Source organism: Trachypithecus francoisi, unplaced genomic scaffold (assembly GCF_009764315.1).
Source record: "Trachypithecus francoisi isolate TF-2019V2 unplaced genomic scaffold, Tfra_2.0 Lachesis_group15, whole genome shotgun sequence".
Classification (NCBI taxonomy): Eukaryota; Metazoa; Chordata; class Mammalia; order Primates; family Cercopithecidae; genus Trachypithecus; species Trachypithecus francoisi.
Genome location: NW_022681460.1, coordinates 27,287,792 through 27,359,880, shown reverse-complemented (window position 1 = coordinate 27,359,880; position 72,089 = coordinate 27,287,792). Strand labels below are relative to the sequence as shown.

At 36.2% G+C, this 72,089-nt stretch overlaps 1 protein-coding gene across 1 annotated transcript; it reads right to left on the bottom strand.

Moving 5' to 3' along the window:
* Positions 1–30,032: 30,032 nt before the first annotated feature.
* CUNH6orf58 (chromosome unknown C6orf58 homolog) lies at positions 30,033–48,037 on the bottom strand. The gene is made up of 6 exons (XM_033236531.1): positions 47,731–48,037; positions 46,440–46,526; positions 44,746–44,930; positions 43,906–44,006; positions 31,564–31,802; positions 30,033–30,303 (listed from the first exon to the last, which is right to left on the bottom strand). Exons 1-6 carry the CDS (start codon positions 48,029–48,031, stop codon positions 30,224–30,226), a joined length of 993 nt encoding a protein of 330 aa, XP_033092422.1. The 5' UTR covers positions 48,032–48,037; the 3' UTR covers positions 30,033–30,223.
* Between the last annotated feature and the right edge of the window lie 24,052 nt (positions 48,038–72,089).

Genomic DNA, 72,089 nt, shown 5'->3' with positions numbered 1-72,089 from the left:
CAAATTTAATTGCTACAGAAAATTATTAAATGCAAACAAAACTTACCATCTCCGTCATCACCTCCTAACCTTCATACGTTGATTCTTGACTGATATATATTTTTATGTTTGGGGCTCATTCCTACAAAAGATCTTACATGCATTAATGAATATAAATAAGAGAATAAATAATTCGATAAAAACCTTGATGTTTACATAAAAAAAATATATATGGCACTGCTCTGTGCTATATTTTTTTCATTAACCGTGTATCTCTGGGATATTAGTAAGTTGGCAAATATTTACACATATTCTCATGAATGATACATAACTTTCTGTTGAATGGACATATATTTTTCCACTTTGAGCCAATGGAAAGTGTCATTTAATGAGCACTTTTTTTTTTTTTTTTTTTTTGAGATAGAGTCTCCTGGCAGTGCAGTGGCGTGAACTCAGCTCACTGCAAGCTCTGCCTCCCGGATTCACGCCATTCTCCTGTCTCAGTCTCCGGAGTAGCTGGGACTACAGGTGCCTGCCACCATGCCCGGCTAATTTTTGTATTTTCTTTTTTTTTTTTTTTCTAATTTTTGTATTTTCTTTTTTTTTTTTTTTTTTTTTTAGTAGAGACGGGTTTTCACCGTGTTAACCAAGATAGTCTCGATCTCCTGACCTCGTGATCCGCCCACCTCGGCCTCTCAAAGTGCTGGGATTACAGGCATGAGCTACCGCGCCCGGCCTTTAATGTGTACTTTTATTAGCTTAAATTGTTGGAATAATGGCACAGTAAAATACTAAAAATGAGTTCATGGATCAAGTATTGCCAAGTGGCAATTAAAGACTATGCTATAGTTTATGTTCTTGACAAAACAAAAACAAACGACAAAACAATGCAAACTGTTTATTAAGATTTATACTTCTACATAAACATCAAAAATTAGTATTAGCAAATTAATTTGCACACAGTTATCTTAATTTGCAATAATCTCAAATCTGAAAAATGGCACTTCATTTTTTACAGATTTTCATTTATTTAATCATCACTGTATTTATCATCTTTTATTCCTTTTAGTTTTCTTATGTATCTTATCAATTTGAATTTTAAGGCATAATATATAATTTAAAAGAGCAAAGCATTTTATATTTATTACAGAATGTATATGAATATATATTTATTTGATACTAATTACATTGAATTTTGTTGTAAATAATTTCAACATTTGGGATCAAAATAGAAATTTTTCCTACAACATTTAAATAAAGTTACCATTTTTTCTAGGAATGTTGTTTCTCAACATATGGAAAACTTGAATGAAGTTAACAATTGCAAGAAGACTTTTTCTAGCAATTTTGGAATTTATCCTTCACTTTTTAAATTAAACAATTCCAGAAATCCATAATGAAATAAAAATCCACAAAGGCAATTTATTGTGGAACAATACTCACAGAAATTTATCCTTGGCTTTTCATGTCTAGGTAATTTTGTCATTATATATGCCTGTATTTTAAAATTAAAACTGATGTTGCTGTTAATTTGCACAATTAATAATTATTGAGTTACCATCAATAATAAATAAAATGCTTGGTATCCAATGTTGATTCAATTGGATAACTCACAAGTGTGAAAAATTAATAAAGTCATAAAACCTGATTGGGCTTTGGGGTGTTATTCTGCCTAAATTAATTTCATGAAATTTGGAGGAATAGATTTTATGGTCATGAGTCAAAAGACACATTTTAAATAAAAATTTGGATGAAGAACTTGGATTCTAAAACACTTAAAAATGAACTGTTATTTTAGAATATACTACTGATTCATTAATATTTTGAGAGATGGTCAGTGATGCAGGATTTTTTGCACCTTAGTTCAGCTAAAATCTGGGTTCTTGTCACTTGATTTATCACTATTTTGTGAGGTTGTCAGTGATATAGGGTTTTTTGCTCTTTAGTCCAGCTAAAATCTGGGTTCTTGTCTCACGACCAGGAAGAGTTAGGCATGCAGACACATTGAAGGGTTAGGAGAGTGGATTTATTAGGTGAAAAGAAAACTCTCAAAAAATGGGAGGGGTCCTGCATGCAGCTTTTCCACTTCACAAAACTGAATACCAGACTACCACACACAAGCTGAAAAGGCCCAGCTCCTCCCCAGCATAAAGCAGGAATTCTTGGTGGCTCCACCCATTCTCCCAGTGCAACATGCAGGCCCTTAGTCTAAGCCACTCCCCATTGATTTATTTCCCTTACTGAGCATAAGTTAAGGGATGGAATTTTTCACCTTGGGTATGTTAGGTGAGTCCTTTGTGCACAATGACCTGGGCGGCATTTGGCTGTCTTCTGCCTGTATCATCAGTTATCTCAAAGTTCCAGAATTTAAGTTATGAATATCTGCTTTTTAGCACACACTTTTTTGGAGTACTTCAGAGTCATAGAGGGCAAAATTTCTTTCCATTAACAAGAGACAGTGTCCCCTGACAAAAACGTAGCTTTTCCTCTTGCTTGTCTTCTTGGTAACTTTCTTTCAATAGCTACTATAAAGCTTTGCTTACACAGGTTTACAGAGAGCCCTAACCACAGGCAAAATATACTAGCAAACTATTTGGAAAATATAAAATAGTAAATTGAGCCTAAGGGTAAATAGTGTGATAAAATAATACAAGTGTTGATATCAGAAGGAAGAGTTTGCATTGATGTTCTGCCATTTTCCACCTGGTATCAGCTGGTTAAACCTAAGCAATTTAGAAAATTTGCCTGTACTTCAACATGCTTATTGAAAAAATTAACATTATTGAAGAGTCCGCAAGATTTTGATTATAAAAAATTACTAGTTTAACAATCAGAAGGTAGTGAGCATCCAATGTAACACATACTATATAGTAATTGTTACACAGTACATATATTTGATGAACAAGATACCAATAAGATACTTATGTCGAATCAAAAATCAGTTATTACTATAGCATTCAACTTCAGGAATCAAAGAACATGAAACCTACTCATATCAAATCATAGCAATTTCACTATTAATGGAAACCTAATAACTTTTAAACATTTGTATTAGTTTCCTTTTGCTGCTATAACAACTTAACACTCACTTGGAGGCTTAAAGCAACACACATTCAATATATTACAGTTCTGGAGATCCCAAGCCTGAAACGGGTTCACTGGATAAAAATTAAAAAGTTGACAAGGTTAGGATCCTTCTGGAGGCTTGAGAAGAGAATCAATTGTCTTGCTTTCTGCGGCCTCTAGAGGCCATGCTCATTCTTTGGCTTATGATCCCTTTCCTCAAAGCCAGTAGAATAACATCTTCAGATTTTTCTCTAATTCTGACTTTATTGCCTCTTGTTTTTCACTTATGGGGACCACCATGATTAAAATTGGCCAACCCAAATCATCCAGGATGATCTCCCACTACAATATTTAACTTAACCACACCTGCAAAGTTTCTTTTGCCATGTAAGTTAACGTATCGTGTGTTTTGGGTATTTAGGCATGGATATCTTTTAGGGACCATTATTGCTGCTGCCAAACCATTCATAAGATTATCTCTGCTTGGTATATATTCAAGGATAGATATAAGAAAATGGTACATTAGTACTTGCCCTGTAATAAGCATATGATAAATTTCTGAGTGTCTCATTACAAAGTAATATTCAGTTGACTCTTGAACAACAGGTTTGGACTGCATGGGTTCACTTGTATGTAGGTTTTTTTCCACCTTAGCCATCCCTGAGACAGAAAGACTAACCACTCTTCTTCCTCTTTCTCCTCAACCTACTCAACATGAAGACAACAAGGAGGAAGATCTTAATGACAATCTGCTTCCACTTAATGAATAGCAAATACATTTTCTCTTCTTTGTGATTTTCTTTAATAACATTTTTTCAGCTTACTTTTTAATAAAAAATATAACATATAAAACATATACATATAAGATACAAAATATGTGTTAATCAGTCGTTCATGTTATTGATAAGGCTTCTGGTCAACAATAGGCTATAGTAGTTAAGTTCGGGGGAGACAAAAGTTATACACAGGTTTTGACTGCATGGGGATCTAGCAACCCTGACCCCCATGTTGCTTAAGGTCAACAGTATGTGTTTTCTACTGATGGCTTTAAGACAATAGGAGTTGTTCTTTTTGTATTAGAAATGGTAGTTGGCAGTATCTAAATTAGTAATTAAATTAAATTAAATTAAAGATTAGAGTAATTTAGTTTCTTGAAGTGAATAAGTAAAGCAAATTAGGAAACAAAAGGAGAGAATTTATGTGAAGAGTACAATAATATTGCATGGAAACAACAGGATGAAAGAGCAAACAGATTTCACTAGATATTATAACTAAAAGCTGAAAAATCATCAGAGACCAAAATAAAATACTCTTTATATTTCTTGAGCTTCATGAAAATTCATTTTCACTTCTCTCTGTGCATTGTGTTTATTCTTCCCCTGATATATATATATATAGATTGGCTTCCTTTGCTATATGTGCGTGTGATTCATCATTTCTGCCCAAAGTTCTAGAGTCCACATCAGTTTATAAGTTATGGGCTCACAGCCCAAAACTGACTTATCATTTTCAAAACACAAATTCCCTGAAGATACATTTGGTCTGGTAGAATGTAGCCTCTCAATTAATTTCCCTATGTTTGGTGTGTACACTGGCTCCAATGAGCTGTGGAGAAGAACTAACATGCATACAGTCACAGTTTAGAAAAATCAGCAGTAATGCCTCACTTTACTCAGAGAATCTGTGGACTGTTTTCAGGAAGAATATACAAACTGAATAATTATGTCCAACCTGTTCACGGATGCCCATCCACACCTGAGGTTCGAATCAAAGTGAAAAATTATGAAGTGAATTATTTGTTTGGACAAATTATTTTTTAAACTTTATAATGGGAGTTACGTTTATAGGATATATAGCCTAAAAATCCATGAAAGATGAGTTTAAAAATGCTTTTTATATGTCTTGTGTTCTCATATTTGAACTATTTTTTTAAAAATTAAATTTCTAAATAGAAAATTTTAGAGACTAGAATTCTCACAAAATTAATCTCTTAATTATCCTGCCTTTATGTTTATAGCTATCTTATTCTTACAGTATATAATTGAGTCTTAATTTTTTTGTCCAAACAATCACAGGCTTTAACTTGTATGTTTAGGTCATTTATATTTAATCTAATTTTATATGTTTAGATTGAATCTAACAACAACAAAGAGGTATGTCCCCTTATTATCTATCACCTTCTCTTTTTTTGTCTTGTTCTGCAATGAGTACTTTTTATTATTTCCTTTTATCTAAATAGCTTGCTGTCATTCAGGTCACTTTAAAAACACATATTGGTTGTCTACTTTTATACATGGAACATTTTACTTTTACATATGGAATAAACATATTGCTATCATATTTGCTTTACATAGTCAATGGCCTTTAAAATGATAAGTATGTGAGATTTATATTTACTTTGCTTTTTATTATATCTAGCATTCTTCAGTTTTTGTCTGGTACTAAATTTCTTCTTCCTGAAGAAATTCTCACATTTTCTTGTAACATGTTTATGCAAGAAGCAAATTATTCATTTTGTTTTCTATATCAATGATGTTCATGGTAGCAGTTGTGGTGGTGTTTGCATTGTTTTTTCACTGAAAAAGTATTTCTCATTTACTTAATTTTTCTTTCTTCCTTTTTTAGGTACATAGGTTTTACTCTATAGTCTAGTGCTGTCTATAGTTTCTGATGAGATGTCTGTTGAAACACTGTCACTTATTTTGTGTTACTTGTTAACTTTTGTTAATCTTTAATGTTTTCTTTTTATCTTTAAATGATGCCAGGTTGAGTATGACATAACTATGTATGTTGCAAGAAGATATTTATCCTGATGAGGTGTTCTCCAAGATTCCTAGCTCTGGAGGATTAGAATCTTTCCTTATTTTTAGAAAAGTCTCTTTATCAGATTTTCTTAATATTTCTGCCCTATTTTATCTCTTTTCTTCTGAGATGTAAATTATACAAATGTTAAATTGTTTGATATTATCTTACAGATTCTTTGTTCTCTGCTCTGGTTTTGTACTATTTTTTTTCTCTTTGGTTTTATTTTGAATAATTTCTATTGACCTATCTTTGAGTTCACTGATCTTTCCTCAGCTGTGTAGAGTCTGCTGATAAGCTCATTAAAGACATTTTTCACCTCTATTACTGTTTGAGGGTCTTATTATTAATTTTTGACATTTCTTTGTGATTCTCTCTGATAGTTTTTATGTCTCTGTTGAAATTTTCCATTTGTTCATGCTGCTATCTACCTTTCCCACTAAAACCCTTAATATTTTAATCATTGCAAATTTCAATTCCCTGCCAGACAGTTTCAACATCTGGGTCATATATGATTCTGGTTCTGCTAATTTTTTGTGTCTCTTGACAGTAAGTTATTAATTTTTTAACATTTTTATGTGACACATAATTTTTGGCTGAAAGCCAGTCAACACATTTAGAACAGTTAAAAACCATGGTAAAGAATATTTATGCTTGTAAGGGGCAGGTGTCTTATTCTGATAGGCTTTCAGTTTGAAAGGGGTGAGAAAATTGTGTGGAGATTCAAGCTGGCTTTGTGTTTTGCTGCTATTATCACTCTCAGTGCATTACTAGCTTAATCTGTCTCTCGTGTTTTCTGATGCTTAGGGTGAAATCCAGCTTGCTGGAGATTGTTCTAACACTCATTTTCCACCCTCAGCTTCAGGTTTTTTCTGCATCAGCCTATGCCTCAGTGGGGGTCTCTCTCCATGGTGTTTCCTCTTCTCCCAGTCTTATAAGGTTGCTACTTGCTATTTGATGCTTGCTGGCCTGGAATAGGTAGTCAGGGTCATCCTCTGTTTTCTTGTTCATCTTCAATTCTACTGCTTCATCCTCAGTCATAGTCAGGCTTTATATATCACTAGTTCTCCAACCCAGGACTTTATCAATGACTGTGTTCCCTTCTGGAGGTACAGGATTTCTAATTGTCTGAATTCCGTTTGGCTTCCTGCCCCTCTGCCAGGGTTAGGATTTTTCTTTTCCTGTACCCTTTTCCCAGATAAAATAGGGCAATTGGACGTGCTAGTTTATTATGAGCAGCTTAAATGCTTGTACCATCGAGGAGATGTGGGGAGAATGATCTAGGCGGGGTGCACTGTTTCAGTTTCTGTCTCTTCCTCCAGGTGTACACCAAGAAGGAAGCTTTTTTAGTTCCCCACATGTCCCTGAACTTTCCAGCAAATACCCAGTAAGGTCCATGGAGAGGAACATTCTACCATTATTTTAAGAAGTGATTTTATGTGTGTGGCTCCTTCATGCTGTTTCCTCATGCTAGCTCACACTCAGCAGTATTCCCTGCAGAACTCCCTGCTGAGTTGGCTGAGGCCTTGTAGGGCTGTACCACAGTTCAACTTGTGCCTTTGTCCAATTCTACTTCTTTCCCTCTCTTCCTTCCAGGGTATCAATCTCTATAAAATATATTATGCACCAAACTCCATCTCAGTATATAAATCCAAAATACCCAACTCGAAATGTTTTCAGAATTTAAATTTTAAATTTTTAACTTATTTTCCATTTTTAATATGGCTGAATAAAAACATATTTGCCTATTCTATTTTGTAACTAAAATGAACCAGACTAAAAAAGTTAATAGAATTTATAAATCAAATTACTTAGCACAGATGCTTCTTGAGGGGTTATGTCCCAAGAAATCCATTATAAGTTGAAAATATTGTAAGCCAAAAATGCATTTAACCTAACTTACCTAACAACATAGCTTAGCCTAGCCTACCTTAAACATGCTCAGAACACTTAGATTAGCATGCAGCTGAGCAAAATCATCTAACACAAAGTTTATTTGATAATAAAGTATTGAATACTATACCCAGATGGGCATTTTCTAGACAGCATGTGATGCAAAGACAGAACACAATATCTAGTAAACTGAATACTGGTAACGTAGTACATGGAAGAATGTCAGCTGTTTACCGTTGTGATTGTGTGAGTGACTGGGAACTGAGGCTCGCTGCCATTGACCCCCATCAGGCAAGATTATAGTACCATATATCACTAGCCCAAGAAAATATCAAAATCAAAATTCAAAGTACAGTTTCTATTGAACATGTATCTCTTTTGCACCATCGTAAAGTGGAAATATCTTAAGTCAAGCCACATAAGTTGAAGACAATCTGTATAAGAAAGGGATCTAAGGGAGTGAAAATTAAATAAGGGAGAAAGTAACTAAAAAAGAAACAAAGAAGAAAGAAGTAAGGAAGGAAGCAAAAAGAATGATTTCTTTTTTGTATCAATGAAATCATTATTAACTGTCAATTGCAGGAAAAATCTCTGGACACTCACTGATACCACATGTATCAGGGAGGTAAGAACTAAATAAGAAAATACAGATAGGCAACCTTATCAAATGTTACAGAATTCAGACTTGCCTTTCAATAAGTCATTAATTCAGGAACTTATTGATTGATCAATTAAAATAAATATTCATAGAATGCTTCAATGTGACTCTAATGACAATGGTTTTGTGGGGAAAACAAATGAATAATACATGATCCCTTCGTTTATAGTTTATTAAAGAAGGGAGATTAGACAGAAAGTTGTTTTTAATATTTTGAATATATTTTACACGTAAGAAACTTTATCCCATTTAATCTGGAAAACATTCTGTATTTAATAAATACTAATTTGTACTTCCTTTGTGTGAGACACTGTCTTAGGCCCTAGTTATATTGTACCAGGAAAAAAAGATGGAAATCTGTGACCTCATTGAGGATTTATACTCCCATGAAAGACTTAGTAAATATGCGATGCTAAGGGAAAAACAATTTAAAGAAAAGCAACGAGAAATACTAGAAGATATTGAACATCTTCAGTTTTAAAAGATTTGTTAGTGAGGTCTTGCTGGGGATAGTTATTTCAGCAGAGATGTGAAGGAAGAGAGGGAAGGAGCCAGGAAGATAACTGGAGTAAGGCTATTTGAGGCAAAGAGGAAGAGGAAGCACAGCAGCTGGAAATTAGGAGCTGGTCTGGCTTCTTCAGCAAGATCATCAAACAAGGCAAAAATAAATAGGAGATGTAATTAGAGCAATAGGTTTGGGTAGGCCCTTGTAATCCATTGTAAGAACATTTTGTTCAACCTTGGAATAGAATGGAGAACATAGAGAAGGCTTTTGAGCAGAGGAGTGACCAAATCTAGCTTCTCTGTTGAGACTGAACTATGGAAGTCATGGCAGAACAATATTTTAACTACAGTTATACTGTATGTTTTATTTATATATGTATTAATATTGCATATTATTATTTGTTGTTATTCCTTATGTACCATGTTTGTTACTTATATTTGTTATATTTCTTTATATTTAATATGTTTATATGTTATACATGTATTGCTATATTCTATATATTATGTACATGTATTATAGATGTATTTGCATGTGTATTTATATATTATATAGCATAAATATGTATTGTAGATGTATATGTGGAAGGTGCTTTGATATGTGGAAGGTGCTATCCTGTTTCTCATCAAAATTTAAAACATTCATTTATTTATTTATATCTCTCATTTATTTATTTATATCTCTCTATTCATGTTTTTCATTTTATTCAGTGGATTTCCATGCTTTATTATTTATTTTGATACTCCATTGTTTCAGTCTTGGCCAGTGGAAGCTCCCTTTGACAATATATCCATCTATTTTTGAACACTTTATTGCTTTCTGGCACGAGAATATATCTTAAGCTTATTTTATCCTTAACATGTCTTATCCCTAGAATTATCCATTTCTCTAAGGCACTCTTGTTTCATTTATTGAAAAATAATATTTTGAAGAAGTCAAGGTCTGAGTGGTAGATTTGTTTATGACTTTTGGGATGTTCCTATTCATAGACCCTCTCAGTAGATGCATATAATCACCTTTATATCCATCTATCTATGTGTCTACCATTTATCTATCTGGAATCCGTCATCTATCTAATCTATGTATATTGCAAATTATGAGTTCACACCAATATTGCTAATTCCAATCCAATAGCACAGCAATTACTTTAGTTATCAGTTTTCAATGTTTGAATCTTCCTTCTCTGACAGTGAAAGAATGTGGCTTCCATTCACTTTAAATATGTACTTGTTTAATTTTTCTGTATATAAATCCATCCATCTTCTGTTTCATAACCTCCTCATCTGTATGGATGCCTTCTCACCCTGTTTGGGCTCCAATATCTTATACTACATGGCCTCTATCGCTGAATTTCCTTTTCACTCTGCTTGCTCTCTGACTCTCCATGCTGAGCCTCCTCTCTCTGGCAATGCCTTCCTACGCAGGTTTATACTCTGTTTTCCTACGTGGCCTCCCCTTTTGTGAGCACTACTTCTTCACCCTGCTGAAGCTCTGGATATCCATGTTTTGTCACCATGACTCCCTTCCCACATTTTTTTACTTCTGTCTACCAAATAGATTATTCACTGAATTGTTCAGAAAAAGAAGTGAAGAAGTGGGAAGTGGGAAGTGAAGAAAAATAATTATCATGGAATCACTTATAACATCCTTCTTCCTTTTATACCTTATACCTGATCCATAAATAAACCATGTTGGTACTACATTCAGATATCCAGAATACAACCACTCATCATTTCCTCTATGGTCAAAGGGTAACACTATGTTTGTCCTGGATTCCATAGATATTCCTTTAGAAAACTTGGAAATACTGGATCATTCTCAGAAAGGGAGAAGTTGACAAGTTAAAGCTCATTTAGGAGAGATAACATTGTTTTGTGTGGGGATTTAAGTGGGCACCTGTGATTTATTGATAGGTTTTTGCTTGTGCTTTTTAATTATTTTGGAACCACAATACTCTATTGCAATGATTTAGAGAAGGGTGAATGAACTCAAACTTTGTACTTTCATAAAAGATTCATAACCTCCTGGCAGCTGTGATTGTATCCCTTGAAATGTTGAAAAGGAAACAAAGTCTCCTATATTGCCCAATTGACAGTTTGGACAATCTGTCTGCTATCTATTCCCATCAACCCTCTGTCTTCTTACAGAATTTCTTCCTGATACACGAAAATTATTTCATACATATATATGTGTATATATATGTAATTTCAAGTATCATTGTTTCATGTATATGTAATTTCTAGCAGGAAAGAAGATGCCCCTGGATCAGAGAATAGACCTTTTATTACTGACAGATTGCCTTAGCATCCGTTACTCATGCTTCAGTTTTCACGGGGTAATGCAATAAATGACAGATGTTCACTCTCGCATGCAGTAGCATTGCACCACAGGAGATGAACCCTAAAGTAAGACTTGGAACATATATGGAGCAGCTGGTGTATCATTCTATTCTGCTTGTGTGCATGTAAGAGACAAAGGTGGGAGAGAGAGAGAGAAACAAAATGAGAGACATCTCATCGTTCTTACCTTTGCTTTAGAGGGTGGGGTGAGTGATCACTACTCTGTAATGTAAACAAGTGATTCCAGCAGGAATAAGAGCAGAACTACTCATTGGAGCAGTATGCTACCTAACATCCAAGTCATGTTTGTCTTTAATTCATCCTTTAATAGATACACCAACTGCCTCTGGACTGTGAAGAAGCAAAAATATTCATGGAGAATTATTTTCTAAACACTTTTTTACTCAATAAAAACACCACACATTGGGCCGGGCGCGGTGGTTCACGCCTGTAATCCCAGCACTTTGGGAGGCCGAGGAGGACGGATCACGAGGTCAGGAGATCGAGACGATCCTGGCTAACAAGGTGAAACCCCGTCTCTACTAAAAATACAAAAAATTAGCCAGGCGTGGTGGCGGCCACCTGTAGTCCCAGCTACTTGGGAGACTGAGGCAGGAGAATGGCGTGAACCCGGGAGGTGGAGCTTGCAGTGAGCCGAGATCGCGCCACGGCACTCCAGCCTGGGCAGCAGCCCGAGACTCCACCTCAAAAAACAAACAAACAAACAAACAAACAAAAAAACACACAAATTAACTTTTATTTTAGGTATGTGAAACTCAGAAATGTGACACTTAAATACGAGAAATAAAGTTAATGAGCTCAAAGGACAATAAGAAGAGCTGGAATTAGTTGTTCTCCATGGAACAATTACCTTAGAGCCTCTGACTGTGTCTATTGCTTCAGTTGTCTGTCTTCAATCCATTTCCAACTGCCTCTTGAATACCAGTATTTGGGATAGAACAAGTTACATGGAAAGACCAGTTATGTGTATAAATAAAAAATGTGCTCCAACCTTTATGCCACATCCTTCATAAAATCTTCCCTTATGTAATGATTCTGCTGCTATGCCAAACCTAGAGATATCACTGTCTTATCTGAACTTTGATAACTTGCAAGCTATAATTTGCTTAAGGAAATATCCCTAAGAATATTAAGATATTTTCTAAAAATATCTGCCTAAAAATGAAAATTTTTATTTATTCATAATTACATAAGTTTTATGCTTAATAGATATTCAGTAAACAGTTTTAAAAAAAATAAAAGTTATACAATATATCATTTCCAAGAGCAGTGAACAGTAAAATGAAGCTTTCTGTTGATTTAGAATGACAGAATAATGTGTTCTTAGATAGGCCAAGCTGAGTTCTAAATATCAGTGTTGTCAGTATTGTCTAAAAGACTTCAAAGGCACAGGTCAGCAAGCTATGGGCCTAATCTTGTCCATGTGGTAAATAAAGTTTTATTGGAACTTGGCCACATCCATAAATTTACATCTTGTCTGTTTCTGGTTTTGGGATACAATAATAGAGTTGCCCACCAAAAGTAAAATATTTACTATCTGGCCCTTCACAAAAAAGGTTTGCCATTTTTGCCGTAAGTCAGTATTAGTAAAAATGTGATAATTGATGATAAAAACAACAAACTTTTCACTGCCCTACTAATATAACATAACCCTCCTTATGCCAATGACAGGGTTTACTGACATTAAAATAGTGTATTCTTCTTTAGTGATTCCTAGCATTGCTTATGTGTTTGGTTCTTCTTTACATAATTATTTTTTAAATTGCAATAACAAGTCAACTTAAGGACAATATTCTTCTATTAAATATTCAAATTACTTGCTTTCATTACAGATTAAATTTTTATAGTTATCCTTTGTTAAACATCTCAAAGACAGAGATCTTTTCCACCTTATTCATTATTGTAAGCCAGTACTGATACAGCACCAGGAATGAGGATACTGCTAAAAAAATATCTGTTGAGTTATGTGTGAGGCTTGGACAGAGTTTTCTGAAAACTCATTGTGACTAGAACAAAAACAAAGCACAAGCATCCAGGGAAGGGCTGGACCCACAAATCAGGTTGTAGTGCAGAGATTCTGAATTAACCATCTCCTGTGCATCAAGCCTAAATCCTATTGGCCTCACTGTGCTGTCACTAATTTAAGCAGGCTTTTGGCCTGCTTCCTGCAGGTGCAACTTGACAGTTTAATTTCAGTCACTTGTTATACCTCTTACCTACTTCCCTGGGTATGCATACCTCTGTCGCTATGTCTGGCATCCGCTAGAATCTGTTTAGTATTCAGGCTTGTCCAACCAGAATGGTTGGATAGGTTCTACACAGACACTTCTGATCTAAAATTATAACTAGGTTTTAATTTATAGAGGTATATCTGTGTGATGATACAGAAAGTCCTGTTGCACTAGAAGAAGAATTTATTACTTACATTTCCTGAGAGAAGGATCATGCCACACCTGAGAGAAGGTAACAGGGCCACAAAAGAAATGTAAGGACAGTCAAGAGGCAGATGACAGGGGCAAGAAGGCAAAGGCCAGAACCTTTATGTGGGATTTCCACAGAAAAGGCAAGAAAGGGCAGAGTGAACACTGTAGGATTGGCCAGTTTGAACAATTCCGACAAGCTCAGAACTATAAGGATGTTCTCTAGTTGCCTGGTACCTGGCCTTAGAAGGATTTTGGGCCAGGAAAACATTGGCTTGGTACATGAGAGTCACATCAGAACATAAGTGGGGATGGCCTTGAAATGGCCTGTCTGCATTTGAAAGCCACATTTTAGGCTAACTGTCCAACACTCTCAGAAATTCTCTATCCCTGGAAGGTGCAGTTATTTCCCAGGTCTGGAAGGCTCCCAAGAGATGTATTATAAACGTGTTCTTCCCTTTTTAGATCTATCAGCTATATATTAACTATCCATCAACTGTCTATGTATCATCACCTACTTCTCTATAAAAATAGTTGTATAAAGCTCTATCATATAAATATGTCATTAGTTATTTAACCATTAATTCAATAATGAACACTCAGTAAAGTTGCTGCAAAATATCTTTCCTGTGTAAGATGTAATACACCAGGTCTTTTGCCATCTTTAAATTATATTATTAAAAGTAGAATGACTGAATAGAGTTTATGAAATTTATTTTAGTATAAAGCTGAGACAAAGATACACCTTTACTTCTTTTTCCTGATATTTAGTCAATGAACCCAATTACTTAAATGCAATAATCCTTTCCGGCCATTGTTCCAAAGTACATTTATCATATACTATTTTTTTAAAAACAAAAATCTATTTCTAGATTATTTTTTCATTCAGAAATTCTGTTTTTTAAATTATACTCCAATGAGCTAGTAATCTGTTCATCTTGTGCATCACTCAGTGCTCACATGTCTAAAGATTGCAGCTATATGACAAATTTTAATACCTGTTTAGAGAAGCCCCGTACTGGTTTTGGGGTTTTTTTTTATAGAAAAAAACTTCCTGGGTATTCTTATAGGCTTATTAATCTACACTGGGGATCATCCAGCTTTTTGTAATGTCTAAGTAAAATTACAAGTTAAGTAATATTTTAAGTTTTGTAGCCTATTAGGTCTCTATCAACTAATCTACCCAGCTTTTGTAGGGCAAAAATGCAATAGACAACATGTAAGTGAATGGGCATGGTATGGTTCAGTAAAATTTTATTTTTGAGAACAGGTGGTGGACTGGATTTAGCCCAGGGCCATAGATTGCCATCCCCTGATGGAGATAAAATTTACAATATATTGGCCAAGTATAACATATACTTTTATCTACTCTTATCAGCCCTTTATTAAAACTCTTTCTTTGTTTTGTTTTTTTTTTTGTTTTTTTTGGTTTTTTTTTGAGACCGAGTCTCCCTCTGTCACCCAGGCTGGAGTGCAGTGGCCGGATCTCAGCTCACTGCAAGCTCCGCCTCCTGGGTTTACGCCATTCTCCTGCCTCAGCCTCCCGAGTAGCCGGGACTACAGGCGCCCACCACCTCGCCAGGCTAACTTTTTGTATTTTTTAGTAGAGACGGGATTTCACCATGTTAGCCAGGATGGTCTCGATCTTCTGACCTCGTGATCCGCCCGTCTCGGCCTCCCAAAGTGCTGGGATCCCATTATTAAAACTCTTACTCTTGTTCCCCTTTCCTCATCAAGTTATATGTCAGCTTTCATGATCTGGTTAACAACCACCCTAACAGTCTTATTTATAACAATTTCTGCACATAGACTTAGACATGTCAAAATACTTCTTACAATTTATTATCTTTTGTATCTCCGCACTTTTGCACAAATTATTTTCTCTTCAAAAAATGCTATTTCTGGCTGACAGGCAAAGCAAAATGGCAGAGTAGATCTCTCCAGCCATCTTACTCCCACAGGAACATCAATCTGAACCACTATCCAAAAGAATCTTCACAAGAACTAAGGGAACCTGAACATGTGAGTGACATTATGAAGCCCCCTGTACTGCAAAGGTGAATAACATTGAGGTGGGATAGTAAAGGAATGGGTTCTCTGTGATTGTGATGCTTGTTGCCACCAAGCCATTATGGAAACACATGCAGAAAATCCCCCTGGACTCACAGTTTCTACAGTGAAAAAGTGAGCTGGATGGAGGTGAACACTAGGCTTCACCACTATCCTGCGTCCCTCAGTGAGAGATTCACTCTGTATCAGCCCACAGGGAGAATCACAAATACTGATGTGGGGCCAAACCACCAGAAGTCAGTTGGAGTCAAAGGGAGGGGTGGGGCTAGGGGCAGCCAGCAGTGGTGCTTGGTAGTGGCTCACCATCTCTGCCAGAGGAGATCCCACACCAGAGAGGCTGTTTATGGGTGTCACACTGTAGGAAGCACAGTCCACAGATGCTCTGGAATCTAGAGCCTGACTGGCTCTCCCACATAGTCTGGAGGGCCCTCCATAAATCTATCAGCCCATCCAGCTGGAGCACGCTTTAGTGGTGGAGTCATTGTGAGACTTGCATCTAACCTGGTCATCAGGTGCCCTCTAGTGCTTAAACAGAATACAATAGCCAGTTTTCTCAGAATTCCTCAACAAGCCCCCTGAAATAGAAAGGTCACAAACTCAGACGTTGAAGACTAGATGAAGAAAAAATGCTGACAAAACACACACACATGCACAAAACATACAACCAAGAATACTTTTGCTTAGCAAAAGTATATTTCAGAAAAGTAAGAGAAATAAAAAAAATTCCCTAACAAAAAAAGCTGAGGAAATTTATTGCAACCAGGCCTGCCTTATAAAAAATACTAAATGAAGTTCTTCAAACTGAAACCAAAAATGCTAATGTTTAGCATAACAACATCTGAAGATATAAAGCAAATTCAGATATATAACAAAACAATCGTGGAACATGAACCATTTACACCCATCATAGGAAGGTTAAAAGACAAAACAAATGAAAATACTAATTACAAAACTTTGCTAAGAGATAAGCAATATAAAAAGATATACATGAAGATATCAAAAATACAAAATGCGGGGAGGTAATGGAGCTAAAAAGTAAAGTGAGTTTCTTCTTATGATCAAAATTAAATTTTTATCAATTCGAAATAACCTGTTATAGCCATAAGATGTTTTTAGCAAGCCTTGCGTTAATCACAAAACAAAAACATTTAATAGATACACTAAAAATAGAAAGCCAGATCAAAGCATACTAACAGAAAATCACTTAATCACAAAGGAAGACAGTAAGAGAAAAAGAAAGAAACAAAGATTCTACAAAACAACCAGAAGGCACATAACAACATAGCAAAAACAAGCCGTCACCCATCAACAATGCCCTTTAATGTAAGTGAATCAAATTATCTAATTCAAAGACATACAATTGCTCAAAGGATTAAAAAATAAGACCCAACTTCATGCTGCCTACAGAGATTCACTTTACCTGTAAGTGAATGCACAGACTGAAAATGAACTGATGGAAAAAAATATTCCATGCAAAGGGAAATCAAAAGAAAGCAGGAGTAGCTATACCTATATCAGACAAAATAGACTTCAAGTCAAAACTATAAGAAGAGACAAACAAGGTCACTATATAATTATAAAGGGGTCAATACAAATAAGAAGATATAACAATCATAACTATATATATGCACTTAACATTGGGGCACTTAAATATATAAAGCAAACATTAATTGATCTAAAGAGGGAGATAGACAGCAATACAGTAACAGTAAAGAACTTCAATACCCAACTTTTAGCAATAAATAGATCATCTAGACAGATAATCAGCAAAGGAATATCAGATTCAAACTGCACTCAAGGCCAAATGGACCTAACAGACATTTACAGAACATCCAACAGTTATGGAAATTCACATTCTTCTCAGCTGCAAATAGAACATTCTCTAGGATAGATCACATGTTATGCCATAGTAAAACAAGTTTTAACAAATTTTTAAAAATCAAAATCATATCAATTATCTTTTCTAACAATAGTGGTATAAAACTAGAAATTAACAACAGGAACTTCTTGGAAAACTGTACAAATACATGGAAATTAAACATCATGCTCCTAAAAAACAATAGGTCAATGAAGAAATTAAAGGAGAATTCTAAAATATTCTTGAGACAAATGAAAATGGAAACACAGTATACTAAAACTTAAGGGAAACAGCAAAATTAGTTTTTAGAGGGAAAATTATAGCAATACACATCTACATCGAAAAAGAAGAAATGTCTCAAATAAACTAATCATATACCTCAAGAAACTAAAAAAGCAAGAACAAACTAACCCCAAATTTAGTAGAGGAAAAAAATAATAAAGATCAAAGCACAGGCTGGGCGCAGTGGCTCACACCTATAATCCCAGCCATTTGGGAGGCTGAAGCGAGTGGATCACTAGGTCAGGAGATCGAGACCATCCTGGCTAACATGGTGAAACACTGTCTCTACTAAAAATACAAAAAAAAAAAAAAAAAAAAAGTAGCCAGGCATGGTGGCGGGTGCCTGTAGTCCCAGCTAGTTGGGAGGCTGAGGCAAGAGAATGATGTGAACCCGGGAGGCAGAGCTTGCAGTAAGCCAAGATTGTGCCACTGCACTCCATCCTGGGCGACAGAGCAAGAGTCCATCTCAAAACAAAAATCAAAGTGCAATAAGTAAAATAGAGACAAAAAGTATAAAATATCAATAAAACAAAGATTTGGGGTTTTTTGAAAAGATAAACAAAATCAACAAATCTTTAGCCAGTCTAAAATGAAAGAAGTCTCAAATAGATACAATTAGAGATGAAAAAGAAAGCATTACAATTGATACCACAAAAATACAAAAGATCATAAGAAACTACTATGAACAATTATACATCAGAAATTTGAAAAAATCTAGAAGAAAGGAATAAATTCCTGGACACATAAAACCTATCAAGATTGAATCAAAAAGAAATAGAAAATCTGAATAGACAAATAAGTTACAAGATGGAAGCAATAATAAAAAGTCTCCCCATCAAAGAAAAGTTCAGGATGTGATGGCTTCATTATTGAGTTCTACAAAATGTTTAAGAAGAAGTAATATCAATACTTCATCGATGATTTCAAAATAAGTGAAAAATAGAAAACTCTCCTAACTCATTCTAAGGGGCCAGTATTGCCCTGATTCCAAAACTAGACCAGGGCACAATAAAAAAATAAAACTACAGGCCAATATTCCTGATGAACATAGCTGCAAAAAATTCTTGATAAAATACTAGAAATCAGTATTCAACTGCACGTTAAAAAGATTATTTAGCATGATCAAGTGGGATTCATCCAAGAAATACATGGATGCTTTAATATACACAAATCAATAAATGTGATATATTACATTAATGGAACAAAGGATTAAAAACACATAATCATCTCAAAAGATGCTGAAAAAGCATTTGACAAAAGTCAACATCTTTTCATTATAAAAATCTCTCAACAAATTAATTGTAAAAGAAACATACCCCAACGTGATAAAGGCTATATTTGATCAACCCACAGCCCACATTATACTGGCGGTGGGGGGGGAGTAGAAACCTTCTCCTTTAAGATCTGAAACAAGAATGCCCACTTTCACAACTATTTAACATAGTACTAGAAGTCCTAACTAGAGCAATTAGGCAAGAGAAAGAAAGAAACGCCATCCATATTGGAAAGAAGAAAGCCAAATTTTCCCTGTTTGGAGACAACATGATCTTATTTAGAGAAAAAAACTAGACTCCAACAAAAAACTGTTAGAACTAATAAACAAATTCAGTAAAGTTGCAGGGAACAAAATCAACATACAAAAATCAGCAGCATTTCTAAATCTTAATAGTGAACTATCTAAGAAAGAAATCGAGAAAGCAATCCCATTTACAGGAGCTACAAAAAATACTTGGAAATAAATCTGACCAAGGTAGGTCAAAGGTTTGTGCAATAAAAAGTATGAAACATTGTTGAAAGAAGGGTGAAGAGGATACAAATAAATGGAAATATATCCCATGTTCATGATTGGAAAAATTAATATTATTAAAATGTCCATGCTACACAAATAAATCTACAACTTCAATCCAATCTTTATCAAAATTTCAGTCATTTTTCACAGAAATGAGAAAACAATCCTAAAATTCACGTGGAAACACAAAAGACTCCAAACAGCCAAGGTAATATATAGCAAAAAGAAGAAAGCTGGAGGCATCACACTATCTGATTTTTAAATAGACTCCAAAACTATAATAATCAAAACATCATGGTATTGGCATAAAAACAGACACATAGACCAATGGAACACATCAGAAAGCCCAGAAATAAATTCAGACATTTAGAGCCATGTGATTGTTGATAAAGTTGCCAAGAATACAATGAGGAAAAGACAAACTCTTCAATAAATTGTGCTGGGAAAGTCAGATATCAACATGCAGAATAATAAAATAAAATAAAATAAAATGTGACCCCTATCTCTTGCCATATTAAAAAAAATCAAGTAAAAACGGATTAAATACTTTATTGTAAGACCCAAAATTATGAAATAACAAGAAGAAAACATAGGAGAAATGCTACATGACATCAGCCTGGGCAAGAAGTTTTCAGACAAAACTTCAAAAGCAGGAGTGACAAAAGAAAAACAAACAAATGGGGCTACCTCAAACTAAAAAGCTTCTACACAGCAAGGGAAACAATCAACAAAGAAACAACCTACAGAATAGAAGAAAATATTTGCAAATTATACATCTGACAAGGGATTAATATCCAGAATTTATAAAGAACTCACACAACTCAATAGCAATAATAATTACTATTATTATCTAATTAAAACAATGGTCAAAAGACATGAATAGTCATTTCTCTAAAGAAGAAATACAAATGGCCAACAGGTGTATATATACACACACACATTTATATATATATTATGTATATAATATATATATATAAAGAAAAAGAGGTTTAATGGACTCACAGTTCCACATGGCTGGGGAGACCTCAAAATCGTGGCAGAAAGGGAAGGAGGAGCAAACGCACGTCTTACATGGTGGTAGGCAAGAAATTATGTGCAGCGTAACTGCCCTTTATAAACGGATCAGATCTCATGAGACGTATTCACTATCCTGAGAACAGCATGGGAAAAACCTGCCCCTATGATTCAATTACCTCCAATCGGGTTCCTCCCATGATGCGTGGGGATTACAGGAGCTACACTTCAAGATGCAATTTGGGTGGGGACACAGGCAAACCATATCAGATGGAATTTCTTATAGGACTTGAAACCTTGGGGAAACACGTGATAGTGTGATTTCTATCTCCATAGTGGTCTGTTTTTTACCTAGGTTGGTTCTAGGTAGGTTCTGGGCTGGACTGGTAAGGGAGATTCTGATTCTTCTCAGTGCCACACAGCACTTATTCTAAAATCAACCACATAATCGGAAGTAAAACACTCCTCAGTAAATGCAAAAGAATGGAAATCATAACAAACGGTCTCTCAGATCATGGTGCAATCAAATTAGAATTCAAGATTAAGAAATTCACTCAAAACCACACAACTACATGGAAATTGAACAACCTGCTCCTGAACGACTCCTGGGTGAATAATGAAATTAAGGCAGAACTCAAGAAGTTCTTTGAAAACAATGAGAACAAAAACACAACGTACCAGAATCTCTGGTATGCAGCAAAAGCAGTGTTAAAAGGGAAATTTATATCACTAAATGCCCACATCAGAAAGCTAGAAAGATCTCAAATAGATACCCTTACACTACAATTAAAAGAACTAGAGACGCAAATCCAAAAGTTAGCAGAAGACAAGAAATAACTAAGATCAGGGCAGAATTGAAGGGGATAGACACACAAAAAACCCTTCAAAAAAATCAATGAATCCAAAAGGTTGCTTTTTTTAAAAAAAATTAACAAAATAGACGGCTAGCTAGACCAATAAAGAAGAAAGGAGAGAAGAATCAAATAGACACAATAAAAATGATAAAGGGGATATCACCACTAACCCCACAGAAATACAAACTACAATCAAAGAATAGTATAAACACCTCCATGCAAATAAACTAGGACATCTAGAAGAAATGAATAAATTCCTGGATACATACACACTCCCAAGACTCAACTGGGAAGAAGTTGAATCCCTGAATAGACAAATAGCAAGTTCTGAAATTGAAGCAGTAATTAATAGCCTACCAACCAAAAAAGCCCAGGGCCAGATGAATTCACAGCCAAATTCTACCAACAGGTATTTTAAATAGTGCTCAGTTGGGCGCGGTGGCTCACGCCTGTAATCCCAGCACTTTGGGAGGCCAAGGCAGGCGGATCACCAGGTCAGGAGATCGAGACCATCCTGGCTAATACAGTGAAACTCTGTCTCTACTAAAAATACAAAAAAAATTAGCCAGGTGTGGTGGCGGGCGCCTGTAGTCCCAGCTACTTGGGAGGCTGAGGCAGGAGAATGGCGTGAACCCGGGAGGCGGAGCTTGCAGTGAGCTGAGATGGCGCCACTGCACTCCAGCCTGGGCGATAGAGCGAGACTCGGTCTCAAAAAAAAAAAGGACTCAATATCACTAGCCATCAAGGAATATAGATCAAAAACACACTGAACTATGAAGTACCATAAACATTATCTAGATAAATATATTATCCTTCTTTCAGAAAAAGGAAAGAAGGTTGTTTTGATGGCTATTTTTTCAATAGAGAAAATCCAGCCTGCCTTTCCATGGTAGAGTTGCCCTTAAGATCTGGTGGGAGCTTAGATGTTTCTATTATACACATCATTGAGCTAGATTTTGCTCTGTGAGTCAATTTAATAAACTTTCTTCATCTTATGGTGGGTCACATCTCTTAACATTCATTGATATGCCTGATATGCCTATATGTTTGTTTTTAACTTTGTACTATTTTTTACCTTGTAAAAATAGTTCTCTCTCTCTCTCCTCTCTCTCTCCTCTCTCTCTCTCTCTCTCTCTCTCTCTCTCTCTCTCTCTCTCTCTCTCTCTCTCTCCCTGCCTCCTCCCTCCCCCTGCAACCACTCCAACTTTCCACCCCACCTCTTTCTCATCTGCTTATGTCTATCTTTTGGTATGTAATCTTATCTATCTTCTGTTCTAGTGGTTACATTTATAAAACATCCTTTGAATACCTTTGGTAAATTCTTTTCCAACTTAACTTTCTCATATTTGGTTTGACAGGTTTAAATGACATCATTTAACTCCGAATTACGTGATGATCAACAAGGATTTTCTAATTTCCCCTTTCAGGTATGTTTCTCCTTCATTAGTTGCATTAAAGATTATATATCAGAACATATATCATTTAAAATTATTCTCCATACTTGTTCTTGTTTTCCTACATAATTCAATAAATGTAATGTTCACTATCAGTCATTCTGCCAGTTCTACCAGTATTCTTTATTGGAAGAGGTTTGTACTGCAGTATATTCCTCAGAAAATGCTAGTGAAAGATGAAACTGGATATCTTTCAGTCTGTACTCTCTGATAGATGTCAGAGTCTGACATCTGCCTGCTCTTTGCACAATAGCAGCCTCTAAGAAAAATTATGTAGCTGATTGGATAAGGGATGCCAATTGATATAGGACAGCAATTTCATAGTTTTCTTCAAGATCAACCAATTCTATCACATAAATTTAGATTTTGACATAGGTGGGTTACTCATGTGGGCTACATTCTTGTAGACATATGACCTTAGAAGAAATATGAATTCCTCAGTTTAGAATACATTTTGAAAGCAGTGATGATGAGTCAGGTGTAACTACAGCACTGAAAGACAGACCAGAGATAGCCAAAGATGAACAAAGAAAATGGTCAAAGAGAAACAGAGGAGCTGGCATGTGGTCCCAGGTATAATACCTTATTAACTAAAATTATCCATTTTTGACAAGAATGCAACAGAAAAGCTGTGTGTCCTTCTCAGTGCACCATTAAGAAGTTCTTAATGTCAATGTGTTTTCACTGAAGATATTTAGCTTGGTCATTATTTAAGATGATTATTTTCTTTTTTTACTGAAGTGCTTTTCTTTTCTCAACAATGTATACTGGAAATAATTCCGTAATAGTTCATAGCAGTCTTCATCATTCTTTTTCTACAGATGCATAACACTCCCTTTTTTTAATGCAACCACTTTTCTATCAATATTTTGCAATTACAAGTGTTGGTACAACACATAAATTTACGTCTTTCTATTTTGTTATTGATGTAGGTGTATCTTCAAGATTGGTATCTAGAAGTATGATTGCTGTGTCAAATGATAAGTGCATATTTGGTTTTGCTAGGTCTTGTCAACTTTCCTTACTGAAGGATTGTACCAGATTACATTCCCACCAGCAATATGTTGTAAGACCTGGTTCCCCACAACTTCACCAATGGAATGCTTATCACATATTCTAATTTTTATCAGTCTGATAGATTAGAAATAGTATCTTAACATTTTAATTTGCATTTCTAAAATTATGAGTGATTTTAAACATTCATATGAGGGTTTTTTAAAAGTCTTTTAAATTTTCTTTTATATCATTATTGTATCTTGTTGGTGAATGCCTATTCGTGTCTTTTCCCAGTTTTTCTATCAGGTTTTAGCATTTGTTCTTCAAGTTTCTGTTTGTTTGTTTCTGGTTTTGCTTTGTTTTTCTTTTTTGAGACAGGCTCTTATTCTGTCACTCCGCCTGGAGTACAGTGCCGCAATCACAGCTCACCTGCAGCCTCTACCGCTGAACCCATGTGATCCTTCTACCTCAGTCTCCTGAGTAGCTGGGACCACAGGTGCATGCCACCACACCTGCCTAATTTTTTTGCACCTTTTGTAGAGATGGGGTTTCACCATGTTGTCCAGGCTGGTCTCAAACTCCTGGGCGCAAGTGATCCACCCACTCTGGTCTCCCAAAGTTCTAGGATTACTGGCATGAGTGACTGCTCCCAGCCTTATTCTTCAAGTTTTCAGAGTTCTTTATATATTAGAGATATTTGCCATTTAAACATGGTCTGTGTTTGGAATATTATGAATATTTTATCCCAGATAAATTATATTCTGTCTTTGTTTACATTGCTTTTGTGATGCAAAGTTTTTCATTGTTATGTGATCAAATCAATTATTTTTTATTACCTATAGGTTTTGACTTAACCTCAGAAGGCCTGTGCTCCAACAAAAGTTAAAGAGGAATTCACCAATACTTTATCCAAGTACTTTTATATTGTGCTTTTTGTTTTTTGTTTTGTACACTTACATCCCTTCCTTTTTGCCATTCTCCTCTCATAGAAGCTATGCTTTTGAAAAACTGACACTTGAAATTGCCTTTCCCTTTAAATAAAACCTGTCCTTTTAAATAAAGTTCCTCCCTTTATGTCACAGGTCTTGTTCTTTAACATGCTCTACTTTGAAATCTGTCTTATACAATTGTGCTCTGATGTGCTCTGATCTGCCTATTACATGTTAGTATGTTTAGAATGGATTTCTGGTAGTTTAGAAATAATCTTTCTGGTGGATTTAATCTTTCACTCCATCCCACACTCAAACCCCTTTGCTAGTGTCTCTCTCTCCTGAGTCCTCATCTGCAGTTTTTCTCAGTCCCTCCTTGCTTGCTAAGATGAAGTGAAAGCCAATGGGACTGGGGCACTGGTATTTGTTGATTTTCCTCCTTTTAATCCAAGTTATTTGCTGTTTCAGCATTGTCTGTCTTCAAGTAATAATGAAGGTTTAGTTGTATATAGACATTTCACATGGGTTGGGAACATTTGGAGAGTGTTTATTATGCTGCCTCTATTATCTACAGCTAATAAAAAATCATCTGTGTGTTTGTGAATTCAACAAAATGTATTCATGGTCCTGGCTCATCAAATATACTTTACCTGCTCCACCAATAGAACAGGTATCCATATCTAAACACAATTATTGTGACAATTTCTGATTATTGTAGATGCTACTACATGTGGGGAAAATCAATAGTGATAGAGACAGGAGGCAACTAAAGGTCCCCCAGTGAAAGCTCACGCCTAGCCTAAAACAGTCTGAAGGCTGAAAAACCAGACTGCCGATCCCAGAGAATCATAACATTGTGCTTTAAATCTCTAGCATATTTAACAGGCTTCCCAAAATCAAACTTCAGTTTCAAAATTGTCTTTCCTGATGCCTGGCTTTTGGAGGCTTCAGAGCACCCCTGGAGTATCCAAAAGGGAGGTACATATTTAGGTAAATGGGATTGCCAAAATGGTGTTCAATCTCCTTTTTTGTGAAAATACTAATATATGTTCCAAAATTGTATGGGATTTCAAAAATTCTAATGTCTAAAATATATGCTATAAATCATAATTAAGGTGGTTATGTTAAATTATTGTAAATCACAGAGATAACCAAACTTCATTGTCAAATGTGTTTCTGACTGTAACTACCTTGGACATTTTGTTATTCACAGACAATTGTTGCCTTATTTTAATCCTTTTTAAAAGATGGTTTATAACAAGCTATAGAAATTTGACAGGTGCTCTCAAATACAGGTTTCTGATAACTTTGGAAATTGTGACATTGGAATGAAGGAAAGATGTACAGGAGTCATGAAGAGCTAAAATATTCATGAACATCAAGCAAAACAAACTAACTGAACTGAATGGACTGAACTCAGAAAACTGAAGTAATCTCTTTGACATTTGCTTGGAATACTGCTGATCCTTGTTTTGTTTTTCAGAGTCCAGTATACTCCTGTGAACAAAACTTGGAACATGTTTGTTTCTCTCTGCCTTTTTCCTCTACAATCTGGAAACTAGTTGTGAATATTCTTAACCCATAGCAATATAGTTGTTTGCACCAGTGCAATAAGAATTCATTTTCTTTTGCAACAGGATGCAATTGGAGAAACTGGTTGTGGTTTCCCAAAGTTTTGACTGGAAGGGTATGCTTCCCTATCAGGAATCAAGCTCAACTTGCAGAACTGATAAAAGCCCCTTGGGAAAAACTGGCCTCATACTCTTATCTATACAGTCCCTGTACAGGATTCCTGATCTGTGGTCAGTAAAGAATGTCACTTTCTAATAGACCCAGGAGCTCCAAGTTTATCTTGGGACTTTAAGGGAAGAGGATCATCCAAATCACAGGTATTTGAAGATACAAATCCATGGCTGTGCTTGACTTTAAAAGATCTTATCTGACATTCCTTGTAGAACAGAATTCCATCAAAGCCAACCTAAAATTCCTACTTAGAGATAATTATTCTTGCTGCACTTTATGCAAATAGTCAGGCCAAGTACAAAATTAAAGACTGTTTTGCAAACAACTCAGTCCTTTAGTGATTTTTTTTTAACAAAAATGATGACTGGAGAGAGAGAAATTATGTTTTGAAATTTATCATATATTTGTCATTAAATTCTAAACTCATTAGCTCATTCTTTTTTTAAGTTTCTGCCTACATTTTAGAATAACCCTGCTTGGTCTTGTGAACCAACCAGTGATCTCCAGCTGCAGCTCAGGAGAAATAAAAGGGAATGGGTACTGTAAAAATCTGGATCAATATTCTAGTTATGAGCAATTATCCTGCAAATCCTGCCGGTTGATGGGAATGAATAGGGTGCCCATAACTCAGAGGTTTCCTTTTTGGGAATGTAAGACAAAGGGAGCTAACCAAAGTCAAGCACAATGCACTGAAATCTTAGCAAGCATAACTATAGCCACCAGTTATCTGGGCATGTCACAAGATGTCCTTTTCTCTCCCTTGTTGGAGGAAAACTCAATTCCACAGCTTCACTTCAGCATTTGGCTTATGATAAGGAGTCCTTGCAACTCCCACGAGACACATTTCTGTCCCAAACTCAATTCCAAGCTTTGAATCAAAGCCCTAGAATAGAAAACTGGATCTAAGGGATCTGGAAGCAGATGATAACAGAAGTTAAAAGGCACAATACAGGTGAGCATGACTGATTCCTGCCAATTAAGCCTAGCTTCTCATTCCATGGATAAAGATCACACTAATATCCATGGCATAAATGAGGTCTAGGGAATTCAAGGCTACTGACAGCAGGGGTGATAGGGCATACAGGGGTAAGAGCAGATATCCCCATCCCCTAGGCCACCCTGTTGACATGGTTGAAAGTCACTTTAACACCCCTGGGTGGCACCCTGCTGTGGTCACCAAGACTCGGGAATACAAGGACAGAGGAGAGAAAGAGGAACACCTCATTTTCCCTCTCTCATATGCGCTGGGTATTTGCTAGGAAGAGAAAGGAACCAGGGACACCTGCTCCCCTCTTTCTAGAGAGTAGCCATTCAACTTTAGTCTGTACCCCTTTTGAATGCATTCTGAACCCTTGGGACTCCTCTGAAAAAATTCCTTCTTCTTTCCTTTATTTTCATCTACCCCTTTCACTGATAGGTAATTGTGTCTCCAAACTACAGGACACTCCCCTCAGATGCATCCTCCAGAATCGGAAGAGTTAACTTCTCAAACCTTAAACTGGTTGGCTTAGAATTGGGCTCCGGGGAAGGGAACACAGAAGCCTAACATGCTGACAAAAGGGTAAAAGTTTTATTACCGGTCTGGCTTTTTGACATCCCCTCTCCTTGCACAAACTGGTAAAAGGCCTCAGGATTTTTGAGGTATCCTTACCCCTCCCTTATTCCATTTCTATGTATGTTTTCTAATAACCCAGTTTGTCTCTTCTCACCTTCAGACGATCAAACCCAAAACAATCATGCAACCAAAGCCTTTGTCTATGGTTCCTTTTTCCAGGAACCCTTAGATAGGCCTCTGAGGGAGCTCTGACTGCCATTTCTCCAAAATAGCGCCCTCTATCAGCAGGAAGCGGTGAAGATCTGTCTTTATCATTAACCTTATCCTTATCTTTATTCTTATCCTTATCGTTATTCTAAGGACAGTTAGATGTACTTCTTTAGCAGGGGAATGATAGAGACAGGAGGCAACCAAGGGTTTCCCCGGTGAAGCCCCACTCTCAAGCCTAAAACAGCTCAAAGGCTGAAAAACCAGACTGCTGGTCCTGGAGAATCTCCCATCGGCCTGTGGTCTAGGGCGATGGGGTGGAGCCTTGGGAAGTTAGTGCTGTTTGCAGGGGATAGGAGCCTGACCTCTCCTGTTTCTGTGTGGTAACCTGGGATTCAATCTGTGACATGGGGACCTGTTAACAGGAACACCTCTGTTTTGCTGAGTTTTTTCCTTTTCACCCAGTAAATTCCATTCCCCCTCTCCCTTCAAAGTGTCTACAAGCTTAATCTTTCCTGGTCATGTGACAGGAACCCAGTGTTTTCTACAACACTAGCCACCCTTATATTTATTCTTTTAGTGACTCCCCAAAATAATCTAGCAATGTAGGTTTTATAATCTTAATTCTAACAATAAGTAAACTGAAGCACAAACAGTGCTAGAAAAATGGCCCAAGCTCAACTCAACTGGCAAACTAGAGTTGAGTTTTTTGTTTGTTTGTTTGTTTGTTTTTGAGACAGAGTCACTCTGTTGTCCAGGTTGAAGTGCAGTGGTGCGATCTCGGCATCACTGCAACTGCTACCTCCAGGGCTCAAGCGATTCTTCTCCCCCAACCTCCCAAGTAGCCGGGATTATAGGCACACACCACCACGCCCAGCTAATTTTTGTATTTGTAGTAGAGATGGAGTTTCACCATGTTGGCCAGGCTGGTCTCAAATTCCTGACCTCAAGTGATCTGCCCACCTCAGCCTCCCAAAGTGCTGGGATTACAGGCATGAGCCACCATGCCCAACCATTGCTGAGATTTAAACTACATCTTTCCTAATCCAGTACCCATATATTCAAACCAATTTGTCCAATTTCATTTTCCAACAGTTAGTGGGCAGATTTAGTCTGTGAATGAGACCCTGGGAAAACTTTCCTATGAAAGCTTCATGTCAGCTCTAGAAATCACCACCTCCTGGCCAGTGTATTCTCACTCATTAATTATACATTTTATATATAATGAATTCATTGTCAAGTGTGGGTGAAAGGAGGGGAACTCTATTGTATAATTGCTGTAAACTTGTGATCAGCAAAAACAGAGAAAACTGACACATGAGTTAGTGTATTCTATTTTCCAGTTCAATTTTATGAACTTAAAAAATTTAAACTGCCTGTCAGTATTTTATTTCAAAATGATCTGTATTTTGTTTATAAATCAGCAATATATATTAGTCTAAATGTCATGAAATTTGATGATAGGATAACAACAAAAGAGCTACATAAGTTTAGTATGTTTGTTAATTTCTCAGTTTTTTTGGTAGCATAATACAGTATACTTTTATCTTAAACATGTTCATTATTAATGAATTTTAAAATCATGAGCAAAATTATCACTATTTTAATTTGAATGCATTTAAGTTTTTAATATGTGTACAAGATCTTAACAAATAAGCATAAATCAAAAACATCAGAAATAATAAAACTACATGGTCACGATTACATTAATTTTTTGAAATTACTGATTGTCAAGTTAGAGTTTTTCATTTTTAATTCATTAATCATTTCCTGAAGTTTCAAGTTAAATGTTTCAGGAGTTATTTCCGTAAATTCTAGAGCTAGATTCCGAATGACCTCTAGATACATTAGATTTTTCTGTACAAAGATAACCTGTAAAAGATACAAAATTATTACATGTAAACTTTTGCAAATTTTTTAAAGTACCTTTTGGCAATATATGGCTCATAATTTTATTTCATTTCCTTTCTACTAATTTAGGGGTAAAATCATAAATTATAGAAAGAAAAGTAAACATGGCATGTTATTCATCACATTATTGGCAATACCATTTGGCAATATCTGACTTACCAACTTTATTTCATGTTCTTTCTATGAATTTGGTGGTAAAATAATACATTATGCAAGAAAAAATATATATAAAATGTCATTGTTATATTATTGGTAATAACTAATAATAACACTAAACATCTATTAAACAGAATAAATTGGATCAACTCATTTTTGGGAAAAAACTCCAAGAAAAACTTTCACAGAGTGAAGGGGACTTGCTCTGCTACTCACTCACTGTGTGAAGGGAAGCTTCCTACTGACAGAGAATGCCACACTAGAACCAAAAGGAAAACTTCAATTGTATGAAGTCTATAAAGTGTTTGGATGTTTTTGTTACTCTAACTGATGCAGAGGTTTTTTTTACAACATAGGTTTAATTTATTCATGTTTAATTTCCTCCATTTTTATCTTTCAGACTCGATGTTTTTGCTTTGAAAAACATTAATAATATAATTATGTTTTAAGTTTGGCTCAATGCTTCAGTGCATGTATAGCAAATGGGAATGATATAGTCACTTTCAAACTGGTAGATAAAGAATCCTCTGGGTTTTTTTTTACTCACTAGAAGATCCAGCATTTGAAGGGCTGGAATAAAATCCTTCTTCCATGACTAATAGTATTGGATCAAGGGAACTCAGGTAAGCCAAATTGCTAGTAATTTCATTAATCATGGCAGATTTTCTCTTGAAATGTCTTAACTTTCTTTAAGAGCAAAGTAGAAAGTGTTTTTGTTGTTGTTTTTTTTTTTTTAAAAAAGATCTGATGATCAAAATAAGGAATATATATCAGTATGTAGAACAACAAAAAAAAATGTTTAAGTTGATTTGCCAACTTCAAGTTTCAACATGGTCTCCAGATGAAAGGACAGGCCATATGTAAGAGGATTAAAATGTGTGCTCATTAAATGGTTCTATATATCAAGAGTGATTATTGCTAAAGGAATAGAATGGATACCCACAGGAAATCATAACTTTATTTTTGGAGTGCTGTAATGTTTATATCACTGATTTAATTATTATTTCCTCCTCTACTGTTTCAACATAATATTGATTTTTAAAAGTATTCTTTTAAGGTTCTTACCTGTAGATTTATCCACATTGCCAAGCACATTTAGAAGAAACAGGACTACATTCTGAAAAGCAGTAAAGTCACTGATGAAAGGGGCTACATCAGTATTAAGAAGAATTCGCGGTGGCAGCCCCTTCTGGAACTCAGATATTCTAATCAAGGTTGTAGGAAAGAGGACTGCAGCTAAATGATCCACAGCCAGTACCCAACTTCTCTCAAAATGTGCTTCTGTTTGAGAATAATAATCATATCTAAAAGACAAATGGAAAAGTACTTAATTATAATTAGTCACCTCAGAATTTCAACCTCATTGCCTTCAGAAAAAATTGGTTCCTGCCAACAAACTAAATTCATAATTTTATAATTTAGAAAATAGGATTGATAATGTGATGACTTTATTCCATCTCTCAGGAGGTGTGAAGATGGCTCACTAAACTTCTAAATCTAGAAAGAATCATCTCATTAATTGTTTACATTTTACATTGCATTTTATCTTCTTTAATTCAGCACATTATACTTGAATACCACCTAATAACCAAAAGTAAGGCATTTTTAAATTATACTCTTTGCCAATGTAGAGATAAATATCAAAGGTCTAAAGCAAAAATTTTGCTAGACTCAAATACCCTTTGTGAAACTGTTGATTTCTTGAAGCCATGGGATCCTAGAAACATTGAGCTTTCTAGAAAAAAAGATGTCTGATTTTTACTATCTAATTTCCAAATAATTGACATTTTCTACCACAGGAAGCCTCCGGTAGAAAAAAAGCCTCTGTAATTGTTAGAAAAGACTCTGTAATTATTACAAAAGCCTCTGTATTTTTCCCCATAATAGGTGAGAAAGTTTAGTTTCTCCTAAGAAATGGGGACAAATAATTACAATGGAAAGATTAAAGGTATATTCAATAGTTTTAAAACTATAATAAGTCACATCTGTTTCTACAGCTGTCTAAGCATGCTGAACAACTTGTAGTTTTGCAAATAGACTTGGTTTCCCTGAGACGTTGTATACTCACCATGTGGTTTACCAGGTACATTCTGTTTCAAGTCTCATCATAGATATTATGTTCTTCACAAAGCTTTCCAGCCCACCTGAGGTGGAATCTACCACTTTCTTCTCTTCTATATTCCCATAACATCATATCATCCACATATTTGAAGATTTTTTCTCTAGTTATTTCTATTATAATGTCTAGAAATTAGATTATCTGATTTTATTTTGACAGCAATATAGAAAGGATCCATTAAACAGAAGGTGCTTGCATTATGCTTATTGAGATTAAAGAAACTATAACATAACCCAGATAATACCCATTGTCTGTTTGACTCCCATGCTTGTGGGATCCTCCCTGCTCTATACTTGGAAGTGGTAGGGTGGGCAGGGTTGGATTGTTGATGACAGAAGCGTTTGGTCTGGATTCAATTCCCCTTGATACATTACAGTCACCCACCAAGCAAAGATGAAAGGAAATGTGAAGTCATAAAGATTTTGAGGGCCACAGAGCTCTACTAACAATGTACTAAACAAATTGGAAGTAAGTCAGAATCACTGGGAGAGAAGAGATGAGGGCACCAGTTCAATACACAGAAATCACAAGAGCAGTGAAGAAATTCAATAATAAACTCTTCAAATGCATCAGTTGAATGATTTGTTGATCAGTTCACTTAATGATCAGATAGAATGTAGTCCCTAAAGAAAGAATGAAAGTACGCTTGAAATCGTTCACATAAAGTAGAAGCACAGGTATACATAAGTCAGCCAATCTGAGGATACAGAGCCACAGAGTTTTATTTGAGTATATGCAAGCTACAAAATATTCAGTATTGTCTCAAGTAAATACTCCTTAATATATATTTACCTAAAGAAAGTAACTGATGAGCTTTTAGAGTTATTTCACAGCATGTAATAGATTGCAACCATAGCCCCAGTTCTTTACCAATCCCTACAATTCTGTCTTCTGCTATGTAACTTTCAGTACTGGTTCTTCCTACATTAGGTGACAGGCAGAAATTCCCACTCCTGACTCAGTCATGTAACTTGACAAAAAAATATAATAGTAACTAGTTTGACATAGCATAAACTTGAAATGCATTTTCACAATTTGATTATTCTTTCTTGCAATTCTGCCATCACTATGGAAAACAACCAGGCTTGTCTGATGTAGAAGGAGTCAGGGAACAGAGCTGAGCTTCCCCAGTCATCCCTGCTGTAGCCAATCAAAATCAGCCAACATGAGAGTGAACCCGGGAAAGACCAGCAGAGCTGCTTATTTAAATCCCAGACATCTGAGCAATAAACACAGTTGTACAACACTGAAGTTTAGTGGTTGTTGATTGGGCTGCTTTCTTTCAAACAAAGCTAACTTAACTCAGGGCCACACACGTAGTAAATTGCAGGGCCCTGTTTTAAACCCTGTCAATCTATCTGCCTTTAAAACCCATGTTCTTTACTACTGCTTTTTGTCATGGTGATAATAGTTACTTTATATTGAATATTTCTCATATGCCAGTAGTACATTAAGCGTAACTTATGGATTTCTTAATTAATCCTCAAAATTGTGCTATGTGGCATGTATTATTGTTATTGCTATTTTAAAAATAAGAAAATTGAGTTTCTCCCAGTTTGAATTCCTAGGTCAAAAGAGCCAGGATTTAAAACTCAGGTCTGTGTAACTTCAAAGCAAGGCGTCTTAATTTGTACACTATTACTTCATTTCAAGGAACAATCATTAGCCTTGAATCTTGTAATATGAATTCATAGACCTTGATAAACCAGACCTCGTAAATAGGTAGATTAACAAATCAGAGCACATAAGTGGGCATTTGAAATCTTCCATAATAATCATATTAAAAGATTTACCTTTCACCAATATAAGGCTTTGAAACTATTCAAATTGCCTGAGGAACTATTATTAAACTTTCAGTGAGGTGAATTAATAGAAAATATGTATTTTTTGCTTTATTAATAGTGCACCTATATATAAATTTATCCATAACACAAAATTTTATTATATTCTGAACTGATCCCAATTAAAGAGACAATAGAAGGGAATTTTTAGGTAAAGGAGTTTTTTAGTAAAAATGCTGTTTTTAACAAATACTTGTACTTTTGCAACCTACCAAATCTCCATTAAAATGGCAGAAGAAATAAAATCAGAACACATGAGGAACAAGATTTGTTGGAAGCTGGAAATTGAAAAGAACTAGTTGAAAAGATTTAATAGAATCAAGAAAACTAAATTTTAAGCAACCAGAGAGGAAAACAGAAAAATAATGCCGATATAATTTGTAGAATTCTCCTCGATTTAAGTCTGAGTAATACCCTCTGGGTGAAAGGAGATTGCTAAAATCAGGGAGATTAAAAGACTTTAAAGAAGCAATCATATACAAAGATTTCCTTCCAGATTTCAAATAATAGGTAACTACCACTGCTCGCCCTGGAAAGAGTAGAACAGAGGGTCCTTGCACTGTGTGAACTAATCATGGTCGAAGGTAGGAACACCACCTTGGATACAGGGGATATAAGTGGAAATCACATACTGAATGCAAAGACGCCCTCCCCTCGCTTCTTCATTCTCTCTTGACTTTCAATAATACTAACAACCAGTCCTTGACTTCTGAAGCAGGTGAAAGTGTCTCTCTGGAAACTGGGTGAGCTCAAGAGAAAAGACTTGAACTTATTGGAACCATAGTGTTGAGACAGCCAAATGCCTAGGTAGATAAAAAGGGGACCCCAGAGAATCTCCAACCTGCCCCACAAGTGTTTACATCAGATGCTTTTGTGCAGATGAGGGAACCTGCCCAGGGCCTTGTCTGAGCATGCCCACATACTCACTGGCGGCATGGGGTGGAGCCACAGGGAATTTGTGTAAGGGGAAGAGCCTACTCTTTTCACCTGGAGTGGTGGCCTGGTATCCAAACTGTGAGGTAGGAAACCTGCTAGCTAGCAGGACTCTCTCTTGGTTTGCTGAGAGTAATTTTTCCTTTTTCCTTTTTGCCCCATAAATTCCATTCCCCTCACCCTTCAAAGCCTCTGTGCCTGACTTTTCCTGGTTGTGTGACAAGAACCCATTTTTTTTCTACAACAGTGTCAATATTTAAAAGGTTACCTAAACAACCCAGCAAGATTACTTGAGAGGTATGTTCTTAGTTGAAAACTTCCACTCACCACTCACACAGTCAGGTCTTCGAAGTGATTCTTTTTTTTTTTTTTTTTTTGAGACAGAGTCTCGCTCTGTCTCCCAGGCTGGAGTGCAGTGGCGCGATCTCGGCTCACTGCAAGCTCCGCCTCCCGGGTTTACGCCATTCTCCTGCCTCAGTCTCCCAAGTAGCTGGGACTACAGGCGCCCTCCATCACTCGTGGCCAGTTTTTTGTATTTTTAGTAGAGACGGGGTTTCACTGTGTGAGCCGGGATGGGATGGTCCCGATCTCCCGACCTCGTGATCCGCCCGCCTCGGCCTCCCAAAGCGCTGGGATTACAGGCCTGAGCCACCGCGCCCGGCCCCTAAGTATTTCTTTTTAAATTTGAGTAGACAGTCAAGTATTACCAGATACCTGAGGAAAGCCACTAACATGAATGGAGATACCAACACAAAATAGACCTCCAGCAACCCACAGAAGCACCAAGTGACCAAGCAAAGGTCCTTTCCAGGGCTCATTATGCTCATTGAACCCCTGCACCCACTCACCTGCATGCTCCCCGTCCCACAGGGCAGTTGAACATGGTGGCAAAGTAAGGAGGCCACACCCCTGCTACAAGTCCTGCAAAGTGGTCCAGGGAGCTATCCCATCTCAATAAGATCTGTTTTGGTCTATATGTTTATGTATGTCTGTATGTATGATATATATGTGATATTTTTCTATTTCCTTATGATAGTGCCAAACTTACACTCTTACAGCAACTGGGGTTATGGGTGAGTTCTTTCTTAGATTCAAGCTCCATGAACTTGTGTTTTAAGCTCTTTGAATTCATTTGAGCATTTTTTTGATCTGGACCATATTTAAAAGTCCTGACAGAAACAGGAGTGGGTCCTATAGGGAGGCCTCAGGTGTCTGACTGGGTCAGACAGAAACTGGACTGCATTCAGTAGGTAGGTCTCATTACCAAAAGATAGGAAATCATGAGTTCATCAGGATACAAAGATTCTGGAACTCCTCCATCTGGAACTTCAGCCAATTTAATGTTAAAAAAAATAAAAAATAAAATAAAAAGAACTATGGACCCAGAAGTTATGCTTTTCTAGAGAAATGGGTGAATCTTACCAAAGGTTAGTTAGAATTACAGTGGCCACAGTGAGGAAACTCCTTACAAAATGCGAACAGGTGCTTGTCTTCATAGTTACAACAGCTCCCAGGTACCAAGAGGGCAGGATGTAAAAGTCTGTCACCCTGACTTTTCACTGAGCTGGTTAACACTTAATCATCCGTGGGCAGTAACTGCTGAAAGAGCATTAATTGTAACACACCCCTAGATGATGCCATTAGGCCAGAGCCCAAAAGCACTTGCCCCAGCCTCCAGCCCTGGCACCCACTCACCTGCATGTACCCCATCCCACAGGGCATTTGAACATGATGGCCAAGTAAGCAAGTCACACCCCTGTTACGAGTCCTGCAAAGGGGTCCAGGGAGCTCTCCCATCTCAATAAGATCTGTTTTGGTCTATATGTTTATATATGTCTGTATGCATGATATATATGGGATATTTTTCTATTTCCTTATGATAGTGCCAAACTTAAATTATGAAAGAGCTGTATTTGACTCAAGGAAAATAAGTGCCTATATAATTTAAGTATTATTTTGGAAAAACAAGAACTAACCCAAATGCTTTGCACATTTACATTACTACAGTAAACCTGGTAGAAAAAAATAAGCTTTTTTTCTCTATATTCTCTATATTCTATATTTTTTCTCTATTTTTCTCTATATTCTCTTATTCATCTCTATATTACAAAATTTGTCAGACAAAAAAATAAGCTAATCACTAGCTGATTAACGTTTGATTTTTATGAGCCATTCAAACATAATTGTTAAAAACAGTTAAGTTAAATGGACATAAGCAAGATAAAATTCCCATGTGAAAGATGTCCTTCCTATACCAACATTTTTTTCTTAACAGCCTTATCATTGAGAATGGAAAGTTGAGGCTGAGGGAAGTATATACAAACAACAATTTAATTCTCAGGCCCAAAAAGAAAAAAACTGAAAAATAGTGCCAGCAAAAAGAGTCAAACAAATATTTGAAGGGATTTATTCTGAGACAAATAAGAGTGACCGTGGCCCATGACATAGCCCTCAGGAAGTCCCAAAAACATGTGCCCAAGGTGGCTGGGGTGCAGCTTTGTTTATATGTTTTAGAGAAGCATGAGACATCAATAAAATACATTTGAGAAATACGTTTGTTTGGTCCAGAAAGGCGGGACGATTTGAAATAGGGGGGTGGGGATGGATCCAGGCTATAGGAAAATTTAAACATTTTCTGGTTCGACAATTGTTTGAGTTTGCCTAAAGACTTGGGATTAATGAAAATGTTCAAGTTAAAATAAAAGAATGTGGTGACTACGGTACTTTTGATGTCTCATGGTGGCTGCTTTAGAGAAAATAGATGACAAATATTTCCTATTCAGACCTTTAAAAAGTGCTAGACTCTCAGTTAATCTCTTCAGGACTGGGAGGGCCTGGAAGAAAAAGATCTAGCTATGTTAACAGAGACTCTTTACAAATGCAAATTTCCCCCACGAAGGACAGCTTTGCAAGCCATTTCAAAATACGGCAAAGAAACATATTTTGGGGTAAAATATTTTGTTTTTCTTCTTTGTCACATATGCCGTAGTCATGTTGGAAAGTAAGTCATGATACATAGGGTTAAATAGAACCCATCTGATGACAATTCATGGTTCGTAGGGAATGACTCCCCAGACCCCTTAGGTAGGAATTTGGGCAAGATTTTAAAAAATCAAAGCTTAGTCTTCAATAGAGATAATATTTTGCCTCTTCTACAGTTTTTTATTGCAGAGGAACCAAAGGTATTTGGGATGGTTAATAAGCGTATTTTGTGCCACACTGACAAATTCACCAGGAGAAAACACATGCTTCTGGAAAGTATAATTCATAGATTTATTAGTCTACAGATTACTGGTACAACAGTTCACAATTGCTTGTTTCCTAGTGTTCACTGGAAATTAAGGTTAATAGGAGTCAAGCTTCTTAATTATATATAATTGAAATAGTTAGAAATAAGGAAAACAAAGCTATATGCAAGTAGACAGGTAAAATGTGCTTTTGGTAAGAAAAACTATAATATATGAGGATGTTTTGTTTTGTTCAAGAAACAGAAGAGCAAATTTTATCCTGGTATAGAATGACCTGTTGTTCCAAAATGAGAAGAGAAGAAGTATAGGACAAAGATTGAATGTATAAGAAAGTTATAAAAGGTTTGTGAAAGATAAATCTTGTGAAAAAACTTGTGTTGATCAAGTTGGCTAAAATTAGAAGAGAATTATTTATATGGTTTTCTAAAAATTGAGCATTAATATCAAAGGTACACTGATGCAAAATTAGAATTTATTTCCTTGCGTTAAGCCAAGGTTTTCTTGGAGTATTGGTCTGTTCTTAGTAGGACATTGTGAAAAGTTTTTCTTTACCCTTGAAGTAATTGTCCTAGAAAACAAAGATTCTGCATTTTACTAAGATAATTTCCTGTGCTTCATGTTGTCTTCATTAGGTTTTTTGATCATTTAAACAACTGAGTCCTCTCTATAAAAGATCGAAGGTTTTTCTATAACTGTAATTTTTCTGTGTTTGCCTTTAAAATCTTTAAATTATCACTCTGGTTAAAATGGATGACTATTAATATTTAAAAGTGGTCTGTGATCCTATTTTATCAAGTATTTTAAACCTTTGATATTTTTGGCAAGCTTCCGAAATTCTAAATCAAGTATTTTTATTGACTTCAAATTAACTTTGGGACTTTGCAGGTGGGCCTTTGGAACATCTCAAAAGGATATCCCTCCTTATAAAAAGAGAGATATTAAAGTAATTGGGCCTATTTGATAAATAATATGGAAAGCATTATCAAATAATAAGTAATGTTAAACCTTCTTTAAGTTGTATTTGTATGGATGTGTTATTAATATATGTTCCAGAAATTTTATGAAATTCCTAGAAATCGGATCATCCCATTGGACCGAATGAGAATTCCCAGAACTGTTACGAAGAGACTGATTGATTCATAAAACTTCTAACCCAATATCAAGTCGAACAAGAATTAATTGATTGCTATGAAAATGCTTTGGCAGATTTTCATGCTATGTCAGCCAGAAGTGAAGTTGTTTAGATAAGGAATTTGAACAAATATCATGAGATTGACTCAAGCCAAATTACCTTTGATAACCTATTTAGTAAGCAAGCTACTGACCTGATTTGGAAATACAAAACTGACTTTTTTTTTTTTTTGAGATGGAATCTCACTCTGTCACCCAGTCCCCAGTCTCTGGAGTGCAGTGGCGCAATCTCAGCTCACTGCAACCTCCGCCCCGGGTTCAAGCAATTCTTCTGCCTCAGCCTCCCCAGTAGCTGGTACTACAAGCATGCGGCACCATGCCTGACTAATTTCTGTATTTTTAGTAGAGATGGGGTTTCCCATATTGGCCAGGCTAGTCTGGAACTCCTGACCTCATGATCCGCCCACATTGGGCTCCCAAAGTGCTGGGTGTGCCAGTCAAAACTGACATTTAAAAAAATATTTTTAAAATATTAAATTTTTAATTTATAATATATAATATATAATAAATATACTGAAAATATATATAAATTCAATGTTAAATATGGACTCATGGAATGCACAGATGGCCTCCTAGTCCTTCCTGGGTCCTAAAAGCTTCCATTATTAAAAGCTCTATACTCATCAAGGGAGAGATAAAATAATCCAAATTATGAGGAACATATTGGTGGAGTGACTATTCTGAAATGAGGAAAATATTGGTGGAGTGACTATTCTTATCGCCAACATTTGGTTTGTTAAACTGATAATGCTGGTAATATAATAAAAACCTCAAGTGATACATTTTTGGCACATGTTGGATCATTTGAACACAGACAAATATATTTAATTCAATTGTCACCTTCAGTGCATATTTTCTGGTTTTATAGGTGTGTTTCTATGCAGGAAGGCTAATGCTATAACAATAGTGAGAAGGTTATTAGAAAGTGTTTTTATAGGGCATTGCTGAAAACATCTCTAGCAATATAGGTACTCATTTTACCAGAAAAGTTGTAAAACAGTTTAAAAAGGTATTAGAAACACAGTGGTATTAGACAAAGCTAACGGAATTTGTTGGATTGCATTGGTCAAAGGTCCTACTGATTGATAGCAATCAAATCCACTCCTGTAGGAAAAAACAGATTGACTCTGTGAAATAGTTATTGGAAGGCCTGTGTCTCTAATAATAAAACCTCATGTATCTCATGTTTTTCTAAACTCTGATATGACTCAAAATTGTGAGGCTTCAATGCATTTTGCCAAAGCATATTTTCACCAGATGAAAGAAGCCCTTTGTGGCCCACCAACTGATAACAACCAGATCATTCATGATCTAGAACCTAGAGATCAGTTCTTTTGGAAACAACACCAAAGAAAGACTGTCCTTGAACTCCATCAGAAAGGACCACACCAAGCTCTTTTTTGCAGCACAGCTTCAGGGATTTGAGTCTTGGATCCACATTTCTCAATTTGAGAGAGCCCTTCCAGACCCTTGGGACTGTACACCCACTGGAGACCTCCAGGTAAAGCTTACTAGGGATGTTTTTTTTCCCCCCAGAAGAAGATGGCATCCTTGATGTATACAGCTTTCCCAAAATCATGAATAAAATCTTTCCTCCTCTGTCAACATGAAGTCTTTTCTCCCTTTCCTTTTTGGCCCATGTTTCTTTTCTGTTTATACATGGCAATATGATGTGATAATGAAGATTTCATAATCAATTACTTCTGCATGGAATTTAAACTGAGTATTGCATATGTCATGTTAAACCTAAATCCTGACATGATCTTAGAGATACTCTGATTCATCCTGTAAGAAATTTCACTGATATTCCATGTGCAATATCTAGTTCTTTCTAAACAGCTAGACTTTTAGACAGAAATATTCAGACTGCCTGTTTAAATCTAACAGTAGGCAAAACCTATAATGAGAGTTTGGTAGTTAAATTAAGCCAGAATTGAATTTGAAAAACAAAAGGAAGACAATTTGACGTTTGTAGGCAAATTTATCACCCTAATCCTTTAGTTGTTAGTATCTTCTAACCATACATTGATTAAAAAATGAGGCCTTAGACAAATATTACTAATGCTGACTCACAATGCTGACTCATAAGGCACAAGGCATCTCAAACAGGAGACTATCTGTAGGGTTCTTCCGGAATATGTTTTTATTTGTGGAGGATTTAACAACCAACCACATATGTGGGCAAATCCATGTCTCAATAATTGCAAAATAAGGAGCCATTGGCAATTAAGAGATTCCAAGGGTACTCCTGTCACTCCATAACTGATTGGAAACTTGATATTGGTCTGCAACTCTTAATTTGAACTATGGAATAAAGAGGAGTTTACCAGCAGGTATGAATTCTTCTTTTTTTTTTTTTTTTTTTTCCTTTTGAGACGGAGCTCTGTCACCCAAGCTGGAGTGCACTGGCCAGATCTCAGCTCACTGCAAGCTCCGCCTCCCAGGTTCATGCCATTCTCCTGCCTCAGCCTCCCGAGTAGCTGGGACTACAGGCGCCCGCCACCTCGCCTGGCTAGTTTTTTGTATTTTTTAGTAGAGACGGGGTTTCACCGTGTTAGCCAGGATGGTCTCGATCTCCTGACCTTGTGATCCGCCCGCCTCGGCCTCCCAAAGTGCTGGGATTACAGGCTTGAGCCACTGCGCCTGGCCGAATTCTTCTTAATGGGTATTGTTGGGTAGAAAATTCCTTCCCTGGCTTTGTATAAATGTAAAGGAGGTTATGCTTAGAAATATGTCTCATGCATTAGTTACTATAGCTGATTCTACTGCAAAGGCTATAATTGTCCAGCAAACTTCTTTAGGTTTTCTTACTAAAGGCATATTAGGTAACCAGATTGCTTTGGACTACCTTTAGGGAGGAATATGTGCACTAGCTAACAATCCCTGCTGTACTTAAGTAAATTCATCAGGTAGGGTAGAAGCTCACTTGTAAGAAATCAGCAAACAAGCTAATTGGTTAAAACAAGTAGAATTTTATTCTGGCTTAATTATTTATATATTTGATTTATGTTGGTTCAATTGATGGATGGAGGCTCCTTCAGTCTCTTAGTATCAGCCTCCTGATAGCCATCATAATAGTCTCCCTGGCACACCTTAACATCCCTAGAGTCTTAAATCCTGTTATGCAGCTATTCATTCTGTCAAATGGTCTAACTAAAATTAGAATAATGAAAACATAAAGAGAACATAAAAAACCAGTCAACTGTCCTCATGTGTGAACTGTGAATTCCATACTGATACCAAATCAATCAATGATGAAAGTGACAGAGAGTAGTGTCAATGTCCAAGGTTTTGGTCAACCTCTCAAAATTGAGAGGCAGACCAAAAGGTGGGGAATTGTTAAATTAAGTTTGGTCTAAAATTGCCACCATATGTAGCAAATTGCAACTTAATGTAGTTTGTAAACAAACTGCAACCGAACTTAAGAGTATTTTCTTGTAACAAATATGAGTCTCATCAAATCATGGCAGCTGAGCTTCAGCCAATCACAGGTTGCCAACTGATCAAACCATGCCTATATAAGGCAAATTTCTCATCACACTATGTCCAAATAAGGCAAATGCTGAGCTGTAACCAATCAAAGTGTTTCTATATGTCACTTTCTTTTTCTGTCTATAAATACTGCCTGCCCACATCACTGGGTGAAGAAGCTCTCTGAACGTCTACTGGTTCAGGATGATGCTGATTAATGAATCATTCATTGCTTAAGTGAATTCTGCCACATTTATCTATCTACAGTTTTTCTTGTAACAATGTCTATGATTAAATAATAAAGGTCATCTACATATTTATATTTTATTTTGTCTTCTACAATTAGGAAAATGTGTTGCCTGTTGCTTGTTTGTTTGTTCCTTCATGCAAGGCTTTTTTTCTCAAAATTTTCCCTTTCTTCATAAAACACCTTTTTAAGCCTGATCAAGTTAAAATATTTACACATCCTCATTATAATCTCCAATGGTTAGGCTTATTATTTAATATAAAGATTGAAAAATACTCTAGAAGAAGAAAAATATATAAATAATGCCCAGAATTACTTAGCATATTAAATAAAGATACTTTAAAGAGACATTCTTACCTGTCTTCAAAACTTTTGATAGTATCTGCCAAGGTTGAAGTATGCGCAGCCCATAAGTACTTCAACAGATCATCAAACTTACTAAAAGGTGACTGCAAATACTAAGGTAAAGAAGTCAAATGTATTAATATTTAAGCAACTATACAATACTTCTCCCTGAAATTTAGTCATGTTCAGATATATAATTTAGCAATATTCTACATAAAAGAAGAATTTTATTTCTAAGTAAAAATATGTATATGGCCTTAATGTCTAACACTCGTTAAAGGACACAAAAATATTCATTAGTTTTAATAATAGCATATGCATCTATAAGTATTGAACTTCAAGTATTTTCAGACTTTATATTTTATACGATCATAAGGTCTTTATTTTTTCCTATTAACCCTGCTAAAATTACCATAAAATCATGAGTAACAAAAATATCTTATTAAAATGTTTCATTAGATCTGAACTAATGCAATAATCTACTAAAGTACTAGTAAATATATCTTTTCTTCATTGATTTTAGTCAAATTTCTTCTAATATCCTAGTGGACATGAAGATTCAATTAATCAGAATACCCTCTTCACCATTCAGCCAAATATCCTGTATGCTCACCATTTTTTATAATGTATTTGAGGCAAGAAGAATGGATAGATTTATGTTAATGCTGTATTGAGGCAGTAGGTGTTAATTATTCATAACACTTTACCATACAATATATTATTAATATACATGCATAGCAATTTACATTTGCATACTAAGGAAAATATTATGCAATGCACAAAAAAATCCTAGATGAAATGATCGGACAAAATAAATCCTCTTCCTATCTCCTAAGATTATAAAGAAGGAACCTGGTAAAAGGTGTTCCACTTGTTCATTGTCTCAAGGAAAGATGAACGACAACTAGAAACATCATAACAAAACTTCCTCTCATTCTTGGGTGGGGGCAAAAGTCTGACTTGGTCTGATGATATCCCCATTATACCAGAATCAACCGCAGCAAGAAAGGGTAATGAAGACAGAAAATAATTCAAATCTGTAAGAACAAAAGATTTATTATTACCACAAGCACTAACAAATTTCAAAGATAATATTTTTAAGGAAGGTATAAGTCATTAAAAAAATTCACAAACCCAGAAACATGATAAAAGCTAAACACTAGGAAAAAAATATTGAGCAAAAATCCCCCTAAGGGTCAAATACATAACTTTGATTGTGTTTCTGTTAATAACCCCATAATCATAAATATATAACATGTTGGGTAAAGTAGTTGACTATGATATTTTAAAACAAAAAGTAATTTTAATGGATTTCATAATAGTCACTTTTCAAAGTATTAAGTAGAAATGGAAGAAAGTTATCAACTTTTCCTCAGAATGGTACAAAACCTCTTGTTAACAGTTTTATTGTGAATTGTATTTGTAGTTTTCTCTAAAATATTTTAACATGATTATAGCTTTGGTAAATGAATGTTTTCTATTTTATATATGTAAATTTAATTTGTAACCATGATATAACTACATTTTTATCTTATTTTATGCCTTTAAAGCAAAAATTTTGGATAAGTTTTGACAATAGATCATTGGATAATTGGACTGACAATCAAAGAAGACTATTTTTACATTTTTAAAAATTTTACCTATGTATAACCTATTCCAGCAGACTCAGATATTTTCATTAGTTGGATATTAGGCTCATATTGATTTCCACTAGAAATCAGTGACATAGAATATTTCATCCTAGACAGGCATTTGTGAATGGAGTCCTATGCCACAGTGTAGCTGGCTAATCCTCCAAACTACTAAACCAATCTAAGAATAACAAACTCTGAATTCTAGTTCTGTGGCCACTACTATTTGTGGGTCTTTTAAAAGAACAATTACGGGTAGTAAGAGGAAAATGCTTAAGGATACATATGATGTGTGTCGCTCTGAAAAAGTGAAATTTAATGTGGTCATGTTTCTAACTATTGGGAAATACCTCTAAGGATTTGTGGTATAAATTGTTTTCATTACTAAAGTATAAAATTAAATGAAAGAATTAGAAAATACCTTCTGGTTATTTTAGCATTAAAGTATATGATTAAAGCCTGAGATTACTGATTGGTATAATGAATTGCAGTAGGTATTAATCTCTGGCATGTTTATAGGTTTCAATATTAACCACATCTGGTCTGAGCAAAATGAAAAAGCATCATTTGTCTTGATGTCTCACTTCTTAGCATTCCTTATTCTGGAGATTCTTTGTCATCAGTTGGACCTCCCACCTAACTGCCAGAACTGGCCCCTCAGAGGCCATTGCTTTTGCAGAATCTTATTTTCGTCATTCTGAGAAAAGCTGGGTATGTCCTAAGGAATCACTATTGACATTGTGGCTGTTAAATCTCTTAATGTGACCTAAAGACCATAAGGTACATGATGAAATAGATTCCTTTTTAAAATAGGAAGAAGATTGTTTTAGTTCTGTCTCGGTCCCTAAGATTTTAGGTTTGAATGCTTTCTTTCAGGGAAGGTTAATATCTATTTTGCCACTTAAACGAACATACCAGCCCACCAACTGTCCACAGAGATGCACATATGATCTCCAGATTCATAGCCACAGTTTGTCTGTCGGGTTGGATCAGCTAATCTGCCTGGAGGAGAGAGGATGCACAGTTGTATTTATTATACACATTTTGGAACTGGCTGTAACTATTGCTTAACCACATAGATTTTGTTTGTAGATACAAAAGCATTTATTTCTGAATGATGTATGTTGGTATTCCCATCATTCTTTTCTATCTTTTATTTTTTAGACCCCAATAAATTTCTTTTCTTTTCCTTAACAATAACACAGTTTTCTACTTTTGAATTATAGGTCCTAAATATTATTTGCTTTTGTAAGGATTCTCTCTTCTATTTCCTCCTCTACCTCCTAATCGAAACTATGAAGCAACATGCATACACATAAAAAAAGATGGTCGAGAGTCAAAACAAACCCCTGCTCCACCATTCACTAGCTTGACTTTATCTAAATAACCTCTAATGCCTTAGTTTTCTCATCTACGACATGGGGATAATAATATTAACTACATTATAAGGTTGTGATGTGAGGTGAGAAAAAGCACCAAAAGTGTTTCACCTGTAATATGCATTATGTAAATATTAGAAAATAATCATTGTTTTTCTTCCAAATGAAATTGCTGTTTTCTTAACCTCTTTCTCACACACAATATTTTTTTATTGGCTGTGTTATCAGTGTGGACTGGGAAACAGGCACCACTCTTTCTCATGAGCTTCTATCAACCAGAACAAAAGTATCTTTCAATTCATGCATATTTTATCCCAAAATGTAACTTCTGTCTATACACTGTAAGGTACTTTATTTCCAAGAAGAAGCAAACGTTTTACAGAGAAAGATCCTCATGAACAATGTGATGATTCTTTATAACCTCTTATCATAATTAGAACTTTAAGAAATTCAAACTAATTTGACATCACTTTGTATATCCCCTTGACTGTTCAGTTCATCTTATTGCTTAGAAAGGAGTGTGGCATTTAGTAGAATTTCAATAAATATTTGTGAAATGCTCAATAGATGAGATGTGATGTCTTTTAACAGGTGATAACTATGTCTTATACCTCATTGAACTTTCTAATAATAACGCACAACCCACAAAAGAAGGATTTATGAGTAGGGAGAAGGATAGGTAGAAAAACAAAGATTATAAGGGAAAAGAGAGCAAGATAAAGAATCAATTTTTAAAAACATGGTAGGTTATACACAGAGTACAATTTCCCAAACACTTCTTAGGTCTACTGATAGATCATTACAATGAAAACAAGAGTCATTCTTACCTGTCCTATATTGCCAGCCATACTGCAGAGGCAATCCCCATAAAATATTTTGTTCATTTTCTGGTGCAAATTTTGCAAAATATCTAGCTGTCTGGTTCAACAGGATTTTATACATCCCCATTCTCTCAAGGTATACCCACGGATTAATAATGTACATGCTGTTCTCCACCCTGTAGTCACTGAGCTGACCAGGACTCTCCTTCCACAGAGGGGGCTCTATATCTGAGAGATTGGAAGTCCCTGCTAAAGAAGCAGAAAAGTAACCAACTAGTACATAAACCCAGGAAGGAAGAAAAGCCATTGTGCCAGAGCTGGGGACTGAGATTGTGGTAGGGCTTTTATTGGAGAATGGAGGAGGAAGTCATGATATTTAATTACCTGACTTTGCTTTTTTTTTTTTTTTTTTCCTGGATAGGGTGAAAATGTAGAGGAAATTGATGTATTAGCTAACACTTAGTATAATTATATTTTCCAGCCTCTTCAGTGTCAGAATACTGTGTCCGAACCTAAATAGAAGGTTAGGCTTGTTTATAATTTATCAACAAAAACCTTCCAGAAGTTTCCCAGGCTACATTGTGACTACAAAATACATCACAAATGGCTTTTGAAGCTTCCCTCTCATAAAAAGACTTTAACATATTTCATGGAAAATATTAAATAGCAGAAGATGGAAATATTAGGATTTATAATAATGTGCAAATGTGTAGTAGAAAATATGTGTGATCCAGCTGTAATACAACTTTCTGCTTCAAGAAAGAAGCTTAAAGAATATCTAATTAGCTCAATTCAATAGTGAAAGTCAGTCTACTGGGAAAAAAACCTGCTAGCTAATTCTTAATATCTATTTTTCATTCTTTATTAGTAAAAGAATCATAGAATTTTAGCTGGGAATATGGTTTCCCAGAATTAAGGCTAAATTTCCAGTTTTCTTTGCACAAGCAACCATGTGACTAAGTGTGGACCACAGAAATATAAAGAGAAATAGTGTCCACAGTTTCTGGGCCATGTCCTAAGATGGAGGGCACATGTCAATTCCTCTTCCCTTCCTCCATGTTGTGGTTTGGATTATTGATGTGATGGTTGAAATTCAATCCCGACACCTAAACACAAGGCACTATCTTAGGGATGAAAGAATGCAAAGTTGGCGGTGGCTTGAGTCCCAGAGAACTGTGGAGCCATGAGATGCCCCTGAATTCCTATATCTGAGTTTTGCCTAAGCAAGAAACACCCTGCTCTCTTGTTTCAACCACTGTTATTGAGGTTTTATTCACACATTGTCAAAATTCTTGCCTTATTAATAGGTAATGCATCTGAAAAGCTCAATTATTCACATAATTAGATCCATATGCTTCATAGTAGGTCAATGGTAGTGCTCGCTCCTGGCATGGTCCATATTAAACATCCTACAGCGTGATTCCACTCTTTTTTCCTGTCATATTATTTACCCAATAGCCATTTGATAATTAATAAATTTTCCAGAATATTAATATAAAAGGGAATGATAGGAATTGCTATTGTAGATGAAGAATGCAATCATTCTGGAATTTTAAAAGTATATTAAATCTTTATAAGAATAAATACATGAATATGTACTATAAGATATGTTTCTCTAAAACCAAATGCCAGATTGTTCTCAATGGAGAAATCTTAAGAGCACTCCCTTTAAAGTCAGAAATAAAGTAAAAATGACCACCAGCATTATAATCATTTAACTTTTGTTTGAGGATACCAAACAATAAAGTTAGTAAAGATAAATACATTAGAAGTATAAAATTGAGAATGAAGATGTGCTAGTACTTTTTTTATAGATGGCATGACAATGTTCAGAAAATATAAGAGAATAATCTGGAAGAGTAACTACAAAGAAAAAATTTACTAAAGTGGTTAAGAACTAAATTACTATATATAAATCAATAGCTTTTATATATAAAAGCAATTGGGAAATATAATAGATGAAATGGAAGAAAAGTCCACATTTTAATGTCAACAAAAGGGCCAACATATAAGTGTCTAATTATGATAGCTCTGTTTGGAAAAATCTTTAAGACTACAAAAAATTGAACAGTTTTAAAATCATACAATGTTTCTCAATAGACTAAACCTTATCAACATGTTAATTTAAAAATTTGTACAATAAATGAGAAATATTAATTAACAGGATTTTTAGACGTGTTTTCTAGAAAGATTTTTAGAACCACTGAGGCTAAAATTTGTCAAAAAAATAAATTGTGAAGAAAATAGAAAAACTCTAATAATAATGGATAATAATAGTGAAAGGAAACTTTCCATAACAGGTATTAGAAGATTATTACAAGCCCTCAAAAATTAAAGTAATACCCCACAGTCATTGATGTAATAGTGTAACCAGTTACTCGTTAAATAAAACAGAAATACTGAACTATATTGGAGAAAGATTTTAAACGAAGACCAAAATACAATGAGAATTTAATGAGGAGCTATACTGGAACTAGATCTAGACATTGCTTCTATGTCCACTGGTGGGGTAATTATTGGAATCCCCATATACAGTGGGAACAAAGTAAGAGTACATCTTGATGGAAAGATATTTGTTAAAGGTATAAAAGAAATAATGTCAATAGTAGCATCTGGATCTTCTCGTGCAAAATTATTAATAGAAGAGGAAATAAGTTAGACGCTTACAAACAAACCTCAAGTGAACATCAAACATATCATGGCATGCACTGATAGTCACATAACCTGATATTCACTGTTCTCTTATTTCTTTGTAAGAACACCCTTAATCCTTAGCACAACACAGTCTTCCTGGAACAGAGATTATATTAATTAGTCTCACTGCTTGATGTAGCTATGTGATAAAGCTGTGGCCAAATTGCTGAGTTGCAGCTTTCAAGAAATCTGCTTTATACATTGTCCTTTATTCTTTGTTATTTCTTCCTCTGCTGGCTGGAATGTAAATGTAACTAGAGACTGATGCTGTCTTAGATTATGAAGGAGCAAGGAAAGGTAGGAGAACAATAAAACAGAAGACTTTTGATTTCTAGTCTCTACAGCTCTAGATTGTCTGCTTCTGATTGCTGTCTCTACGAAAGAAATAAAATTTCAATTTAAGGCAATAATATATTTTTTGCTGGATTTGTACTGCTTGGAGAACCTAATCTGAACAGACATTCTAATTTTCTAACATTTCTGAACCTCATTTTTTCTTAACTATAAAGTAGAAATAGTGTTACATGCTCCTAAATCCACTAATTATAACTCCTTTTCAAGGTAAGCTTCTGATATTTGGGAAGATAATTTGTATTAGATATTGGATAGACAATTACATGTTTGAGTCACGCACATACAATTACTCAAACTCGAAAAGGTCAATGGGAAATAAATACTAATATCCCAATTTACCAATAATAGCTAAGACTTATCAGGGTTAAGGATTTACCCAAAATCACATACAGGTCCCAGATGAGAAAGCCTAATTTTGATCCCAGGCCTGCCTGATGTCAAAGCCAGGGCACTTGTAGGCTGTGTTGTATTGTGCCACAAAATAATGATGCAAATAACATTACAGGGAAATTTTAGCTTATTTAGGAGAAGAAATTTTGTTCAAAAAAATCTGCATTTTTATGGCACTTGAAGATGTTTTATTCATTTTCCTAGAATGCTGATTGCATGTGTATATTTATTTATTTATTTATTTATTTATTTTGAGACGAAGTCTTGCTCTGTCGTCCAGGCTGGAGTGCAGTGGCGCTATCTCCGCTCACTGCAAACTCCGCCTCCCGGGTTCACACCATTCTCCTGCCTCAGCCTCCCGAGTAGCTGGGACTACAGGCGCCCACCACAGCGCCCGGCTAATTTTTTGTATTTTTAGTAGAGATGGGGTTTCACCGTGTTAGCCAGAATGGTCTCGATCTCCTGACCTCGTGATCCGTCCTCCTCGGCCTCTCAAAGTGCTGGGATTACAAGCGTGAGACACCGCGCCTGGCCGCAAGTGTATATTTAGATGGTCATGTTGAGGCAACTGTCAGGAGATTGAAGACAGGGGAACTGTAATGTCAACTTAAGTTTGTTACTAGCAGTGTGAATTTGAGGACTCTAAATTTGCTCCTCTACAAAAAGAGAATAGTAAAACCATTCTTTCTTATTACACAGAGGAATGGAAAAACCTAAATAAGAAGATGTAGGCAAAAGGAGTAAAAGAGTATAAAACTATGTAAAAATTTTTAAAGCCTTTTCATTAAAATTAAACAACCACTCTGGAATATGTTTGATCCATTTCTGTATTCTTTTAAATATGTGCCTTGACTTATTAATGATTTGATTATGTTATTGAATTAGTTCAATGCAGTCATTGTCCTCTTCCTTTTCCCATCCTCAGTAACAGTAGAAAAACTTAGATTCTTTTGTATCCAAAACACACAGCTCATGGTCACACAGGTAGAATGGCAAGAATCAAAAATGTTTAAAAAACTGACAAAAAGACAAGCTGTGGTTAACTTTCCTAATATAAAATAAACGTTCTTGGCAAATATTCCAAAATACTTAACTGATTGACACTTACGAAGTAGCAGTATCTTACAGTTAATTTGGGGGGTTATATTACCTATATTTATACAAACATTTTAATATATCAGAGTAATTATATCTTTCCTGATGAAATATCCTATGAGTATACTTTTTTCTCTGAAAGTGGTTCCTATTTACTCCAGTGTAAAAGGATTTTCACACTTTTCCTTATGATGAAATATTGAGAATGAAAGCAAAAAAGAAACTATCAACATGACATCTTCCTTGGAACAAGGATATGAATACATTTGAAAATCACAGACTATGAAACATATTTATCAAATAGTATAAAATATACTACACATGAAGACAAAGATACTTACTGAATTCCTTGATGTAACATAGGTAATGCCTTACCTTTTTGTCAGGTCTAGAGTCAAACATGGAATATAACTAGATAAGTGATTTTAAAATATCATACTAGAGATACGATTTAAAATCTTCATTGAAAGATAAATCAGGCCAACATGTGAATCTGATTATCTATAATTTTTCCTCTTTGAGAGAGGACACTGCCAGATGTGCAAGTTGGTAAAGGAGGGAAAAGAAGGGGAAGTCACCAGATAATACAACTAAGAGCTGATGAGATGAGGGATTTTACTGTATGCTGCCCCAAATACCTGGATCCTGTTAATTACCCAGACAGAATTCGAAATATATCAATTCAGACAGTTAAGGAGAGACATGATGGTGGAAAAAAATAAGTACATATTTGACAGAGATTTATTAGGGCAGCTGTGTTTAACCAAAGCTATAGGCTTTCATAGTTCATTCTTCCTCTGTCCTTTCTTCAGATATTCCTAAACTGACCCCATTCAAGATAACCATAATCTTAGCAAGCAATGATAGGTCATAACAGAAATTGGAAAGTATATATTAATAAAATGAAAAAATATCCTTAAAAGATATTTTGGGGGAAAAATGGGGAAGTAATACAATTAAAATATAAACAACTTATATCACACAAGAAACTGTACTAGAAGACAGAAAAAGAGTTCAGACACAATGAAACCATAGGGGCACAGGGAGGAGAACACCACACACCCAGGGTCTGTCAGCGAGTGGAGGGCTAGGGGAGGGATAGCATTAGGAGAAATACCTAATGTAGACATGGGCAAATTTTATTTACAGAAAGAAAAAGAATGTGACATACAGAAACAGTTTGATTGATTCCAGCTCAGCATTTGCCTTATTTGGGCATGGTCTGATCAGTTGACAGCCTATAATTGGCTGAATTTTGGCTGTGATGATTGGCTGAGACTCAGCTACTTGTTAAAAGAATATACTCAAATTATGTTGCAGTTTGTATATACTGAGTTAGGTTGCAGTTTACTACAGAGACATTCAAAGTACAGAGGTAACTGTGGAAGAAATCTATTTAGTTTAATACTACTCTTTATCTTTGTATTTCACATTTGGTAATTTCTAGTGAACTATTTTTAAGTTCAATGACATCCTTGCCTCATCTGTGTTGAGTTTATGAATGAGCCAGTCATAGGCATTTTTTTATCTCTGTTACTGTGCTTTAGATTGCTAGCATTTCTATTTGATTTCTTATAATTTCTCTCACTAAGATGAAACTACACATATGATCTTGTGTGTTGACCCTCTGTTCAAATGGAGCCTTTAGCATAATAAATTTAAATTCTTGTCATATTTTGAGTCTAGTGTTAATTCATTTGTGTCTTGGGAATATGTTTGTTTCCTAGGCTTTTCATATACCTCCTAATTTTGGTTGAACATCAACACCTTGTGTAGACAATAGAAAATGAGATAAATAGATTTTTGCTTGGATCCAGGCATATCTTTCCTTCTGTTAGATCTTTCTTTAGCACAAGGGTTTTGTGTTAATCTAACTGAGCTGGATATGAGAATTTTTGTTTCTCTGGTTATACTCCGTGAACCACAGACCTCAAATTCCTCTCCTGGAGCTGATTTGTTCGAGAATTTTTCTTAATATCTTCTCCTTGTTCAGGCTTAGGCTTTCCCACTGTGATGAAATTCAGAAATTACATCTCTTGTAGCTTGCCAGCACTATTTCATGTTTACCTTTCCTAGACATTTTTTATCCTGGTGAAGTAGAATATAGGGGTCATAGCACAAAACTCCATTAGGACCCTTTATCTCCTATTGCCAACAACTCTACAGATTAAGCCTTTTTCCCTCATAGTGGAATAGGGCAGGACCTCACTCTGTCGACCAGGCTGGAGTGCAGTGGTGCAATCTCAGCTCACCGGAACCTCCACTTCCCAGGCTCAAGCTATCCTCTTGCCTCAGTCTCCCAAGTACAGAGGGACTACAGGGATGCCACTATGCCTGACTAATATTTGGGTTTGTTTGTCTGTTTGTTTGTAGGGCAGGGTTTCACCATGTTGCCCAGGCTAGTCTCAAACTCCTAGGCTCAAGAGATCCACCCAATGCCTCAGCCTCCCACAGTGCTGGGATTACAGGGAGCATTAGCAACACACATGGTCCCAGTATTTTTCACTAGTGAAGTTTATGTGAGGTGAAAGGAAAGAGGAAACAGGAAGATTGCTCCCTGGTGTTTGGATTGGCATAAGATTTACATGATGTCAATTTAATTTCCACATTCACTATATATACCTAATGGTAGAGGTGAGGTATAACTCTTCCTTGATTTGCCTTTCATGGCAGCTATCTCCCCCTTTCCTCTTGAACTTATGTCTTTTGATAGCTTCAGTGTTTTCTTTCCTCAGAATTCAATACAACCTGTCTTTATACAAAGGTAGGTTAATATTTATTGTTCCTTTTCATGTGTTGTTAGTTCTAAGTTTCTAGTTCATTAATTGATTTCTTGAGAAACACATACAATGGTATCTTGCCTGCCCTTTATTGTTCAAACAAAAACTGTTTCCAAAGTCTTCATGTTCTTTTCCTGAATCATAATCAACAGCTAGAGGCATACCATTCTGCCAGCAAAAAATGACTTTTTTCCAAATTTTCAATAAAATGGTAGTATCAAACATTTTCAATCACATGTGACTTCTTTCAAATACCTAAACTTAGAGTCCCTTAGATTCACCTTTTCTTTGCTACACTGAAAATTTGTTGAGCTTCTTCCATTTTGTCCTCTGCTCCATTTTAAATAATGGACAAATATAGTCCTCACTGTCTTCACAGACATTTTATCTATTTATATCTCTTTGACTTAACTGACAGTTGTTATACCTTTTCCTTGACACACTCTTTTCTCCAGTAGGTAGCTCCTGGGCATGCTCATTCACATGCAGCTCGTAAATCATGGGGCAGATTTAACAAGATGTAAGCTACTCCCATTAAATGCCCTATTCACACCATGTTATATCACCATCAACACTATCGACTTTCACTCTACTCTTCTGGTGATTGCCAGGGATTTGTAATAATACTTTCCCTAGATTAAGTAAACAATTTGATACCTCACTCTCTGGTTTTTATTCATATCTTCAACAACTAATTATATTAAGAGAATCAAAACTAGTTCTCAAAATTATTCAGGTAGTAATAGGAACACTGTCCATGATGGTTTTGACATTTGCTCTCTGCTGATAATGTGGATCCATAATCGTGTATGAGTAAGATAACTGTGGTAGATGCGAAGTAGCCACAAATATTTGCAGCTCCACTCATGAGAAATAACACTCATTTCTCTGCTTCTTCAGTTATAATAATCTGTGATTTGCTTTCATCAATAAAATGTGGTAAAAGTGATGCTGAGTCACTTTCAAGCCTAAGATTGAGAGGTCTTATAGTTCCTGCTCTTGCCCTCTTAGAATACAGACACCAAGTGAACAAACTCCAGTTTGTTGAGGAAGCATTACTAGAAAACCAAGTGACAGCCAGACAACCAGAAGACATGAGACTATCCTAGGCCATCCAGTTTCAGTCTAGTCATCACGTGACTAAAGCTACATGAGTAAGCCCAGATGTAACGAATAAACCTGTCCATCTGAGTCCAATCCAAATTGCTGACCCACAGACTGCAAGCTCATAAATGTGTTTACAAGACACAGAATTGGGGGGTAGTTTGTAACAGCGGTAAATAACTCACACAAACAGCAAGGGAGTTTGAAAATCAGCAGTTTTTTTAGATTTTAAAAATGTAATATAAGTATCATGTAACACCTTGAGTAGAGGCTGAAATAGGATCCTGTAATCAAACACATGAAAGTTTCTGCAATGAAATATATGAACAGTAACACTTAAGGAGCTAAAGACTATAAATCATTATGGTTTGTTTATGTAATACTGAGCTGATTTTAAAAAGTAATAGTCTTTTTAACTTCATTTCATGAAGAATAAAATTTGAAATTTAAAATAATCAATTAGGTCTATAGCTTATCCGAAATATACTTTGTTATCCATCATAAAAATTACATACAAATCTCCCTTTACAACATTCACTAATTCACATGGTGATACTGTGTATTATTCTATTATAATGGTGACAGCTGAGTAGACACTATGATTTTTATAGAACAGTCAATAGAAATTTAAGAAATTTTATTTGCTATATCACAGATCTTTAGAGTTTATTTATTTTGCATACCTGAAACTTTGTACACTTTTACTATTATCTTGCCATTTCCCTTTTCCCTCAACCCATGGCAAACACCATTCTACCCTCTGCTTCTATGAGTTCAACATTATAAGATTGCATATTAAGTGAGATCATACAGTATTTGTCTTTCTGTGTCTGGCTTATTTCACTTAGCGTAAAGTCCTCCAGGTTCATTCGTATTGTTGCAAATGGCAGGATTTTCCTCAGTTTTTAAGGCTGAATAATATTCAGTTGAATGTGAATGTATTTATAAATGTGGTATGTGTCTGTGCACACACACATATACATACTGTATTTTCTTTATTCATTTATCTGCTAGTGGACATTAAGATTATTTCTATATCTTAACTATTATTAATAATGCTGCAATGAACATAGGACTGCAGATCTACTGTACAGTATAGTGCCTATAGCTAACAATACTGATCATACAATTAAAATTTGCTAAGACAATTGATTTTGGTTAAGTGTTCCTACCACACGTAAACAAATATAATGATAGTAATTATAAAGGGGGCAGGAGAAAACTTTGAGAGTTGACAGATTCATCTATGGCCTTGAAGATGGTGATGGTTTCCTGGGTTTATACTTATCTCCAAACTCATGAAGTTGTATGTGTTAAATATGTAGAGCTTTTTACATGTCAATAACACCTAATAAAGTATTTTTTAAAGAACTCTTATTTATCATATTGAAGTTATTTTTCTATATGGGGTTCATTTATTTTCCTCTTCTCCTATGAAGAAGCTTCATAATCCCTTCTTATTATATAGTTATTTTAAGCATTCCACAGATTTTTCTGGTACTTAAACAAATTGCTGAAATTAACAGGACATTAGTATCTTTGAAAATTCTAGTGGTATTCATGTGTATCCTGGTTTCGGGGTTAAAAAAAAAAACAAAAAAACAAAAAAACATGCTCATTTAGGCAGGCGCACACACACACACACACACACACTCACATCACACACTTCTAACAGGAAGACTGGCAAAGGTTTGTAAAAAGCTCTTTTTTCTAAGACATACTTTAAAATTAATGAGTTTGCTAATACACTGGCATGGAAGAATGAAGCGTGTACATAGGAGATAAAGAAACGCACACTGATTAAAGATTAATTGCTACAGTTATTGGAGAAATTATTCTGATAGCAAAGTTGAAAGGAAATAACATAGTAATTAACAAACGATATATGACCATCTCTCCCTTTTTTTTCACCTTGAAGGAAGGATTCCTTCATTTTTCACCCAATCTATTCCCATGCTTTTTGTTGTTGGTTCTTTCCTAACTTTAAAGAGCCCCAAGTATCTATTACCACATTTCATTTCTAAATTCTCAATTTCTGGAGGTTCTTGTTTTAACTCAGACTCTAATTACTACTAATACCCAATAATCTTTTTTAAAAAGATAGATACATTTTTTTAAAAGATGGATAAATAAAACTACTTCTGAAAGAAACTTATGTAGATTAAAAAAAGAAGTAATGAAATATGCACCCTCATAGCTACCATGTTATTATTATTATTATTATTATTATTATTTTTTTTTTTTTGAGACAGAGTCTCGCTCTGTCACCCGGGCTGGAGTGCTGTGGCCGGATCTCAGCTCACTGCAAGCTCCGCCTCCCGGGTTCACGCCATTCTCCTGCCTCAGCCTCCCAGGTAGCTGGGACTACAGGCGCCGCCACCTCGCCTGGCTAGTTTTTTGTATTTTTTTAGTAGAGACGAGGTTTCACCGTGTTAGCCAGGATGGTCTCGATCTCCTGACCTCGTGATCCGCCCATCTCGGCCTCCCAAAGTGCTGGGATTACAGGCTTGAGCCACCGCGCCCGGCGCTACCATGTTATTATTATTCTTTCTCTTACCACTACGTTTTTTTTTTTTTTTTTTTTAGGATGAAGTCTCTCTCTTTCGCCCAGGCTGGAGTGCAATGGCGCGATCTCGGCACACTGCAAGCTCCACCTCCCGGATTCTCCTGATCTCATGATCCGCCCCCCGCCCCCGCCTCAGCCTCCCAAAGTGCTGGGATTACAGGTGTGAGCCGCTGCGCCAGGCCACCAATAAGCTTTTTAAAGATCTACTCATGTTAGCTCTCACTGTTACATTATTTTTACATTTACACACCAAAGCAAGTCTCCAAATTTTAACCCCATAACAGTTCAGTCAAGGAGCATTTGCTAACTCTAAATTGTTAATACAATATTTTCTTTGCATTTCGTATCCTGTCTGATATTTATCATATTTTACAATTATTTTATCATTTTTTTCCTTGAAACATTATCCGTTCTTGACTTGGTTCTCTGAAGGTTCTCTGAGTATACACAATGGAATACTGCATATTGTGTATATGAAATTTACAGTATTTCTCCTTTCTTTTGCCAGGCATAGCATATTCCTTTTCTTATGAATCTCTTCTTTAGTTATTCAAAGTAATTGTCCTGAGTTATCTCATACGCTTCTATAATTTATGTAATTTATAATGGTAAATTTCCAAACCTACATCTTTAGTCTACCATAACATGCTTAAATCAGGACAAATTATTTAACTACAGACTTTATATTTGCATGGCATACAAAGAAGTCAGCCTAATTTTTCCCCAGAGTAAATTCAATATATTCCCACAAATCTTCACATATTTCTTTATCTTCTTTCTTGTTTAATTAGCTGATAACAAAACGATGACTAGGAATTTATAATAGTTCCTTCAAGGGAATAGTTTCAATGGGTGGAAATTAGGGTAGATGCGGCCAACTGGAGAAAATCAAGTTCATATGGTAGGCATGAATCAGACTACTTATATACACATGTCATTTGTATTAGTCTGCTTTCACACTACTGATAAAGACATACCTGAGACTAGGTAATTTACAAAAGGCAGAGGTTTAATGGACTTAACAGTTACACGAGGCTGGGGAGGCTTCACAATCATGGCAGAAGGCAAGGAGGAGCAAGATACATCTGACATGGATGGCAGCAAGAAAATAGAGCTTGTGCAGGGAAACTCTTTAAAACCGTCAGACCCAAAAGACTTATTCACTATCATGAGAACAGAGTAGGAAAAATCTGCCCCTGTGATTAAATTACCTCCCACTGGGTCCCTCCACAACACGTGGGAATTCAAGATGAGATTTGGATGGAGACACAGCCAAACCATATCATTCTGCCCCTGGCCTCTATCAAATCTCATGGCCTTACATTTCAAAACCAATCATGCCTTCGCAAGAGTCCCACAAAGTCTTAACTCATTTCAGCATTAACTCAAAAGTCCACAGTCCAAAGTCTCATCTGAGACAAGGCAAGTTCCTTCTGCCTATGAGCCTGTAAAATCAAAAGTAAGTTAGTTACTTCCTAGATACAATGGTGATACAGGCATTGGGTAAATATAGTCATTGCAAATGGGAGAAACTGACCAAAACAAAGGGGCTATAGGCCCCATGCAAGTCCAAAATCCAGCAGAGCAGTCTAATCTTAAAGTTCCAAAATGATCTCCTTTGACTCCATGTCTCACATTCAGATCACATTGAAGCAAGAGGTAGGTTCCCATAGTCTGGGCAGTTCTGCCCCTGCGGCTTTGCAGGGTACAGCCTCCCTCCCTGCTGCTTTCATGGGTTGATATTGAGTGTCTGCAGCTTTTCCAGGTGCATGGTGCAAGCTGTCAGTGGATCTACCATTCTGGGTCTGGAGGACAGTGGCCCTCTTCTCACAGCTCCACTAGGCAGTACCCCAGTAGGTACTCTGTGTGGGGGCTTTGACCCCACATTTCCCATCTGCACTACCCTAGCAGATATTCTCCATGACAGCCCCACCCCGGTAGCAAAATTTGCCTGGACATCCAGGCATTTCCATACATCCTGTGAAATCCAGGTGAAGGTTCCCAAATCCCAATTCTTGACTTCTGTGTACTGGCAGGCTCAACAACACATGGAAGCTGCCAAGGTCTGGGACTTGCAACCTTAGAAATCATTGCCTGAGCTCTACATTGGCCTCTTTTGGCCATGGATGGAACAGCTGGGACACAGAACACCAAATCCCTATGCTGCAAACAGCACAGGGACCCTGGGCCCAGCCAACAAAATCACTTTTTCCTCCTAGGTCTCTAGGTCTGTGACAGGATGATATGCCATAAAGACCTCTGACATGACCTGGAGACATTTTCCCCATTGTCTTGGGGATTAGCATTGGGTTTCTGGTTACTTAAAGCAAATTTCTACAGTCAGCTTGAATTTCTCCTCAGAAACTAGGATTTTCTTTTCTATTGCATTGCAAATTTTCCAAACTTTTATGCTCTGCTTCCCTTTTAAAACTAAATGCATAGGCTGGGTGTTGTGGCTCATGCCTGTAATTCCAGCACTTTGGGAGGCTGAGGCGGGCAGATAACGAGGTCAGGAGATTGAAACCATCCTAGCTAACACAGTGAAACCCCATCTCTACTAAAAATACAAAAATTAGCTGGGCGTGGTGGCATGTGCCTGTAGTCCCAGCTACTCGGGAAACTGAGGCAGACTTGTTTAAACCCAGAAGGCAGAGGTTGCAGTGAGCTGAGATCACACCACTGCACTCCAACCTGGGTGACAGAGTGAGAGACTCTGAAAAAACAAAACAAAACAAAACAAATAGAATGCTAGAAAGAATCCGTTCGAAGATGGCTGAATAGAAACAGCTACCGTCTGCAGCTCCCAGCGTGATCGACACAGAAGAGAGGTGATTTCTGCATTTCCAACGGAGGCAACTGGTTCATCTCTTTGGGACTGGTTGGACAGTGAGTGTAGCCCATGGAGGGTGAGCTGAAGCAGGGCGGGACATCACCTCACCCGGGAAGTGCAAAGGGTTGGGGGATTTCCCTTTCCTAGCCAAGGGAAGCCATGACAGACTGTACCTGGAAAAACAGGACACTCCCACCCAAATACTGTGCATTTCCCAAGGTTTTAGAAACCAGCAGACAAGGAGATTCTCTCCCGTGCCTGGCATGGCAGGTACCATGCCAACAGAGCCTTGCTCACTGCTAGCACAGCAGTCTGAGATCCAGCTGCGAGGCAACAGCCTGGCTGGAGGAGGAGTGTCCTCTATTGCTAACACTTGAGTAGGTAAACAAAGCAGCCAGGAAACTCAAACTGGGTGGAGCCCACCACAGCTCAGCAAGGCCTACTGCTTCTAGACTCCACCTGTGTGAGGAGGACTTAGCTGAACAGAAGGCAGCAGACAACTTCTGCAGACTTAAATGTCCCTGTCTGACAGGTCTGAAAAGAGCAGTGGTTCTCCCACCATGGTGTTTGAGCTCTGAGAATGGACAGACTGTCCCCTCAAGTGTGTCCCTGATCCCTGTGTAGCCTAAAAAGGAGACACTTCCCAGTAGAGGCCGACAGACACTTGATATAGGTGAGGGCCCCTCTGGGACAAAGCTTCAGAGGAAGGATCAGCTTTGCTGTTCTGCAATGTTTGCTGTTCTGCAGCCTCCGCTGGTGATACCCAGGCAAACAAGGTCTGGAGTGGACTTCCAGCAAACTCCAAGAGACCTGCAGCTGAGGCACCTGACTGTTAGAAAGAAAACTAACAAACAGAAAGGAACAGCATCAACATCAATAAAAAGGACACCTACACCAAAACCTGTAGGTCACCAACGTCAAAGACAAAAGGTAGATAAAACCAAAAAGACGGGGAGCTACCAGAGCAGAAAAGCTGAAAATTCTAAAAATCAGAGCACCTCTTCTCCTCCAAAGGATCCCAGCTCCTCGCCAGCAACAGAACAAAACTGGATGGAGAATGACTTTGACGAGTTGACAGAAGTAGGCTTCAGAAGATTGGTAATAAAAAACTTCTCTGAGATAAAGGAGCGTGTTCAAACCTATCAGAAAGAAGCTTAAAACCTTGAAAAAAGTTAGATGAATGGCTAACTAGAATAGACAGTGTAGAGAAGAGCTTAAATTACCAGATAGAGCTGAAAACCATGGCACGAGAACTTCGTAACGCACACACAAGCTTCAATAGCCAATTCAACCAAGTGGAAGAAATGGTATCAGTGATGGAAGATCAAATTAATGAAATAAAGTGAGAAGACAAGATTAGAGAAAAAAGAGTAAAAAGAAACAAACAAAGCCTCCAAGAAATATAGGACTGTGTGAAAAGAACAAATCTACATTTGATTAGTGCACCTGAAAGTGACGAGGAGAATGGAACCAAGTTGGAAAACATTGTTCAGAATATTATCCAGGAGAACTTCCCCAACTCAGCAAGGCAGGCCAACATTCAAATTCAGGAAATACAGAGGACACTACAAAGATACTCCTCGAGAACAACAACCCCAAGACACATAATTATCAGATTCACCAAGGTTGAAATGAAGGAAAAAATATAAAGCGCAGCCAGAGGGAAAGGTCGAGTTACCCACAAAGGGAAGCCAATCAGACTAACAGTGAATCTCTCAGCAGAAACCTTACAAGCCAGAATAGAGTGGGGGCCAATATTCAACATTCTTAAAGAAAAGAATTTTCAACCCAGAATTTCAGATACAGCCAAACTAATCTTCATAAGTGAAGGAGAAATAAAATCCTTTACAGACAAACAAATGCTGAGAAATTTTGTCACCATCAGACCTGCCTTACAAGAGCTCCAGAAGGAAGCACTAAACATGGAAAGAAACAACCGGTACTAGCCACTGCAAAAACATGCCAAATTGTAAAGACCATTGATGCTATGAAGAAACTGCATCAATTAACAGGCAAAATAACCAGCTAACATCATAATGATAGCACCAATTCACACATAACAATATTAACCTTAAAAGTAAGTGGTAAATGTGCTAAATGCTCCAATTAAAAGACACAGAGTGGCAAATTGGATAAAGAGGCAAAACCCATCAGTGTGCTGTATTCAGGAGACCTATCTCATGTGCAAATATGCATGTAGGCTCAAAATAAAGGGATGGAGGAAGATCTACCAAGCAAATGGAAAGCAAAAAAAAGCAAAGGTTGCCATCCTAGTCTCTGATAAAACAGACTTTAAACCAACAAAGATCAAAGAGACAAAGAAGGCCATTACATAATGGTAAAGGGATCAATTCAACAAGAAGAGCTAACTATCCTGAATATATATGCACCCAATACAGGAGCACCCAGATTTATAAAGCAAGTCCTTAGAGACCTACAAAGAGCCTTAGACTCCCACACAATAATAATGGGAGACTTCAATGCCAACCTGTCAATATTAGAGAGATCAACAAGACAGAAGATTAACAAGGATATCCAGGATGTGAACTCAACTCGGCATCAAGCAGACCTAATAGACATCTACAGAACTCTCCACCCCAAATCAACAGAATATACATTCTTCCCAGCACCACATCACATTTATTCTAAAATTGAGCACATAATTGGAAGTAAAACACTCCTCAGCAAATGTAAAAGAATAGAAATCACAACAAACTATCTCTCAGACCACAGTGTAATCAAATTAAAACTCAGGATTAAGAAACTCACTCAAAACCACACAACTACATGAAAACGGGACAACTTGCTCCTGAATGACTACTGGGTAAAGAAACAAAATGAAGGCAAAAATAAAGATGTTCTTTGAAACCAATGAGTACAAAGACACAATGTACCACAATCTCTGGGATACATTTAAAACAATATGTAGAGGGAAATTTATAGCACTAAATGCCCACAAGAGAAAGCAGAAAAGATCTAAAATTGACACCGTAACATCACAATTAAAAGAATTAGAGAAGCAAGAGCAAACAAATTCAAAAGCTAGCAGAAGGCAAGAAATAATTAAGATCAGAGGAGAACTGAAAGAAATAGAGACACAAAAAAACCTTCAAAAAATCAGTGAATCCAGGAGCTGATTTTTTGAAAAAATCAACAAAATGGATAGACAGCTAGCAAGACTAATAAAGAAGAAGAGAGAAGAATCCAATAGATGCTATAAAAAATGATAAAGGGGATATCACCACAGATCCCACAGAAATACAAACTAACATCAGAAAATACTAGAGACACCTCTATGCAAATAAACTAGAAAATCTAGAAGAAATGGATAAATACCTGGACATATACATGCTCCCAAGACTAAACCAAGAAGAAGTGGAATCTCTGTATAAACCAATAACAGGCTCTGAATAGCCTACCAACCAAAACAAGTCCAGGACCAGATGGATTCACAGTCGAATTCTACCAGAGGTACAAAGAGGAGCTGGTACCATTCCTTCTAAACACTATTCCAATCAATAGAAAGCGAGAGAATCCTCCCTAACTCATTTTATGAGGTCAGCATCATCCTGATACCAAAGCCTGGCAGAGGCACAACAAAAAAAGAATTTTAGACCAATATCTCTGATGGTCTGAATTTTAGACCAATATATCATCTGATGAATATTGATGCAAAAATCCTCAAAAAAATACTGTCAAACTGAATCCAGCAGCACATCAAGAAACCTATTCACTATGATCAGGTTGGCTGCATCCCTGGGATGCAAGGGTGGTTCACCATATGCAAATCAATAAACATAATCCATCACATAAACAGAACCCATGACAAAAACCACATGATTATCTCAATAGATGCAGAAAAGGCCCTTAACAAAATTCAATACCCTTTTATGCTAAAAATTTTCAATAAACTAGGTATTGATGGAACATATCCCAAATAATAAGAGCTACTTATGACAAACCCATAGCCAACATCATACTGAATGGGCAAAAACTGGGCGCATTCCCTTTGAAAACTGGCATAAGACAAGGATGCCCTCTCTCACCACTCCCATTCAACATAGTGTTGGACATTCTGGCCAGGGCAATCAGGCAAGAGAAAGAAATAAAAGATATTCAATTAGGAAAAGAGGAAGTCTAATTGTCCCTGTTGGCAGATGACATGATCGTATACTTAGAAAACCCCATCATCTCAGCCCAAATCTCCTTAAGCTGATAAGCAACTTCAGCAAAGTCTCCAGATACAAAATCAATGTGCAAAAATCACAAACATTCTTATACACCATTAATGGACAAACAAAGCACCAAATCATGAGTGAACTCCCATTCATAATTGCTACAAAGAGAAAAAACATACCTCAGAATCCAACTTACAAGGGATGTGAAGGACCTCTTCAAGAAGAACTACAAACCACTGCTCAATTAAATTAAAGAGGACACAAACGAATGGAAGAACATTCCATGGTCATGGATAGGAAGAATCAATATCGTGAAAATGGCCATACTGCCCATGGTTATTTATAGATTCAATGCCATCCCCATCAAGCTACCAATGACTTTCTTCACAGAATTGAAAACAACTACTTTAAAGTTCATGTGGAACCAACGAATATCCTGCATTGCCAAGACAATCCTAAGCCAAAGAACAAAGCTGGAGGCATCACGCTACCTGACTTCAAACTATGCTACAAGACTACAGTAACCAAAATAGGATGGTACTGGTACCAGAACAGATATATAGAACAATGGAACAGAACAGAGACCTAAGAAATAACACCACACATCTACAACCATCTGATCTTTGACAAACCTGAAAAAAACAAGAAATAGGGGAGAGGTTTCCCTACTTAATAATTGGTGCTACCCATATATAGAAAGCTTAAACTGCATCCCTTCCTTACAGCTTATACAAAAATTAATTCAAGATGGATTAAAGATTTAAATTATAGACCTAAACCCGTAAAAACCCTATAAGAAAACCTAGGCAATACAGTCAGGGCATAGGCATGGGCAAGAACTTCATTACTAAAATACCAAAAGCAATGGCAACAAAAGCCAAAATAGACAAATAGGATCTAATTAAACTAAAGAGCTTCTGCATGGCAAAAGAAACTACCATCAGAGTGAACAGGCAAACTACAGAATAGGAGAAAATTTTTGCAATCTACCCATCTGACAAAGGGCTAATATCCAGAATCTACACAGAACTCAAACATATTTACAAGAATAAAACAACCTCATCAGAAAGTGGGCAAAGGATATAAACAGACACTTCTCAAAAGAAGACATCTATGCAGCCAACAGACACATGAAATAATGCTCATAATCACTGGTCATCAGAGAAATGCAAATCAAAACCATGATGAGACACCATCTCACATGAGTTATAATGGCAATCATTAAAAAATCAAGAAACAACAGATGCTGGAGAGGGTGTGGAGAAATAGGAACGCTTTTACGCTGTTGGTGGGAGTGTAAATTAGTTCAACCATTGTGGAAGACAGTGTAGCAATCCCTCAAAGATCTAGAAGTAGAAATACCATTTGACCCAGCAATCCCATTACTAGGTATATACCCAAAGGATTATAAATCATGCTACTATAAAGACACATGCACACGTATGTTTATTGGAGCACTATTCACAATAGCAAAGACTTGGAACCAACTCAAATGTCCATCAATAATAGACTGGATTAAGCAAATATGGAACATATACACCATGGAATACTACACAGCCATAAAAAAGGATGAGTTCATGTCCTTTGCAGGGATATGGATGAAGCTGGAAACCATCATTCTCAGCAAACTATCACAAGGACAGAAAACAAAACACCACATGTTCTCAGTCATAGGTGGGAATTGAGCAATGAGATCACTTGGAAACAGGGCAGGGATCATCACACAGCAGGGCCTGTCAGGGGGTAGGGGGTTGGGGGAGAGATAGCATTAGGAGAAATACTTAATGTAAATGACTAATTGATGAGTGCAGTAAACAAACATGGCACATGTGTACCTATGTGTCAAATCTGCACGTTGCACACATGTACCCTAGAACTTAAAGTATAAAAAAAGAAAAGAAAAATAAATTAATTCTAGACAAAAAAAAACTGAATGTCTTTAACAGAACACAAGTCACCTCTTGAATGCTTTGCTGCTTATAAATTTCTTCTGCCAGATACCTTAAATCATCTCTCTCAAGTTCAAAGTTCCACAAATCTCTAGGGCAGGGGCAAAATATCACCAGTCTCTTTGCTAAAACATAACAACAGTCACCTTTGTCCCAGTTCCCAACAAGTTTCTCATCTCCATTTGAGAGCACCTTATCCTGGATTTCATTGTCCACATCATTACCAGAATTTTGGTCAAAGCCATTAAACAAGTCTCTAGGGAATTCCAAGCTTTCCCACATTTTCCTGTCTTCTTCTGAGCACTACAAATTGTTCCAATCCCTGCCTGTTACCCAGTTCCAAAGTTGCTTCCATATTTTTGGATATCTTTTCAGCAACGTCCCACTGTACTGGTACCAATTTACTGTATTAGTCCAATTTCACACTGTGATGAAGAGATACCTGAGACCGGGAAATTTACAAAAGGAAGAGGTTTAATGGACTTACAGTTCCACATGGCTGGGGAAGCCTCACAATCACTGCAGAAGGGAAGGAGGAACAGAGGAACAAGTCACATCTTACATGGGTGGCATCAGGCAAAGAGAGATAGCTAGTGCAGGGGAACTCCTCTTTATAAAACTCTGAGACCTTGAGAAACTTATTCACTATCACAACAACAGCACAGGAAAGGCCTGCCCCCATGAATCAATTACCTCCCGCTGGGTCCTTCTCACAACACGAGGGAATTCAAGATGAGATTTGGGTGGGGACACAGCCAAGCCAAATCATCATTCAAGGAATTTGACCTTAATTCGACAAGTAATGGGAAATAATTTTGGCATTAAAAATTATTATTAATATTATTTTTATTGATAAATTATAATTTCATACATTTGTCGATACAGCGTAATGTTTTCATATATGTATACAATGTGGAATGAGTAAGTCAAGCTAATTAACATACCCATCACCTTGCTTCCTTATCATTTTTTATGGTGAGACACTTGAGATTTACTCTCTTAGTTATTTTTGAAATATATAACACATTATTATTAAGTATAGTCACCATGCCTTGCAATTTATCTCAAAACCTATTCCTCTTGTTTCTCTGAAACTTTGTATCCTTTGGTCAACAACTTCCTATTCCCTCCCTCCCCAACACCCCCAACTCTGCTAACCATCCTTCTACTCTCCACTTGTATGAGTTCAACATTTTTAGATTCCACCTATAAATGAAATAATGTTATCTGTCTTTCCAGGCCTTGTTTAGTTAACTTACCATGATGTCCTCCAGTTTTATCCATTCTGTCATAAATGACAGAATTTCCCTGTTTTTTTAAGGTGGAATAGCATTTCATTGTGTATATATGCCACGTTTTATTTATTCATTCATTTGCTGGTAGACAGGTGGATTCTATATCTTGGCTGGTATGACTAATGCTACAATGAACATGGGAATGCAGATATGCCTTCAATATATTGATTTCAGTTACTTTGGATATATACCCGAAATTGGGATTACTAAATCACATGGTAAGTTGTATTTTTAGTGTTTTGAGGAACCTCTATATTGTTTTTCATAATGGCTATATTTACATTTCCACTAACAGTAAAGAAAGGTTCCTTTTTCTCCACATCCTCTCCAACACTTGCTTTATCATTTTTATAAAGACCATTCTAGCAGATGTGATATTTCATTGTGGTTTTAATTTGCATTTTCCTTATAATTTGTAATGCTGAGCATTTTTTCGTGTACCTGTTGGCCATTTGTATATCTGAATAATGTCTGTTAATGTCATTTGTTATTTTTGTAATCGGGTTATTTATTTTCTTGCTATTGAGTTATTTGAGGTTCTTATATAGTTTGGATATTAACCTTTAATCAGTTGTATAGTTTGCAAATATTTTCTCCCATTCTGTGGTTGTCTCTTCATTTTGTTAATGGTTTTCTTTGCTGTGCAGAAGCTTTTTAGTTTGCTGCTATTTGATTTGTCTGTTTTTGCTTTGTGGTTTATGCTTTATGTGTCATATCCCAAAAATTGTTGCCCAGACCAATGGCATAGAGATTTCCTCCGTATTTTCTACCAGTAGTTTTACATCTTCAGGTCTTCTATTTGCCTTTAATCCATTTTGAGTTGATTGTTCTATATGCAATAAGAAAAGAGTCTAGTTTCATTCTTCTGTAAATGGATATCTAATCTTCTCAACATCATTTATTTGAGGCTATCCTTTTCCATTGTGAATTAGTAGCACTATTGTCAAAAATCAATTGACCACAAATTCATTAGTTTATTTCTGGATTTTCTAATAGTGCCATGCTGTTTTCATTACTATAGCTTTACAATATGCTTTAAAATTAGGGCGTTTGATGCCTGCAGCTTTGTTCTTTTTGTTTAAGAGTGCTTTTGGGGGGGTCATATGTGGCTGCATACACATTTAAGGGTTGTTTTTCATATTTCTGTGAAAATTATTGTGGAATTTTTTTTGAGACAGCGTCTCACTCTGTCCCCACTGGAGTGCAGTAGCATGCAATCTCGACTCACTGCAAATTCCATCTCCTGGGTTCAACCAATTCTCCTGCCTCAGCCTCCAAGTAGCTGGGACTATGGGCACGTCCCACCCAGCTAAGTTTTGTATTTTTAGTAGAGATTGGGTTTCATCATGTTGGTCAGCCTGGTCTCAAAAGTCTGACCTCATGATCCACCCGTCTTGGCCTCCCAAAGTGCTAGGATTACAGGCATGAGCCACCGCACTTGGCCTTATGGAATTTTCATAGGATTGAATCTATAGATGTCTTTGGGTAGTATAAACATTTTCACAATATTAATTCTTCCAGTCCATGTACATGGATATATTTCCATTAATTTGTGTTTGCTTCAATTTTTTTTTCCAACAGTGTTTTGGAGTTTTCAGTATATGAGTCTTTTACTTTTTTGGTTAAATTTACACCTAATTATTTAATTATTTTGCCATTATTGTAAATGTGATTTAAAATTTGTTTTAGATAGCTCATTATTATTATATAAAAATGCAAGTAATTTTTGTTTTTTTTTTTTTTTTTTACTTTGAATTATTGTTTTTTTTTTTTTTTTTTTTTTTTTTTTTTTTTTTTTTTTTCTTTTTTTTTTTTATTATACTTTAAGTTCTAGGGTACATGTGCATAACGTTTATATCATGTATAACTCCCCATTGCAATCCCTCCCTCCTCCCCCCTCCCCATGATAGGCCCCAGTGTGTGATGTTCCCCTTCCCGAGTCCAAGTGATCTCATTGTTCAGTTCCCACCTATGAGTGAGAACATGCGGTGTTTGGTTTCTCTTCTTGTGATAGTTTGCTAAGAATGATGGTTTCCAGCTGCATCCATGTCCCTACAAAGGACGCAAACTCATCCTTTTTGATGGCTGCATAGTATTCCATGGTGTATATGTGCCACATTTTCTTAATCCAGTCTGTGACAGATGGACATTTGGGTTGATTCCAAGTCTTTGCTATTGTGAATAGTGCCGCAATAAACATACGTGTGCATGTGTCTTTGTAGTAGAGTAATTTATAATCCTTTGGGTATATACCCAGTAGTGGGATGGCTGGGTCATATGGTACATCTAGTTCTAGATCCTTGAGGAATCGCCATACTGTTTTCCATAATGGTTGAACTAGTTTACAATCCCACCAACAGTGTAAAAGTGTTCCTATTTCTCCACATCCTCTCCAACATCTATTGTTTCCTGACTTCTTAATGATTGCCATTCTAACTGGTGTGAGATGGTATCTCATTGTGGTTTTGATTTGCATTTCTCTGATGGCGAGTGATGACGAGCATTTTTTCATGTGTCTGTTGGCTGTATGGATGTCTTCTTTTGAGAAATGTCTGTTCATATCCTTTCCCCACTTTTTGATGGGGTTGTTTGTTTTTTTCTTGTATATTTGTTTGAGTTCTTTGTAGATTCTGGATATTAGCCCTTTGTCAGATGAGTAGGTTGCAAAAATTTTCTCCCATTCTGTAGGTTGCCTGTTCACTCTGATGGTAGTTTCTTTTGCTGTGCAAAAGCTCTTTAGTTTAATTAGATCCCATTTGTCAATTTTGGCTTTTGCTGCCGTTGCTTTTGGTGTTTTAGACATGAAGTCCTTGCCCATGCCTATGTCCTGAATGGTACTACCTAGATTTTCTTCTAGGGTTTTTATGGTATTAGGTCTAACATTTAAGTCTCTAATCCATCTTGAATTAATTTTCGTATAAGGGGTAAGGAAAGGATCCAGTTTCAGCTTTCTACTTGTGGCTAGCCAATTTTCCCAGCACCATTTATTAAATAGGGAATCCTTTCCCCATTTCTTGTTTTTGTCAGGTTTGTCAAAGATCAGATGGCTGTAGATGTGTGGTATTATTTCTGAGGACTCTGTTCTGTTCCACTGGTCTATTTCTCTGTTGTGGTACCAGTACCATGCTGT

What these genes read in the sequence shown, in the direction of transcription:
- CUNH6orf58 (XM_033236531.1), bottom strand. Translation starts at nt 48,031, where the DNA reads ATGGCTTTTCTTCCTTCCTGGGTTTATGTACTAGTTGGTTACTTTTCT. An exon ending in TGGCTGGCAATATAGGACAG is followed by an intron (nt 46,527 to 47,730) that starts GTAAGAATGACT and finishes TCTCTCCTCCAG; the next exon opens with GCAGATTAGCTGATCCAACC. An exon ending in CAATGTGGATAAATCTACAG is followed by an intron (nt 30,304 to 31,563) that starts GTAAGAACCTTA and finishes TATCTTTTACAG; the next exon opens with GTTATCTTTGTACAGAAAAA.